This window comes from Phacochoerus africanus, chromosome 7 (assembly GCF_016906955.1).
Source record: "Phacochoerus africanus isolate WHEZ1 chromosome 7, ROS_Pafr_v1, whole genome shotgun sequence".
NCBI classification, from domain to species: Eukaryota; Metazoa; Chordata; class Mammalia; order Artiodactyla; family Suidae; genus Phacochoerus; species Phacochoerus africanus.
The window spans coordinates 6253100-6322620 of record NC_062550.1 but is presented as its reverse complement, the minus strand read 5'-3'; the positions used below and the strand labels follow the sequence as shown (position 1 = coordinate 6322620).

The following is a 69521-nucleotide window of genomic DNA, read 5'->3' as shown; positions in this document are numbered from 1 at the left end:
CCCAGCTAGCATCTTTGAGGCGGTAGGTTCGATCCCTGGCCTCGCTCAGTGGGTTAAGGATCCCACATTGCTGTGACTGTGGCGTAGGCCGGCAGCTACAGCTCCAATTGGACCCCTAGCCTGGGAACCTCCATATGCCACGGGTATGGCTCTAAAAAGACAACAACAAAAAGACCCAAAAGTCATGGTGGGGCCTCCCCATTACTCAAGGTACCCCATGGCCCAGTTGACAGATGAGACCAGGAGGCAGGTTCTGGGGCTGCCCCAGCCTAGCCCAGCCCCCGCCTCAGCTCCCCAGACGGGAGACAGTGGGTCTGCAGGGCCGCTGCACAGGGACAAGGCTGTTGGAGGTGGTCTCTGCCACCCTCTACCCTCTAAGCTTGGCTGTTACAGGGGAAGCTTGGGAGCCCCAGGAGGGGACAGTGGCACTTACTGGGCACCATCAGTGGGCTCCTTGACTCCTAACACCTCTGAAGGCTGGATATCAACAGCCCCACTTCACAGGTAAGGAAACAGGCTTGGAGAGGTCAAAGGAACTTGGACTGCTCAATCCACCTGCTCCTTTGACCTTAATCTCCCCTCCTCTGACTTGCAGAGGTTGTTGAAAACGACAGGAGCTCCCTCCTGCAAAGACTCCATCTCAGGCACAGCGGATAGCTAGCTCTTAGTGTGGTCTGAAGTGAGTCTCCTGAAACCCTTGCTTTAGGCCCCAGCACCAGCTCTGTCCCCAAAGCAGCCTTCAGAGAGTGACCCCGATTGACCCTGAGCTCCTCTTTGAGCTTCAGTTTCCTGAGCTGCGAAATAGGGATGACAGCAGCCCCTGTGGGAGGGGTGGTTGGGAGGCTTCTGGAGGCAAGAATCTTGGAAAATTCCAGGAGTTTCCAGAGTCTTCCAAGAAGCTCCAGTCAAGGGCAGAGGCCCCGCAGTGGGGGCTGGGACTGTCTCACCTGTGCGATCCTGGCTCCCCCCAGACCTGGTTGCCCACCCACAGATGTGGCCCAGTCTTGCACAAGGACAACAGGGTCTGGGGCCAGGTAGGCCTGGATTCGAGTCCTTTGTCCGCCACTTCCCAGCTGCGTGGTAAGATGGTACCTGTCACCTCTCTGCTCTGAGCCTTGGCTTCCCCAGCTACGAGGACCTGACTCTTGGGGCTGGGGTGCTCAGTGTGAGGCCAAAGGTGGCCCCTCAAGTGAAGGACCAGGCATGCCCCAGGCCTGGCACCTGCTGGAGACAGCCCGGCCACCCCCATCATTGTCTTCTCTGCCTCTCTGCTCGCTGAGGGAGTGACTGGAGAAACACATCCTGGAGAAGGAAGGGCCTTATGTCTTTGTACATTCTGTTCCCCCTGCTCTCCATGCTCTTCCTGGCCTTCTCCTCTCCACCCTACATCCCTCCCTCCAGGCTTAAGTCTCACCCTGTCTGTGAGGCAGGACAATGTAGCAGAAAAGGCACATTGTCGGGAGTCCACTGCTGGGAAAACTGAGCTGTGGAAAGAAGAAGGGATGCCTGCAGGAGCTCCCGCTGGAGAGGGAGACAGAGCTGGGACTCCAACCCAGGCTCCGCTGCTCCTCCTAACACCTCCCCAGGGAGCACTTCAGAGCTTCCCCAGTCCATCCCGAATCCAACCTAGAAAAGCTTCTCTTCTCTGCCCACCCACCAGGTCCTTATCTGTTCATCTATTTATGTTGCTTTTTAGTTCTGCACCTGTGGCATATGGAAGTTCCCAGGCTAGGGGTCGAATTGGAGCTACAGCTGCCAGCCTGCATAGCAACACGGGATCTGAGCCGCATCTGTGACCTACACCACAGTTCACGGCAACACTGGATCCCTGCCTGACCCAGTGAGCGAAGCCAGAGTTAAACCCGCATCCTCATGGACACTAGTGGGATTCGTTTCCGCTGCGCCACGAGGGGAACTCCCCCACCTGGCCCTTATTGACCTTTACTAAGAGGTCCCCTGGAGTTCCCTGGTGACCTAGTGATCTAGGATCTGGCATTGTCACTGCTGGGGATCAGGTCACTGCTGTGGCACAGGTTGGCTCTCTGACCTGGGAACTTCTGCATGCTGCAGGCATGCCCCACCCCCAGCCCCGACCCCAAATAAGAGAGCACCTGCCCACCAGGCCTGTCCTCAGCCCTTGGAGCAAACTGCCCACCTGTCTCCCCAACACACGCTGCCCAATTCCTGTTCATCATCCAGGCTGCCCTGCGTATGCCCCCTCCTTCAGGACGCTCCCTCCGACCTGCTGGACCACTTCCTTCTCTGAGCTCACTCCCAGACACCACCCCGTTCCACCCACTTTGCGATCCCCTGCAGTGGCTGTGGGTGGGACAGGAGGTCTTGTTCACATGAGTCACCTCACCACCCGGCACAGAACCTGGCGCAGACCAGGTGTTCAGTATCTGCTGTCCCTGCATGGAGTCCATCCATCTAGCTTTTCATTCCACAAATGTTCACTGAGCACCAGGGCCATGGCAGTGAGAAGACAAGCCAGGCTCTGCTCTAGCGCAGGTGACGTTCCAGGAACCGAGACCTACACGTGTAATATAAGGTCAAGTGGGAATAACTGCTGAGGAGCCACGGAGCAGGGAATGAACAGGCGTGGGCACAGGATGGGGTGAGGGCAGTAAGGGAAAGCCTCTCGGAGCAGGGGACATTGGATGAGAGCTGAAGTAAAAGAGGGAGTGACAAAAATGTGAGAAGGTAGGCACTGGGGAGAAAGAGCAGTAAGTGCAAAGGCCCTGAGGTGGGAATACACACGGTGTGAGAGTGTGATGGAGGAGGAGCGAGGAGGCCAGCGAGCAAGATGGGGGCGCTGAGGTCAGAGAAGGAACCCCACCCCCTGCCTCCAAGCGTGGCCCCAGGCAGGACTCTGCTTTGACCCTGAGCGAGCTGGGAGCCTTGCTGGGTTCTGGGCAGAGGAGTGCAGGATCCGACCTGAATTCTAACAAGATCACTCTGGCTGCTGTGTGGAGAATGGATTCCAGGGGGCCGAGAGGGGAGCGGGAGAACCGGGAGGAGGCTGCTGTGTTCCCACAGGTGGGCAGGGCAGGTGGAGAAGGGGTCAAACTGCCGGTTCGTTTTAAAGGTGGAACAAATGAGGATGCTCATGGAGATGGGCAGGGGGGAGGGAGAGAGAAAGGGAGAGAGAGATGAGCGAGAGGGCGAGAGGAGTCAAAGATGACCCCAAGGCTTTTGGCCCAAGGAAATGAGTGGAAAGGGAAGGTGCTGTTACCTGAGACGGTTGTAGAGATGAATTTCAAGAACTGGGTTTGTGACCTGCTGGGCTGACGGAGCCCACTGCCACCCAAAGGGACATGTGGCAGCAAGAGGCATTGGCTGGATGGGCCTGGAGCTTGGGAGAGACCAGGCTGGGTGTGGGCGCCTGCTGTGGGAGTCCCGGGTCTTGCACATAGCAGGTCCTCAGCGAATGCCTTGTGAGGGACACGAAGCTGGCCACAGCCCAGCTCCTGGCCTGACGGAGAGGTGGCCAAGGGCCCAGGGACCAACCACAGAGAGCCACCCCCTGGGAAGGGTCCCGCCAGCATTCCTCGGGGGACACAGCGGGAGGGTGACCTGAGAAGGCCTCTTGGCCAAGGTGGTGTAAGTCTTGGCAGACAGAGCAGGGGCTCTGGCTCTAGGGAGGAGGTGGGAGAGAAGGAAGAAGGCCCAGCGGAGCCAGAGGAGCTGGGGTTAAAGTGGTTGGTGCAGGAGCCCAACCCCCGCCTCCAATCCAGGCTCCGGCACCTGAGAAAATATACCTCACCCCGATGTCTCCGTTTTTGCCTCTAAAATAGAAATGATACCTGTGCCTCCTGCCTGGGTTGATGTGAAGATTACATGAGTTACTCCGTGTAAAGTACCCAGAATAAAGTGATGGCAGGTGCTCTAACACATGACCTACCCACAAGTACTGCGTCAGAGAGGGCGACCTGGTCCAGCTGGGAGGACAAGGGGAGCGACGGGAGAGAACAGTGCGAGGCCCAGGTGGGAGGTTCCTGGGGCCCAGATAAGGTGGGGAACCTTATTCCCTTTGGGCAATGGGGAGCCATGGAAAGTTCTATGCAGAGAGAGAGAAAGAGGAGGGATGCTCTCTTTAGTCCTTGATTCTCCTCCACCTGTGTTCAACCGAACACACCCCTCCCATCCCAAGCCCGCAGTCCTCCCCAGCAGCCTGCCTGCTGGGCTGGGGGGCACCTCTCCTAGTAAGAGCCAGCACCTGGTGAGCGATTACTGCCTTAGTTCTCTCAACTGCCCCATGTAGGAGAAGCAGCCTATTATTATTACGGTTTGATGAGTAAGGAAACCAGGGCGCAGAGGCCAAGGTCGTCAGGCAGATGGTAGCGGGCAGAGCAGGGACACAAACAAACTGAGGCCGTGGACTCCACTGCAGAATCGACACCAGCCTCTCCCGGCTCTGACACTGACCCCAGAGCCCTCTAAAGTGGCTGGGCATCGCGTGCAGCTTCTGTCCCTCTGCTTCTCCCAGCAGACAAGGTGAGGTCATTATGCCCACTCATGGGGCAGAGGCACCAAATTGATGGGCCCACAGGATGTCCAGATCCTGGGCCTGCCATTTCCGAGGTCCTTGGTCCCCTTTGGGAAGATGGGGGAGATAGTGGATCCACCACCCCCCGCCCCCACCTCCCGGGGCAGGGCTGGTGACACAGGACCCTTTACTGTATGTTCCCCTCCTTGGTCCTTTCAAAGTGGTTTTTCACCCCAAGAACCGCCCTGGCCTGCTGGGTCCCAGCCCTGCCCTTCAGAGAGGAGGCTGAAAAACAGGCTTCACTGCATCCTCTTAACAGTTTCACAGCCAGAAAAACCAGCAGAAGGAAATGCAATATTTGCAGATCAGGTCAGGTCCAAGGTCACGCCATAAAAATGGATTCCTGGAAAAAACGTAAACCAGCAATTTACCCAGTGAATTTTATTGGCCTCAAAAAAAAAAAAAAAAAAAGAAAAGAAAAGAAAAAGAAAAAAAAGCTATCCTATTTGAATAACGAAGGGAGAGAAACCATTCCCCATTCCTCCTTTATTAGTGAGTAAGGACACACAAAAACTCAGCAGCAACGGAACATTCACAGGCAGCTTCAGGTCTGATTTATTAGCCGCTTTCGTTTCATAAAAACCAGCACTTCTATTAAAATAGGATGATGTCCAAAAGGTCTGTTTGTTTTTTTTAAAAATCGCATTTAATACAGGTCGTATCTTAGTTTTATTTTTTGTTTTTTAAACAAAGCTCACAGTCTCCTGACTTCACGCCTGTTCCTACAGCCGGAGGGAAACTGATTTCAGAATTCATCTGATATGTCGGATTTCTTTGTGGCATCCTCTTCATCGCTCAGCAGCCAGCCATGATGTCATAAGCCCATCAGATTTCCGGTAGGGGGGAAACGCTGGGGAATTGGAAAGAATGGATGTTTCTTACCGTCAGGAAGGGGAGAGAAGGGGCTGGGTGTGTTTGGGAGGCGACGGGAGTCAGGCTCAGTGTTTGTGATATTAAATGTCAGGCAGAAACCTGAAAAATCCAGCCAGCCAGATGTTTTCTAAATATCCAGATGTCTGGCACCGAGCAGACCACGCTCCCCCCGCTTCCCCCTCCCGTCCCAAGAGGCCCCGACGTTTCGGCTTTGACCTCAGGTCCACAGCGAGTGTGCGCTGCCAAGACCTGTACATCCTCGAGGCTGCCCACCCTCGGGTTTGGGATTTTGTTTTTTCTAAATCTTTACACATGGATGACAGGAGTAACTAGGTCCAGATTTTAAAAAGCTGTGGAAGCAGTGATTTGAAAAGTTCAGTCCCTGGAATTAGCTTCCACGGAATACACTGTGCAGGCCAAAAAGGAGGGGGGAAAAAACATCCCTCAGCCAACACACAGACATATGCGACTCCTAAGCCATAGGAGTTAAAAACCCAAAACAAAACCAGTCTGAGTCTGAGAACCAAGGACTTGCAACTGACACTGAGAAGCGATGAGCCCTCCCCCAGGAGCGGCCCCCCCCCCATCAGAAAAACACCAAACAGCTTTGTTCTTCCTGACAAAGCCCCTCGCTTCCAAGGAACAGACAGTTGCCAACAAAAGCACAGGGTAGAACTAATTTACACTCAGACTCGGGGCTTCAAGGAGCCATAAAGTACAGAAATGGAAATGGCTCTGCCTGGGAACCTGACTCCCCACAACAGGGACGGGGACACGGACACACACACACACACACACACACACACAGCCCTGGCCCCAGGGAGCCCCTCAGGCCACAGACGGAGCAGAGTCCTGGCTTCCAGTGGCCTGGCCACATGCCCATGGAGGCCACCTCCAAGGCCTGTGGCTAATTGCTCCGGAAAATGAGCCAAGAACGGCAGGGCCTCTGGGGCTCAAACCCTGCGACTTCACAGGGAGCCAGGAGGAGAGGCAGCTGGGGCGGGGGGGCGGTCTCTAATTAGAACTGAGCGCCTGGATAACAAGGAACGGGGTGGCCAGGCCAGGGTGTCTGGCTGGGGGCAAGAGGAGGTGAGTGGGGGCTCAGGGCTGGGGGGCGGGCGGGGATGCTCAGTGGCATCATCTCCTAGAACAACGCCTTTGCTTTCAGATGCAGAGATTGGGGCCAGGAGTGGCTGAGTGGCCCGCCCAAGGTCACCAGGCTAATTAGGGGGACAGCCAGTCCTGGGGAGCAGAAAACATGGGCCTGGCATTGCCTGGCTCTTCCCTGAACATTGTCTAATTTAATCCCCACAATACCCTGTGAGGGAAGGATTATCATTAACCTCAGTTTCCAGAGGAGCCGATGGAGGCGCAGAGAGGTTAAGTGATTTACCCAGGGTCACACAGCTCATCATTAGCAGAACTTGGCGTGAATGGCTGAGACTCCTAATCCAGTGCTCTTTCTGCTGGGGGAGAGGGGAGGCCATGAAGGTTTCACCAGGAGCAGTGCATCTGATTTAAATGCATCTTTAAAATGCTGGTGATCCCCATAGAACAGAAGGGAGTACATCATTGCAAATTAATTTTTTAAAGCCATTCCAGTCAGGAGGGCTGGCTGACTGGCTGGCTGGCTGGGTGGGGAGGCCGTTTTTATTCCATCCCTTGCCAGAGCCTGAATAAAGCACGCAGACACTCTCTGACTGTGCGTGCAGGCCACTCAGTCCCCCGAAGTGGGGAGGATGTGCGGCACTAAGAGCTTTGTCAGGCATCTGCGAGAGCATAATCTGCCACAGGAACGCTGCCAGGCGCACAGGTCTGACAGCTGGGGAGGGAGAGATGCACGGAGTAGAGAAACGATGACAAATGAAAATACGAGTTGGCCCTCTGAGCCTGATTCCTGCTTTCCAGCCAGGAGTTTAAAGGAACTGCAGATCCCCTGGGCTGCTATTTGTGGCCCAAGGCCTGCCTCTGGGTTGGGGAAGCACTGCCCTGTGTGGCTCCAGCCACGGCCATCTCAGGGACCCTGCTGGCCACCACCTTTTCCCAGAGTGGCTTCTGAAGGAGACCAAGCTTCCCAGAGCTGGGACAGAAAAATGAGGAGTAGGCTGGTCTGAGCTCAGAGAACAGGACAGTCACCTGTCCCCAGGCTTCCCCCCAAAGGCGCCCTTCCCTTCTAGATGGCCGGCTGTGGCACTTTGGTGGGCCACCTGCACCAGGCCTCTCCCTGCTCTCTTCCTCACCAGGCCTGCTGGTTTCTGTCACTTTGCTTCTGTGAACAGCAGTTGGGGTGTGGAGTCCAGGACTCAGGCCAGGAAAGGGGAAAGAAAATTTTCTGCCATCTGGATGCCTGACCTGGCTGAGCAGCTCCTGTTTTTCTGGGGAAATTCTACACAACATCCTTTATTTGCTTTGCCTACATCCACCCCGAATAGATTCAAGTCCTGCCCTCACGACACTTACAGCTGATGGGAGGAGACAAACACTGACCCACTGATGATACACAAATGTCCGTGGAGGGAGTGGTCCCCAGGCTATGCGAGCCTGCCACAGGGGAAGTGTCAGGCCAGGAAGGTCAGGGAAGCCTTCCTGGAGGAGGTGACTGGTGATGACGATGATGATGATGATGAGTCATTAACCCTTCACTGTCACCTCTGCAGAGAAGCCTTTCCTGATGCTCATTTGAGGCTGCCTCCTGTCCCCACACCCCATTCCCTTCCAGGCTGTTGTTCACCATCTATGGCCCGGCACTGGTCTGGAAGTCCCGAGAGGGCAGAGACTGGGTCTGTCTTATTCACCACTGACTTCCCCGTGCCTGGGACATAGTAGATGTTGGATGACTACTTGTTGATCAAAAATATGTATAAATAAACAACATGTGCAAAGGACCTGTGTTGGAGGAATCACAGAGTTTGGGAGGGTGAGGGAGTAAGAATGGGGACAAAAGGCACAGAGAGTGGTGGGAGATGAGACAGAGCCACCCCACGAACCACCCTGGACCTGTAAGTGTCCCCCTTCTGGCCTTCCCCTGTGGCAGGGATTGAGGTTGGGCGTCTTCCTCCTCCTAATGAGAGTGATATCCTGCCCCACTTGATCTGCCCCAGACACAGCTCTCCTGGGGACCACGGAGGTGGGCAGTAGCATCACCTGCCCGATCCCCCCCACCCCCAACTGCCTTCCCTCCTCCACTCATTCCCTTGTCTGAGGCTATGGTGCCACTAGGAGCCACAAAGAAGCAGTGGGAGGCAGATCCAGGGGTCCCAGTCCAGGGTCTCCACACCCCGCCCCCCCATGACCAGCCTGACACCCTTTCTCCTCCCTGAGGCAGAAGTGGAAGGAGGGAGAGGGCAGGACTCCGGGCTTGGACCTCACCGGGTTTTGCGTCCCCTCAGCTGATTACCAGCATGTGTCTGGACACCAGACTGGCCTCTGTCCCTCAGATCCTTCACAGGTGAAATGGAGATGCCCCAGGCTCCCAGTGGGGACAGAGCCAGTGCTTAGAGAATCTGCCTGAGAGGCTCAACATCAATCACTAGTTTTCCTCTAGGACTCAGTTCAGTCATTCCCGCCCCAACTCCCTCTTCCATCTCCGCTGCAGCAGCGGAGGTTGGGGTTTGGGGTTCCTCCCTGGCGCCTCCAGCCAGGAGAGGCGGCTGAGACCACCGGCGGCTGAGCCGGGTCCCAGCTCAGCGCGGCGCCTCCATCTGCGCGCAGACCCTCCCTCCGCACCGCCCGCGCCGCGCACTCCGGCAAACTTTCCGCGTCTGCCACCCGCCCGCGTCTACACCTGCTCGTAGTTCTGCGGCGCGTGTCCATACAGCCTCATCCGCCCCCCGGGTAGCTGGAAGGTGCCTCGGTCATAGTCCGCTACCTCCATCACCCGCCGCGCGTTCCGCGAACCACCAACCCCAGCCTTAGGGATCAGTCTTGACTACGTCGGGATTTCGGGGGCGCCTCCGCCGGCTCACCTGCGCTCGTCTACACCGCCTCGGCAGCCCCCGGGTCACTGAACACCTCTCAGTTCAGGGGCCACGTCCACACCGCCTGGGAGATACCTCAGCTCTGGGACCACGTCTACACCGCTCAAGGCTCACGAAACCCTTCAGGAAGCGGACCCGGACGCAGACCCCGCGACAGCCGCTCGGCGTGGGAGGTGGTGCTCAGACTTCTCCCGGTGCTCCCAGCGCCAGGAGAAGAAGCTGCTTACCTTGTCCGCGCCCTCACGGTCCTGTCCAGGCGATGCCGTCACTTTGATACATTTTGCAAACGACGAAAGAAAATGTTATAAATCCTCTCCCGGCCACTGAGCAATTCCCCGCCCGCCCCGCTTTCCTCTTTTTTCGGCCTTTAAGACAATACTCGGCCCCAGCGGCCGGCCGCTGGCCAGGGGACTCCAAGCAGGCGCGGCTGGCCGCGGCGGGGCGGGCCTTGGGCGGGGTCTGGGCGGGCCCGGGGCGGGCCCGGTCTCTCTGGGGGCGGGGCCGGGAGGGGCGGGGCGGGCACGCGGCCTCCGTCCGCCCTCCCCAGGGAAGCCTTGGCCCGCGACTGGAGCTCCTGTTCCGGCCTCTGATTGGTTGGCCGGCCGGCGATACTGACGGCTGATTGGCTAAGGCGGAGAAGTGGCTCAGGCAGTGAGGGTGGGGGGTTGAGGGATCCTTTCTTTACCTTTTTTTTTTCTTTCCCCTGTGGCTGCTACTGCTCTTTGGGCTCTCCTAAGATCCGCAGGCTTTTCCTCACTGCTTCGGTACACCCCGTCACAGCACTTAACTACCTCGAGTGTACATGCGTTTCTTTGTCCTTTTCTACCAAATAGGTAGCACCTTGAAGTCGGGCCACCGTGTCTGTGCTGCTCACCACTGTATCCCCAGGGCCTGGCACTCAGGAGGTGCTCAAAACCTGTTCGTTGATTGAATTCATGGAAAATGTACATAGAGGTTTTTAGAGCTATCTTTAAGGTTAGTAACATCCCTAGAAGATGGTATCACTCTCCTTCAAGAATAAGGAGTCTGAAATGCAGAGAAACGCTCTCACCTAGCACATGCTTGCATCCCCGGACCTCAGATCCCTACACAGCCAGCGATGCCCTGTGGTGTGCGCGGGCTCAGTTTCCCATCTGTCAAAAGAAACTGTTGGTTTAGAGCAGAAGATGTGTTAGAAGGTGAATTGTTTCAATGAAGAGGCTGTACCGGGCGCTGTGTTTGGCAGTATCAGTGAGATAGCTCTGCCTTCAGGTTAAAATCTTGATAGCCTGCTGTGCCTTCTCCATCTCTGCGCCCCACCCCCCGGCACACATTACAGGGGAACTTAAAAGCACTCTGGTCAAATTAGGGTACTTGGCCCATCTCTGAGGGTCTGGGGACATGTGGGAAGATTTTCCTAGGGGAGCCGCAGGGGTTATCACTAAGTAGACTGACTTGAACAGTCCTGCTGTTTCTGGGCAAGGAGGTGGGAAGCGCCCCCCACCCCTCCCACCCCTGGCAGGAGAGTCCTTTTGATTGTGGGGTGATGTCCGATATGGGATAGAGGAGAGAGCATCCTCTGACAAAGGAGGATGTAGGAACTGCTTCTGGAGTTGGGTGAGGGAGGGTTAGTCCATCAGAAAAGTGCTGAGTCCTGGGCAGCCAGATTCAGGTGTGTAGAGGAGCCAGCTTAGTGGCACAGGTAGTTCTTTCTGTGTCTGTCTTCGCATGGCCTATTTTTTTCTTTTTCTTTTTACGGCCGCATCTCTGGCATATGGAAGTTCCAGGGCTAGCTTACTGCAATGCTTGATCCTTAACTCACTGAGCAAGGCCAGGGATCGAACGTGCATGCATATGGACACTATGTCAGGTTCTCAACCCACTGAGTCACAAAGGGAACTCCCCACCTGACCCTCACATGGCCTTCTTTTTGTTGTTATTTTGGTTGTGGCTGCCCCATGGCAATAGATCTCCCAGGTCAGAGATCAGATCCGAGCCACAGTCACAACCTAAACCGCGGCTTTGGAAATGCAGGATCCTTAACCCACTGTGCCAGACTGGGGATCGAACCTGTGTCCCAACGCTCCTAAGACGCCACTGATCCCTTTTGCACCACAGCAGGAACTCCCCCACATGGGCTTCCTATAAGGATGCCAGTCATTGGATTTAGAGCCCACTTTAATTTTTTTTTTTTTTTGTCTTTTCTAGGGCCGCTCCCGCAGCATATGGAGGTTCCCAGGCTAGGGGTCCAATCGGAGCTGTAGCTGCCAGCCCACACCAGAGCCACAGCAATGTGGGATACGAGCCACGTCTGCAACCTACACCGCAGCTCACAGCAACGCTGGATCCTTAACCCACTGAGCAAGGACAGGGATCGAACCCACAACCTCGTGGTTCCTAGTCGGATTTGTTAACCACTGTGCCACAACAGGAACTCCAGAGCCCACTCTAATTTGGTATAATGTTAACGTCCTTACACCTGCAAAGACTATTTCTGAATCAGGTTACATTCACAGGTACTGGTCGTTAGGGCTTCCACATAGTTTTGGAGTGGGGGCATAAGAACATTCTGGTTAGAGGGGAACAGCAAGAGCCAAGGCCCTGAGGGTGCCCAGGGTTGATTACCCTCCTAGCTGCCCACTCCTCTTTTAGGGCTTCCCTCCAGCTCATCTTGGTTCCTGGTACCTGGCAGCTGCCTAAACAGAGCCAGGAGGGAGCTGACCCCCTGGATATCAAGCCTCTCCTTCCAGCAGACCCTGCTCAGCCTTGGGTGAGGAGGGCCTGGCCAGCCTTGCCTTCTCCCGCTTCCTGCCTGGTCCCTATCCCCATCCACACCCCGCAAGCAAGATGGACAAGGACAATAGAAGCTGTTTCACAAACAGGTGGTGGTTAATCACCAAGTTAATTAAAGAGGCAGTAATTACTCTTGGTTTTCAGAGGAAGGAGTGGGGTCTCGGGCAGGGGTGTGTGGTCAGCCTCCGTCTCCCTGAAGAGGTGGGGCCAGAAGGTAGAAGTTGAAAAGGCAGGAAGAAGAAGCACCTAAGGTTTAAAAGCATTAATCACAGCTGTACAGTTTTATTGGACAGATCAGGTGGTGGGCTCAGATGGTTAAGCCTGTATCTGTACTTTTCCGGCTCAGACATATTTCATGCACAACAAAACAAAAACCACCCAACAAACAAACAAAGCGGGGGCGGGGGTTAAATATTCTAAACTCCACTTGAGGATTTATAAATGGCCTCAAATACCAATGTGCCTCTCTTTGCACAATGGAGAGGGCCTTAAAATTATGTATAAATCGAACCCTGTTTGCCCACCCAGTGGATCTTAATGCCAGGGATGCTCTATCTTCATTTCTGATTGATTTTCCCTGGCAGAGGTGCAGAATTCGCTGCTTTAAGTGTCAGGCTCTCTCTGTCAAGTACTTAATGACCTATAAAGCACTTAAAACGTACTAGAGGAGATGCTATTTGGAGGCTCCCCGTGGTGTACCCTCTCCTATTGTCAGTAATCACCCCTCATTTATTTGCTCTTATTGGTTTGGAATTTGCTATCAGGGTTCCCTCACGTGGAGCCCACCAGGAAAGATCCAATTCCATACGGGCCCATGTGGGTGCTGGGGTGGGCACCCAGGGGCGGCGGCAGCACGTGAGGTGGGAAAGAGCCCTTTCCTTGAGGGTTCTTGACGGTGGGTGGCCTGGTCACCTCTTGGCACACCTTCCTTGATTAACTCATTCCCCCTGCAGCTGTGGCCACCACACCTTCCCAGTTTCTCACCATCTTCTGTCTGCAGCCTCAACCCGCCGCCTGGGTCCCGACCCATTCTCTTGGCTGCTTTCCAGACACCTCCCCCTGGTTGCCACCTGGATTTCTCCCTGCACGGCTGCTCTTCTCCTGTACTTCTGGTTGTGTTTACTGGAGCCAGCCTCTGCCCACCGGATGGGGCATGGACACCCCTTCACCCTGTGCCTTGAAGCCAGGAGATCACCAGGTCTTGTGGGCCCCCTTTCAGTGTAGCTCTTGGTCCCTTGCCCCCAACCTCTACCTCCTCAGGCTCAGTCCCAGCCCCAAAGCTTTTGCCTGTCTCAGCAGCCTCCAAATGGAACAGGCCACCCTGCCCAGGGCCACTCAATCAGGTTGCCTCCTAGAGGACAGCATAGAAGATTTTGCTCTCTTGTTCTCCATCCTGGCTGTGTCTCCCAGCCTGGTAGCCAGCCTGGGCCTGGTGACACCTCCCCAGGCTGCTCCCGGTGCCTTCCCTTTCCTGCCATCTCACTCCTTCCATCTCCAGGCCTTTGCTCATGATATTCTCTGCCTAGAAGGGCCCCTCTTCCAGGAAGCCTTCCTTGGTTTGCTCAGGCAAAGTTACCACCCTTCTTGAGGGCCCACAGCCCTGCCCTCAATGCATTTTCCCTGGGTTCCTGTGTCCGCCAGCTTTGACATTCATTCGGGGACATCTACAGTGTGTCCACTGGGAGAGGAGTTGTTGGAAGCACCAGCTCTGTTATCAGACAGGCCCAAATTCAAGTCTGGCTTTGCCAGCTCAGTGACCTCAGGCATCCCTGGCCCTCTCTGAGCCTCAGTTTCCTCCTCTGCCATGACCCAGAGTGGGTGCCTGTCTTTGGGCAACGGGAGCATGAGGCCAGCCTGGTGAAGTCAGCTGGGAGGGAGAGAAGCCCAGAGGCTGTGATGGAAGCAACCTCCAGGGTTAGAGCCATGAGGATACATCGCAAGGAGGAGAGAGCAGGGGTGCGCGACAGACCTGAGGCCTTGGAGGCTGAATCAGCTCTTCTGGGAGGGAAAGTGTCTCCTATTCCTAGGGTTGCCATAACCAATTCCCACGAACTTTTTTTTTTTTTTTCTTTTGCTTTTTAGGGCCGGGTACAGCATACGGAAGTTCCCAGGATAGGGGTCAAATTGCAGCTACAACTGCTGACCTACGCCACAGCCACAGCAACTCGGGATCCAAGCTGCACCTGCGACTTACACCAGTCGGATTTGTTTCCGCTGAGCCACAAGGGGAACTCCTCCAATTACCACAAACTTGATGGGTCAAAATAGCGTACACTTTCCGCCTTACAGTTTTGGAAATCAGACATCCAAAATCAGTTTCACCGGGCTGAAACCAAGGAGTCAGCAGGGCCCCTTTCAGAGGCTTTGAGGAGAATCAGTTTTGTTGCCCTTTCCAGCCAAGGAACAAGGGGCTGTGTCCCTTGGCTCATGGCCCCGGCATCCATCTTCAAATCCAGCTGGGTAGCGTCTTCGAACCTCTTTCTCTGCTTCCATCATGACGTTGCCTTCTGCCCTCTGTCTGTAATCTCCTTCCACATCCCTCTTTTAAAGACACCTGTGATGCTGATAATCCAGGACATTCTCCTTGTTTTAAAATCCTCAATCAGGAGTTCCTGTTGTGGTGCCGAGGAAATGAATCTGACTCGTATCCATGAAGACGCAGGTTCAATCCCGGGCCCCGCTCAGCAGGTCAGGGATCTGGCGTTGTCATGAGCTGTGGTGTGGGTCACAGACGTGGCTCGGATCCCGTGTTGTTGTTGTAGGCCGGCGGCTGTAGCTCCAATTCGACCCCTCATCTGGAAACTTCCATATGCCGCAGGTGGGGCTCTAAATAGATAAATAAATTTAAAAAATCCATGATCACAACTGCAAAGTCTCTGTCATATAAGGTAACATCACAGGTTCTAGGAATTAGGATATAGATATTTTTTGTGGGGGAGAAGGGGGGCTCATTATTCAGCCTCCCACAGAAGGCAGCCAAGCAAAGAGGTTCAGACCACAGGCTCCGAAGCCACTTCTGGGGGCTTGAATTCAGCAGGTCCGTTTGCCAGCTACCTGGCTTTGGGCAAGTTGCCACATCGCTCTGCTACTCAGTTTCCTCATCTATAAAATGGGAACAGTGCCTAGCTCCAGACAAGAACTTAGTGGGCACTGAAATATCTACTAGGCTGAGGGAGCTGCATGGACCAGGGCCTGGAGGTGAGACCACAGAAGGGTCCTTCTGTAGGAAGAAGGGGAGGAGGGCAGGAAAGGGGACAGGGCAGGCTGGAGTGGAAGGTGAGGGTAGTGCCAGGCCAGGTCCCAGGGAGGAGTGTGAGTGTGTGTGTGTGTGTGTGTGTGTGTGCGCGCGTGTGTGTGTGTGTGTGTGTGTGTGTGTGTGTGTGTGCGCGCGCGCGTGCGCTCAAGCACCCACAAGCATGCAGGACAGTTTTAGGGTGGAGCATCCTAAAGCTCTCTCTGTCTCTTTTTTTTTTTATCATTTTTGACCACCCCACAGCATATGGAGTTCCTGGGCCAGAGATCAGATCCAAGCCGCTGTTGCAGCTGCAACAATGCAGGCTTCTTTTTGATTGTTTTTTTGCTTCTTTAGGGCTGCACCCATGGCATATGGGAGTTCCCAGGCTAGGGGTCGAATTGGAGCTGCAGCTGCCAGCCTACACCACATCCATAGCAATGTGGGATCTGAGCTGCATCTGCAACCTACATGGCAGCTCACGGCATCGCCAGAACCTTAACCCCCTGAGCGAGGCCAGGGATCAAACCTGTATCACCACGGGTTCTAGTCAGGCTTGTTACTGATGAGCCACAACGGGAACCTCCAGCAATGCCAGATTCTTTAACCCACTGTGCTGGACCGAGTGTCGAACCTGCATCCTGGTGCTTCAAGATACCGCTGATACCATTGCGCCCCAGCGGGAACTGCCTAAGACTCTCTTTAGTCTCCAAGTCCAAGTTTGAACCCAGAAAGGTAGGTGTGCCATCTGAGAGGCCGGGTCAACCTGGGGTCACCTTCTTTCTTGGGCCCTCCCAGTGTCCTCGCCTAATCCAGGGAAGCTGGGGTAACCCATGGCTCAGCCTGAGGGAGGCCGAGGGGCAGGGGCTCAGGGTTCGCTTTGCACCATCACTGTTGCCATTTTTCTTTCGGAGCCTGGTCACTTCCTCTGCTGGGGACTCAACTGCACAGACTTGTTCTAATAGCTCAGGGCGGGCAGCAGCTCTCTTGGCCTGACCTCCCATACAAAGCACCCCCTCCCATGGGAGAGCAGGCTGTGGGGCTGCTGGAGGAAGACAAGGGGCACTAAAGCTGGGACCTGACTTGTTCCCAGGAAGCCAGCATGGGGGGCCTTTGAAAGGCCTGAGTGCCCTGAGACTTCCTTACCAACGCAGCCACTCCCAGGGTGGCAGCCACCCAGCCTGGACACAAGGGACCACGGGACTTCTTCAGGGCTCCCGCCCCACGCACCCTACTGGGCTCAGTCCTGCTGGCTGCCTGGAGGGTCCCTGGCCCCTTATGGCCAGGGCTGTCTGGCCCTACCTAGAGGCAGCTGAGGGACAGCAGTCAGGACATTGCTGAGTTGGCTGAGGCATCCCCTGGCAGCGACAGAGGCTTCTGGGATCAATTAGCAGAACCATCCCAACAGAGCTCATGGCCCCTGATGTGCACTCCACAGGCACACAGCATCGATCCATCGCCCCGAGCCTCTGATGGCTTCTGCAGCCAGGAGGCAAAGCGAGGGGCCGCCTCCCACAGCCCAGCATAGAGCGCGAGCTCTACCAGGCCACAGGTGATGCCCTTCCAGCACCTGCACTTTCACTGCCCTGCCTGTCCTGGTGGTGTGGCTGCTGCTGCATGTCTGTCTCAGTTTTCACATAGGTAAAATGGGTCATGTACTGCCTGCTTCCTGGAAACTGGAAGGGAAATCGTTCTCCCCTTTTCAGCAAAGACCAGCACTAAATCACCCCCAAAGGAAAAGTTGCATTTGTTCCTTAAACAAATTGCTCTTGAGCCCCTCTGATGAGGCAGAAAGAGAGATGGGTAAGATGTTTGCCAGGCTCAGGACGTCCAGAGCCTCCTGGGGTGTGTGAACTGATTCAATGCAAGGAGGTCAGAGCTGGGCGCAGGGGCAGAGGGAAATATGAATAAACTGCTTGTTGGGGGAGGAAGTTTTAGGGAAGACTTCCTGGAAGAGGTGGCATTTAATTAAGCAGGAATTCCTGTTCAGGTTCAGAGGTGGGGAGTTGGGCACCGTGGGAAACAGCCACAGTGGCTGAAGCAAGGATGGGATTAGGGGGTGCTTTGGGCCAGCAGAGCCTGTTTGGAAATGAATTTCATGGACTGAAGTTCATGAGGACAGAACTGACTGTCTCTTATCCCGGCCCTGGCACAGGGCCTGGCACACAGTTGGAGCTGGACAAATGCTGGAAGAATGAGGGGGTTGTAGGAGCCCGGGGCCGTCTCCAACCTGCAGACAGTGGAAGCCACTATGAGATTTTGTATGGGGGGTAAGGTCGGGGTCCAACTTACCTTTTGCGGGTGCATACCCATTTCTCCACTATTACTTGAAAAGACAGTTTCACCCATTGAATAATCTTGGTCCCTTTACTGCAATGAATTGACCATAAATGCCAGGTACTGCAGGGTTTTGAGAGGGGAGTGACTCAGTGAAATCTGGGCTGTAGGAAGATCAATTTGGTGGCAGGGAGCCAGAAGGGCTGGAAAGAGGAGGGGTTGGAGACTAGATGGGTGGGCTCAAGGGAGAAAGGAAGGGGGAACTGGGGAGAAAAGCAGACCTCAGATCAGCCGGAGCCATGGTGGGGAGCCAGGTTACAGGGCTGTGCCAGGATGTGGCCTGAGGGGGCCTGTGGCATTGGCTGGGGAATCAGGATGGGGTGGGTAAGGGGGTGACAGAGGAAAAAAAATGGTGCTCCTCAGGCCCTCAAGGTCCACAGAGTGGTAAGATTGAACCCTCTCCAGATACAGCCACTGCGGGTAGGTTTTCAGGTAACAAGAGGTTGTAAATGTAAAACACCACCAATTACAGCCGCATTAGCCCGGATTATAACGCTTCCAAGAGGCGGCTCACACCTCCAGGCATGCTGTGCCTGGATATTTCCAGGAGAATGCTGGGATCCAAACTTCCAGGCTGCCTGAAGCCAGCCCTATCCCTACTCCCGGGGGGTGCAGGCTGCCTTCATTTCCCCAAGGAAACAGACCACTGGGGGGCAGGAGGACCCCCCATACCCCCCACAATTCTGAGCAACATTTTTTTTCTTTTCTTTTTTCTTTTTCTTTTTTCTTTTTCTTTTTTTTTTTTTGTCTTTTGTCTTTTTTGGGCCACACGCGAGGCATATGGAGGTTCCCAGGCTAGGGGTCCAATTGGAGCTGTAGCCACCAGCCTATGCCAGAGCCACAGCAACGTCAGATCCGAGCCGTGTCTGCGACCTACACCACAGCTCCTGGCAACGCCAGATCCTTAACCCACTGAGCGAGGCCAGAGATCGAACCCCCAACCTCATGGTTCCTAGTCAGGTTCATGTCTGCTGCGCCATGACGGAACCTCCTCCTTTTTTTCTTTTTATGGCCACACTTGCGGCATATGGAAGTTCCCAGGCTAGGAATGGAATTGCAGCTGCAGCTGCCGGCCTACACCACGGCCACAGCAACACCGGTTCTGACCTGCGTCCGTGACCTACGGTGCAGCTCTTGGCAACACTGGACCCTTAACTCACTGAGTGAGGCCAGGGATCAAAACCCACATCCTCATGGATGCTAGTTGGGTTCTTAATCCCTGAGCCACACAGGGGACTCCTGGGCAACATTCTGAAGGAATTGTGCGCCTTCATGGGCTCCTGCAGCCCTATGGGCACAGAGGCCCCTCCGTGGCTCTTTCTGCCTCCCCCCGCACCGCCCTGCCCCGCCCCGTTCCCCTGCACACAGCTGAAGCCAGCCCTTCCACGTATGACCTTGAACCAGTCAGCTTCTCCAAATCATAGTTTCTGCTTTGGTGAAATGGGGAGACAAACGCCCCCACCAACTTCTCAGCCTGTTTCCAGGATTAAATGAGATACTGCAGATAAAGGGTCTGAGGAATAGGAACCAGCACAACCTCCGTGCACGCACGATGTGGCAGTGGCTGTTAAAACAGTAAATGCCCCCGCCCTTGGCCCCCACCATTCCTTCTTGTCATTTCCCGTGGAGAGAGTTTTGCAGATACATCCAAGGCTGTGCCCTGCAGCACCTTCCGTGACCTTAGAAAATCATAAACAACCGAGAAGGGGCATGAATAGGGGCCTGATTACATCAGGATCCATCAGTCCTGTGGAATCCTTTGCAGTAATTAAGGAGTCTGGCATTTCCTAATGTGCTGTCACGGGCAGATCCCCGCCACGTGGAGCTGCATGAACAAAGCAAGAGCCAATAGCACCTACAGATGATTTCCATTTAAGCCTTTCAGAGCCTCACGCAAGCACTAGATTTTGTATGTTTGTATATTTGCACATAGCTATGTGAATGCCATAAAAAACAGTCCGGAACAAAAAACACCCAAACGACCCAGCAGCTGCCTCTGGGGACAGGACTTCAGGGTGGAGGCTGGGAGGTGCCAGGAACATCAAAGGGAATTTCACTTTGCTGTAGTGTAAGTGTTTTACTGCAATATTTGCCGGTGTCACCTGCAGAGGCACAGACACACACAAAACACATGCCAGCCCCAAGCGCGAGAACAGTCATGGTGAGCCTGACTCAGGCACCGTCAAGGCTCAGAGGCTCAAGGAAAGGCACCTGGGAAGGAAGGTGTCCCAGCACCTCATGCTGATGTCCCCAGCTCTTGGAGTCTTGCATTCAGGACATTGGCCAGGCTGGGCTGGCTCTCACGTAGCCCACCTCTCCTGGCTGAGCCGTCTGCCAAGAAAACTATTGAACGACATAAAAATCCATTCTGGAAATCCCAAAGGCATCCTTAGAGTGGAGCACGGCCTTAAAATTAGAATGCGGGGGGGAAAAAAAGAGCAGATTTGCCTGTAACTTGATTCCAAGTGAGTGAGGAGGGCCCAGTGGCCAGAACACAACAGCTGCGCTTGCCCCCCCCCCCCACCAAGGTCCTGCCTTGTGGCTGTGAAGAGGACCCCAGCCCCACAGAGGTTTCCAGGGTAAACAGCACACGTTCCCATGGAAACTCTGTTGCACAGAAGCCTCTGGAAACTGTTTCCGAGGAGGGGGCACCGCTTCCCACACCCACTTGGCGTTCCTGGCTTTGGTTTCCAGGGCTGATCTTCTGGAGCAAGTGCTGGGAGGGGCAGGAGCAGAAGGGAGGGTAGGAGGCCAAACCCACCCGAAGGGGCAGGGTGGCCACTCCTAAGCCACTTGGTGGGACAGGCCAGTGGAGGCTGAGGGTATCAGCCAGCAGTAGCTGAAATCTTTCAGATGGGGCCAGGTCTGGACAGGGGCTGCCTGGGGCTTCTCCTATCAGCCCTGGTCCTGGGGGTCCATTCTCAGGATGGCTGCGACCACACTTCTGGTCGAAGTTCACCTGGGTCTCCCTTGGCACCCCAGCGCCCTCCCCACGGGCCCCTCCCAGCCAGCTCGCTGCTCTTCCCCGCCCCTGACCCGCCTCTGCTTGCCCAGCCCCAGGGGCTCCCTGCACAGCGAGCTCCCCACCCCCAGGGAGGCCTGCCCTTCGTCTAGCCGGCTCCCTCCCATGGCACTTTCCCCAAGGATGAGTGGAGAAGGACGTTGCACACCGTCTGAGGCTCTGCAGAGCACGGAGTTCCCCATCTGTCCTCTCTGAGCAACGCAATGATTCTTCATCGTCAGCGAAGCCAAAGCTCAGGTGGAGCTGGGATCTGAGAGAGGCCAGCAGCCACCTGGTCCCAAACGACCCCCAAGGGCAGTTCCTCTCTCTTCTTCCACACAAGTCTGCCCTCAGGGAGCTCAGTTCAGGGCCGCTCTGTCCCCTCCGCCTCCCTCAGGGCCACCTGCACCCCCTGAAGTCATCTGTCGCCCCTCGCCCCCGTGCTGGCCCCTCTCCACAGACTCTCAGTCCTCGGGGCTGGGGATCGGGGGGCTCGGTCTTCTTTGGCCCCCTCTGGGAGTCCCAGAACATTGTCCCCTGAGGGTCCCACCTTCCTCCTGGACCCTCTCCCACTTCCCTGCCTCTCCTGGATCACCGAGGACCTCAGTGAGCCCGCCCAGCCTCGTCCCAAACCGAGCTTGGCCACCACACTGCCAACGCCTGTGTCCACAAGACGGGTGATGAGAGGGTCACTGAGGGCCTCTCGGGCCCCGGGGAGGAGCTGGGATTTTGTTCCGAGTGAGGTGGGGCCCATGGGAAGCTTTGAGCACAGAGAGACATGATCACATATAGGTCTCTCCGGGATCCTTTGGCTGCTCCTTGGAGAGGGGCCTGTGGGAGCAGGGCAGCCGTGCCGGGGCCTGGGCCAGGACATGGGGGCTGCAGACCCTCCAGGTGCCCTGCACTGCCTTTGGGGCCAACTGGAAAAGGCCAATTCCTAGCCTGGGGGTCTAGGGTCCAGGGGCTGAGGAAGGTCCAGGGCCCAGCCCGGTCTTTCTGGATTTGATTGATCCTGGAGAGGCCCACCGCCCCTGCAGTGGCACGTCTCCCCCACCCCCTCACCCAACCCCCGCCGCTGCCTCCAGCTGCTGGAGTCCGGAGCCTGGAAAGCAGCTCTGCTCTCGGCAAGCAGGGGCCTCTCCGCTCAGCCTCATAATCCAGCTCAGAGCCCTCCTTGCCGTGTGCTGGAGGCCAGGCCCAGAGCCCAGCTGGCAGGCTCTGGACTGACCTGTGGGCCCAGGGGCGGCCCGTGCCACCCTAACAGAGGGTCTGAACCCCTTCTGTACAGCAGTCTATGCCCACCTCGCAGCCCCCAGGCCTGCCTTTCCTGCAGGGCCGGCCTGGGGCGGGGCAGACTGCAGAGCTGATGGGGGCGGGGGCCTGCAGCTGGGCGGGGCCTGCAGTTGGGCGGGGCCTGCAGTTGGGCGGGGCCTGCGCCACCCTCCTGTGCCTGTTGGGGTTTGTGTGGAGAGCACCTCAGGGGCCTCCGGGGCAGCCCTCAGTGGGGAGAGAGGATGGACCTGCCCGTTTCAGGAAGGAGCAAACGATGGAAAATGAGGATTGAGAGAGAGCAGAGGACAGAGGGCATAGACCCGGTGCCCCCGTTGGTCTCTGAGAGGGGTTCCAGTGCCCTGCTACTGTGGGGATGAAATGAGGCATAATGTGAGCACTTGGAGCAGCAGAAATGGCTCAGGACCCGACCCTGAGGGGCCCCCCGACCTGAGCCTCCCCCTCCACTCACCCAGGGGAGGCCCCAAGAGCCAAGCTGAGCAGCTGAACCACGATGGAGAGTGGTGGTCTCAAGGCAGCTGGGCTGGCCCTGGGCAAGGAGGGAGGGGCTGGGCTGGCCTCGATCCCCAGGGGGCTGGGCTGGGGCCCAAGGCAGATCAGGACAGAGGAGGTGGGTGGGGTCATGATGGGCCAGGTCGGCAGGGGCTCTGGGGGTGGGGAAGGTTTAAGGGGCAGGGGTGAGGGGGTAGTTGGTGCACTGAGCGTGGGGGGCCAGGCTGATGGGAAACAACCTTGGGGTCCTGGCTGGGGAGGCAGAGAGCTTCAGGCTGTTGGGCACCTGTTTAGCCAGCACCTCCCCCACCCTGCCCCCCAAAGTGCCCACATCTGCTTCCTCACCTGCACATGTCCAGATGCAGCTTCAGGCCCGCAGCCTGAGGATCACCCCTTAGCCACCTCCCTGGCCCCTGGCTCTGTCCCTGACCCCAGCCCAGCCCCTGCCTGGCGCAGTCTTCCTGCCAGCCCCCTCCTCCACTTTGTGTGGCCACCTTGTGTCTTTGGCCTGGTTGGGCAGGGGGCAGGGAGGTGGGGGCATTTGCATGGTTGCTCCTTTATTTAACTAGTCTGTGGCCCTTGTGTGCTCAGCACTGCAGGTGCAGGCTGGTGCCGGAGGGCCTGTGGGTCTCGAGAGGGTTAGGAGGGCTCCCAGAAGGGTTGGTGTCAAGAGAGCCCTGAAAGACTGAGGGGGGGCCCGCCTGGCAGTGGGAGCAGCTCAGGCAAAGGCCTGGGAGGTGGACCGCTCAGGGGGTATGGCTGGGCTGCAGAAGGGGGGCGGTGGAGTCTGGCCCAGGCAAGGGGGCCTTGAATGTGGGGGTGAGGTGATGGGGACCCCAGGGCCTCGCTCCTGGCACAGATCAAGTCCTTTGTAGAAGAGGCTGTCCGGGGGCCTGTGATCCAGGGTGGGGCCCTTGGGGAGGCGGAGCTTGTCCTAGAGATTTTCATAGACCAGGTTAAATTCACCATCCCCCTCAAATCTGTGCTGTTTCTCCTGGAAAAAAATAAAAATAAAAATAAAGAACAGTAGGGAGGGAAAAGAACAAACTTGCACAACTCTAGTTTTAGTCCGAGGCAGACAAACAGAGGACATCCCAAGGAGCTTTGACAGAGAGGCCTATCCTTGTCCCCAAGCCCACCCCACAGCCTCCATCACGCCACCTCACGCCTGCTCTCCGCCTGCAGCCCCATTGGCCTTTCTTTCCTGCCTCGGGCTTCCCCATGTGCTCTTCCCTCTGGGGTGCTCCCTGATCCTGCCTGTTCCCTGACTACCTCTTACTCACTCTGCCGGGCTCGGCTCAGCACCCCTGAATGCCACCCCACCCCAGCTCTGAGCTAGTCCCTCCCTGGAGCCCACGCTTCACAGGGGCCACAAGAGTCTCTGTGGGTTTGTAAGATCAGTGGCCCTAGTCCTGCAGACAAGGCAGGAACATGTCTAGTCATCTGGACCAGACCCAGGGCCTGGCACACAGGGGGCACTGCCTGGGATGGCCTGGACATCCTTGGGGCTCCCGGGGTGGGGAAGCCCTGCTCCAGTCAGGGTCTAGTTCAGGAGGGAGTATGGAAAGGACTTGGAGAATCGGAGTTTCAACAAACAGAGCAGCCTAGACCGGCGGACCCAGCACCAGCGTGTCTTGCTTCACCATGGCGCTTCCAAGGTGCCCACCCACTGCGCTTGGGCTGCCAATTCACTCCTGCGCTTTCTGGTGTCCACGGCTCTGGGGCAGATGTTACTTAACTTGGGTCTCATTTGAATACAGGGTAGTTGGGTTTGTTTGTTTGTTTGTTTATTGTCTTTTTTAGGGCTGCATCCACGGCATATGGAAGTTCCCAGGCTAGGGGTCGAATCAGAGCTGCAGGTGCCAACCTACACCACAGCCACAGCAACGCCAGATCCGAGCCGTGTCTGTGACCTACACCACAGCTCACGCAGCACTGGATCCTTAACCCACTGAGCGAAGCCAGGGATCAAACCTGCCTCCTCATGGATACTAGTCAGATTCGTTTCTGCTGAGCCATGATGGGAACACCTTTTTTTTCCTTCAACTTTTAAGAGGCCTTTTATTTTATTTTTTCATGCAGTGCCTGTGGCATATGGCAGTTCCTGGGCCAGGGATTGAATCTGAGCTTTAGCTGTGACCCTAGACACTGCAGTTGGATTCTTTTTTTTTTTTTTCTTTTTTCCTTTTAGGGCCATACCTTCGGCATATGTAAGTTTCCAGGCCCGGGGTCAAATTGCAGCTGCAGCTGCAGCCCATGGCAACATTAGATCCTTAACCCACTGAGCCAGGCCAGGGATCGAACCCACATCCTCACAGAGACAACATCCAGTCCTTAACCTGCTGAGTCCCAATGGGAAGTCCTGCAGTCAGATTCTTAACCCCCTGCAGCACAGCAGGAACTCATCCACTTCACAGAGGAGCAGACTGAGGTTCAAGAGAGAATCGCCATTGAGTGCTATGCCTTGGCCCCATCATGATGCTAACGACATCTTTCCTGCCCAGGCTGCCCCCCAGCTCAGACTCCAGCTCCTGACTTTAGACAACATCAGCCCGGGGACACCCCTGTCTGACAGTGTAGACACTATCTCGTGACACTATCTCGTGCCCGGCGGTGGTTTCAATTGCTCACCTTGCATGGCGCCTACAGGGTCCCAGTACAACGTTTGATCCTCATGGCCAGTCTGGGAGGGGAGAGCTATTAGGCTCCCCAGTTTACAGAGGAGGTGCTGTGAGCACAGAGGTCAGCCTCTTGGCCAGGGCTGCACAGCCTCTAAAGGGTTCAAACGCACCCGGCCTCCTGATCACTGGGCCAGCTGCCTTGGGGAGAGAGCTCTGATTCAGGGGTGGTGGCTCACTCTCCCAGGATCCCATTTACTCCCATTGCCCAGGGGAGGAGAGGGCCCAATGGGATAGAGGAGGAGCCAGGCCGGCCCCGCCCCTGCATACCTGGGACAGAAGGTCCTGGACGGTGGGCGGGCCGATGGCTTCACTCTGGATGCAGTCGTAGACCTCAGTGTCTCGGCGCTGCAGGTCCTGCAGGGAACGCGGGAGGGTCAGCAGCCGCTATACCTCAGCCCTGCCCAAGGGGGCCCAGGGCAGGGGCCAAGTCAGCGAGGAGACATCACCACCCCCAGCCTCACCACGTGCGGTCGGTCACAGGGCTGCACCTTGGCACTCTCGTAGCCACCTCACCCTTCTCCTGCTTATACAGGGCGACTCCTCCCTGTGCCCCTGCTGCCTCCCTCAGGCCACCTCCAGGCTCTAGTAGAGCCGTGTGCTGAGCCCCAGCGGGCTCTCCAGGCCTCCGCCTAGCCGCCGGCCCACTCCCACCGGCCCTGCCTGCCCTTAGGTCCTTGGGCCCCTGACAGCCAGCAGCCCCTGATGTGACACCCACAGCCGAGGCTCCAAGAGGATGCTCTCCTGGCATCTGCCCTCAACCCCTGGGCCAAAGCCCTGCCCCTGTGAGGGTCCCAGCCACTTCTCCACCCCTCTAGGTGTCCCTTGACGCCCTCATCCAGCCTGTGCTGCCGGATCACCTAGGTACCCAATGCGGTCATAATTCCTTTCCCATCCAGCTGTGTCTGGCTGTCTCTGGGTCTCCAGAGCTGTGGGTGGTGCACTAGGACACCAGCACCAAGTGAGCTCTGCTGAGGGGGCTCCTTGCTCACCTGGTGTGTGGCTCGGGGCCATGCTCACTCTTGGTCCAGCTGTGAACAGCCTGACCAGAGGTCTCAGGAAGGTAGAAAGAAATTGAGTTTTGCTTTTTTGTGTGTGTGTTTTAGGCAGATGGACATTCCCAGGCTAGGGGTCGAATCAGAGCTACAACGGCCAGCCTACACCACAGTCACAGCCACCCAGGATCTGAGCCGCGTCTGTGACCTACACAGCTCACAGCAACGCTGGATCCTTAACCCACTGAGCGAGGCCAGGTATTGAACCCACATCTTCATGGATCCTAGTTGAGTTTGTTAACTGCTGAGCCACGAAGGGAACTCCAGAAATGGAGCTTTGAAATGACACAAGGCTAGATTCAAGTCTCAGCTCTGACACCTGCCAGCCTCTGAGCCTCTCTGTGCCTCAGTTTCCTCATCTGTAAAATGGGAATAATCATATCTTTCTTGCAGGCTCAATGCATGATTAAATGAGATGCTGTGTGTAAAGGGCCTAGCACAGGGGCTGGCAAATGGCAGGGGCTTAATAACTGTTGAATGATCATCGAGAGAAGCTTGATGCCTCTCTCCCTTCTCTGTGGTCCCAGCCTGGACCCTCTCTCAGACCCTGTTGGGTGCTGGAGTCCCAGGCAAGGGGCAGACGCTGTTCTTTGGGGGTTGTCAGAGCAGAGCCACCAGCAGCCTAAGCAAGAGGCAGGAACCTTTCCTTCCCACGTGTACTTGTCATATGGATGCCGGCTTGTTGCCAAGGAGGTGGTTTCCCTGGCAACAGGCAAGCAGGGGTTGCCGAGGCAGGCTGGAGAGACAGGTGGTGCTCTGAGGCAAGAGAAGGGGGGGAGGGGGGAGGCTCTGGGAGGCAGCAGGGCATGAAAACCTGTGTAATAAACCATTTGGCACTTGGGAGACCCTCACTTCAAGGGCATCACACATAGTGATGGCAAGGCTGCCCTAGGGCCCTCGGAGTCAGAAGGAGGGTGGGCCTTGGACCAGGAGCCTCCAATCTGCCTCCGGGTAGGAAAGGAGGCAAGCGGTCCCAAGGAGGAGACCCAATTCTAGTGGAAGGTGTCTTCCAAGGCCTGCTCTGGCCTGTTGGGCTTTCATGCCTACCCAGAGCCCCATGCCCTGCCGGCAAGCCTGGCACACGGGCTTCTCAGCAGCCCTGGGCCCCCACTCTCTGTCCACCCAGACCTGTATCTCCACAGATCTGACAGGCCTCCAAGCTTGCTGGTCACAGAGAGAAGGGGTGGGTCAGCAATACCAAAGCCGACTAGTAGTCCATAGACGTAGGTTCGATCCCTGGCCTCGCTTAGTGGGTTAAGGATCTGGCATTGCAGTGGCTGTGGCCTAGGCCAGAGGCTACAGCTCTGATTCAACCCCTAGCCTAGGAACCTCCATACACCACAGGTATGACCCTAAAGAGACTGGGAGAAAAAAAAAAACCAGAGATGGGGGACAAAGGACCTCCTAGCTGACATCTTGGCAGGGGAGCAGCTCCTGGGTCCCACACATGGTTCCCTTCTTCCTCATGTCCAGGCCACATGTGGCCTGCCACACGTTAGCCCAGAGACGCCCAGAGCTATCTCAGGTCACACAGCCCCTCCCGCCCTCCGCTCCCTGTGCTCCCACCGGGCAGGGCATGAGGTGGAGGGACTTCTGAGCCAGCAAGAGGCAGCCCGCCCTGGGACCACACAGGCCTCTGACTCACACTGGCAGTGGTCATGCCGTGGGTGGGAGCAGCTGCTGGGCTGAGGGCAGCAGGGGGGCTGCAGAGGTTGCCGCCAATTAGCAGCTGCTGAGTGAAGCCTTTGACAAGCCCTGACCTGCTGAGCCGCATTTGCATGCAGGCTGTGACCTGCAGCACTAGGCCGTGAAACGAGGGCAGCCTTGTCTTCAGAACACCTTCTCGGCTTTCCTTAGAGGTGATGGGAACTGCTGCCCGCATGGTGGGCCTGCGGGGAGAAGACCAGGTCTCCAAATGGGGTGGCCTGGGCTGGGCTGGGCTGGGGCTGCTTGGCTGGGACTCAGGCCCAGGATGGGCAGTGGTGCCAACCCGCGGGGTCACAGGCCCTGGCAGACGTGGGAAGTCAGGGCCAAGGCCTTTGACCAGGTGGGCCAGGACCCAGTGTGAGGCTCCTGGATATCAGTCCCTTGTAATACTGCCCCCGCCCCCTCCCATCACCAGGGAAACATGAGGCCTGTGCTGTCCGGCGCACCTGCTTGTTGATTTGCATGAAGCCCTCTGGGGGCAGATGGGGGAGATCTGGGGGCCTTGTTCAGAAGGGAGAAGTACTCGGGAGAGGAAGAGCACCTCTGCTCCAGGTCAAGGCCTGGCGCAGCTGGGGTGAGGGGCCGTGACAGGAGTCTGGGGAGGCAGGACTGGGATGGGCCTCCCACGAAGGCCTCTTGTGCCAGGCCAAGGAGCTGGCAGCGGGGAGCCACTGGAGGTTTCTGAGTGGGAAGTGACAGCATCAGTGGCATGTTGGAAAGGCCCTTCCTGCTACAGTGAGAAGCAGGGTGTGGGGGGGCGGTGCTGGAGGCTGGGAGCAAGAATGAGGGCACTGGGCCAGGTGGAGGCTGGAACAGAGCTGAGGGGAGGTGCCCAAGGGCTTCTGGGGAGAGTGAAACCACAGCGCTGATGCCTGCATCCGCCACGGGAGCCCTCTCTGTGCCCAGCACTGAGCTGCACGGAGCCCCGGCCGGGCACCTGGGACCTAAGAACAGGCCTCCACGCAGAGGATGGCTGAGCACCTACTGTGTGCCGGGCACTGCGGGGGGGGGGGCCCAAGACAGACCACAGTCACGAAAGTAAACAGTGCCACTGAGGACCATGAGAGCCCCAGAGAAAGGAGATGGGGAGCTCAGGAAAGGCTCCCCCTGCAAACATGCCCTCTGAGCAGAGAGCAGAGACTGAGAGAGTGGTCCCGTGGACAGTTCCAGAAGCGGAGGCCGGGTGCATTTAGATAAGAGCGAGGAGGCCAGTGTGACTGGAGCGAGTGAATGGAGGGGAGAGACGGCCGAAGGACCCGTGGGCAGAGCTCTCCGAGGCCACAGTCAGGGCCCTGATGTTGACTCCGAGTGAGACAGGAGCCTCGGAGGAGACAGGAGCCAATCTCTGGCCGTGAGAATGGGACTCACAGACCTCCCGCTCCAGGGATCAGCACTGACCAAAGGCCAGGCTGCTGGGCTCTGAAAACCATCCTTACGGTGCACAGAGGCCACACCCCCACGGGCTACCCCCAGCCAATGGCTGAGCGCTGCCCAGAGGCCATCACAGCCTCCCGCCCCGCCCATGGCCTCGCAACGTCCCTAGACTGTGCGTCCCTAGACTGTGCGGTGCTCTATGCTTCCTCCCTGACATCTGCTCGTTCCTTCCCCCAGCACCAGATCTGCATCGGCCCGATGGCTCTCCCAGTCTTCTTCACTTTTCCTCACAGGTGATCTCCCTAATAAAACCATTGCACATTTACCCCTGTCTTGGTGCCTGCTTCTCAAGGGACCTGGACTCAGCCAGGACTCTGAGCAGAGCGGGATGTGATCTGTCTATGGCTGGACAGGATCACGCTCTGGCTGCCAGGTGGAGCACAGACTGTGGGGCAAGGAGGATAATGGGCCAGCCGATTAGAAACCAATTGCAGGAGTCCAGGCGAGAAACAGTGGTGGCTCCAGCAGCGTCAGCCCTGGCGGGGTGAGAAGGGTCAGATTCTGGATAGATTTGAAACAAAATGAGCTGATGGATCAGATGTGAGCAGTGATGGCAGGTGAGAGGGAAATGACAACGTCAATGGTTTAGCCTGAGCAACAGGAAGGATGCTGCGATCATTCACTGCGTGAGGAGAACTGTGGGAAGGGGCACTCGGATGGGTAAAGAATTGGAGATTGGTCTGAGAGAGGTGCCGGGGAGGGTTCCAAAGGGAGTTGATGCTGATGTTCAGAGGAGATGTCTGGGCTGGACACAGAAATCCGGGAGTAGTCAGAGCATAGATGGTCTCAAAACCTTGAGGCTAAATAACATCACCCAGGGAGGGAGGTGAGGATCAAAGGTAAAGCCCCCCCCCCACCCCCAGCCCCGGCCCAAGGTTTAGAGGTCAGGCTTCTTCTGTTTCCTAAGGATGAACTAGTGAAGGAGGCTGCAGAGGCTTGGCAGTGACTCAGAGGGGCATCCAGAGAGTGGAATATTCCAGAAGCCAGAAAAGAAAGTGTGTCCAGGAGGAGGGAGAGCTTGATGGGTGTCAGCTGCTGCCGGTTCACCAAGGAAGATGAGGAGCAGGAATTGACCACTGGGTTTAATAATGTGGAGGTCAGCAGTGACCTTGAGATGGAAAGATTTGGTGGGCAGAAAGCCTGACTGAATGGATTGGAAAGGAGAGAGAAACTGAAGACAGAATTTTGACAGGTCTGTTATAAGTAGTCATGGAGGAGTTTCCGTGGTGGCTCAGCAATAACGAAGCCAACTCGTATCCATGGGGATGAAGGTTCGATCCCTGGCCTTGCTCAGTGGGTGAAGGAACGTTGCTGTGAGCTGTGGTATGGGTCCCAGATGAGGCTGGGATCCTGCATTGCTGTGGTGTAGGTTGGCAGCTGCAGCTCCAGTTTGACCCCTAGCCTGGGAACCTCCATATGCTGTCGGTGCAATCTTAAAAAGACAAAAAAAGTAGTCATGGAGAAAGGCCGGGATTGCTGGAGGGGCATGTGGACTCAAGACAAGGAATTTTAGAAGGAATAAACCATAGAATGTTTCCAAGCTGCAAATGTAACACTGTATCGTTCACCTTAGGTTACACATTATGGAACCAAGACTCAGAAAGTTTAAGCAGCAGAATCTGCTTAAGAACTAGACTTTGAACCCTAGTCTGTAGGGCATACTCCAAATTCATGCTCCTCCTTAATGGGTCGAATCTCTCACACACACTCCTTTTGGAAGGGAGTAGTACGACTCTGCTTTTCATGTCACAGTATATCATGGGCATTTTTCCACATGAATAAAAAGCAAAATTTGGTATATCATAAGGAGAGATACACAAATCTATAGTCACACAGGCAGACTTTTAACTCGACTCGCTTAAGATCTAATAGACAAAAAATTCAATAAGGATATGGCATATTTTAACAACAGGATAGATAAACTTGACCTCACTGACGCATAGAGAACACTCAGCCATGCCACAAACAATGCGAGTTCTTTTCAAATTCCTACAAAATCTAAGCTGACCATCAAGCAAGTCTCCAAAGACTTCAAAGGATAACAAACATAAAGATTATATTCTCTGATCACAATGGAATCAGTGAGAAAAAAAGCAGAATGATAACTAGAAAATAAAATTTGAAAATTAAGCACAACCCTTTTAAATAACTCACCAGGAAAGAAAGAAATCTCAATGGAAAATTTAAATTGAAAGATAATGACAACATATTAAAACTCATGGGGAGTTTCCGTCGTGGCACAGTGGAAACAAATTCGACTAGGAACCATGAGGTTGTGGGTTCGATCCTTGGCCTTGCTCAGTGGGTTAAGGATCTGGCATTGCCATGAGCTGTGGTGTAGGTCACAGACGTGGCTTGGATCTGGCGTTGCTGTGGCTGTGGTGCGGGCCAGAGGCTGCAGCTCCGATTCGACCCCTAGCCTGGGAAGCTCCATATGCCAAGGGTGCCCTAAAAAGGCAAAAAAGACAAACAAACAAAAAAACCCTCAAAAAACAAAAAACTGTGGGATGCAGCTAAAGCCACACTTAAAGAGAAATTCATAGTCTTAAGTGCATAAATTCGGAATAAGTAAAAATTGAGGAGTTCCTCTGTGGCTCAGCAGGCTAAGGAGCCAGGTGTGGGTTGCTATTGTGGTTTGGGTTACTGCTGTGGCACAGGTTTGATCCCTAGCCTGGGAATTTCCACATACCACAGCCATGGCCAAAAAAAAAAAAAGGAAAAAAAGAAGAAGAAAGATTAAAAATAGTTGTTTAAGTATCCAACCAATAAAAACAGAGGTGAAATATATAAAAACCCTTCTCTGGAGTTTGCCCACTGTCACCACTCCTATTCACCATCACTGTCTGAGGCAGAGCAATAAGGCAAGAAAAAAAGAAATAAAAGGTATGAGGATTAAAAAGGAAAAAAATGAAATGTCCCTTATTTATAGATGACTTAACTGGGTTCAGAGAAATTGCAAAGAATTTACAGATAAACTATTAGAATTAATTAGTGGATTGAGAAGTGTCACTCTACATAAAGTCAATATAAAAAAAATCAGTCACCTGTCTACATACCAGCAACAGCCAATTAGAAAGTCTAGTTCAAATCGGCATAACATCTGTACCCTAAAACCTTATTATGAGGATTAATGAGATAACAGGTGTAAGGTCCTACCACAGTGCCTGGCAGATACTCAATGAATGCCTCCTGACGTCATCACCAGCACTGCTCTTAAAGGCATTCTTATCTGCCCAGGTTCAACCCCAGCTGCTAGGGATGGGTCTCAAGGGATAGCAGAGTCTTCAGCCTCCATTCACACCTCCTTTCCAGCCCTCAAACCACTGCAGGGCCATTGGGCTTCTTCCCCACACTCCAGAGAAGTCAGCCAGAGCCTCAGAGAAGTCTAAACACAGGTGAGCAGGATGTTCCATGCAAAAGGGAGTCTCTCCCATGAAAAATAATCTTGGAGAGGGATATTTATTCATGTGGAAAGATGTGCATGAGATATGGTAACAGGAACCAAAACAGCCGCACTACTCCAATTTTTAAAAAAGTATGAGAGTTCCCTGTTGGCCCAGTAGTTAAGGATCTGGTGTTGTCACTGCTGTGGCTCAGGTCCCTGCCATGGCGAGCCTCCGATCCCCGGCCGGGGAACTTCCACACGCCTCAGGCACAGCCAGAAAAAAGGTATGTGTGTATGTTTGTATGGGTCCCTTTGTACTGTTTATAGGAAAAACCTGGAAGGTATAGAAGTCAATGTTATTAACATTTATCTCGGAAGAAGGTAGTCTGAGGAAGATGGTTATTTTCTTCCTTTTGATGCAGAAAAATTGTGTGTGTGTGTGTGTGTGTGTGTGTGTGTGTGTGTGTGTGTGTGTGTGTTTGGGGTGGGGGGAGGCAGGGAGAGAAATGTTTTTATTTAACAGCTGGCACCAGAATTCCTCCTAGGGAAAATACCTCGATGAGTTGCTGGGAGAAAAGAGAGGATATGGGGACGTCTGGGCCCCGTGGGAGCAGCGGCTGATGGAAATTCCCTGGGGAGGGGGGCCTGAAAGCCCCTTGAGAGATGCCCATGTTGCAGCCCCTTTGGCGTTGTTGGCGCTGCCCCGAGGGACACAGCCTTAGCCTCGTCCCCGTTGGCCCCATCCTCAGTTAACTGGATGCTCTGAGCACCCTCAGTGCCGGGTTTTGTGGACATTGAGGAAAGTCCCACGTGTCACATGTGTGTCACGGTGGTGGGGACAGGAACAGGGACAGCACGTAGAGGCAGAGTCCTAGTACAGGAGGCAGCCCCAGAACCTGTCCTGGGGACCCCGCAGGACCCTGGCAGGGCCTTGCACCTTCCAGGTGTGGAGCCAAGACCCCTACCTCGTGGCTCATGGTCCCTTGGAGTTGAGACCTCAGCTGGCACGGGGTGGCATTCATGCTTCCCTTTCTCTACGATGCGCATATGTTACTTGTGAAACTAAAATAGATATAACTGGAAAAGAAGGTCTGTCGCCACCCCAGCCACTAGGCAGAGTGGCCCTGGCGCTGCCCAGGCAGGCGGGCTGGGCTGGGGGAAGAAACAGCACCCCGGCCCATGCTCTGCTTGATCGTAAGGGCATAACATGTGTGTGTCGGGGGGAGGGAGTGGGAAGAACTGAAAGCTGTTGGTGTGTGAACGGCGTGGGATGCTGCCTGACCTTTTCCTCTTTTTGTGCTTGTTGCTGTGGCTCCGATGTTTGTGCAATAGAAACAGGAAGGAGCTGGTGAGCCATTCGGCATCATCTGCTTGGATGAAGGAACCGTCTTCGTTCCTCCCCAAAGGTGCCCTCACCGCCTCTTGTTCCAGAAGTGGAGGGCGTGCCAAGGAGGGGCTCCTGGCAGCACCTCACATCCACGCCCCTGCCAGGGGCCAGGGCCACACCCTCGTAACCCTGCTTCACCTTCACAGAAGCCCCGCCAGGTGAGAATTCTTGTCCCTGGTTCACAGGTGAGGAAGTGGAGACTCACAGCGCACAGAGAGGCCACGGAGCTGGTACCTTGACCGAGCCCAGGAACCAGACTCCAAGTCAGACCTGGGGAGTGGGGGAGGACTCACCGTGTAGATGGATTCAGACGGGGGCTGCTCCAGGCTGCTGGCAGTGCTGGGGTCCGGGCCTCTCTGGGCAGCGTGCTTCCATGGAGCCTGCATCTGTTTCTGTGGGGAAAGGAGGCGGGGCTGTCAGGGCTGGGGATGAGCGGCTGCCCTGTATCCCTGCACCCCCCCAAACTCCCCTGCCACCAGGGGAAAGGACGGCAGACTGTCAGGGGAAACTGGCCACGCAGCACCTCCCTGCCTCCTTCCAGGGAAATGTGGCAAATACCTCTGAGACCAACATCAAACCACTCATTTGCCTGGAGGCCCCAGAAACGATAAAAGACCCCAGGGAGGCATTGCCCTCGATCACAGAGCCCGGCTCTGGGAGGCCCGTGCTGCGGGGCACAGTGCCAGCGTGACAGGGTCCCCGGCTGCAGGGCCGGTTGCTTTGGGGGGACCTGAGCAAAAGCCAGCCAGAGCAGGAGTCCCGTCCCTCTCTGTCCCCCATTGGCTCTGTGGCCTCACTCACTTCCCCTCTCTGGACCTCAAACTCTTCATCAACAAAATTCAGGGAGGTGAAGAGAAAGTAAGTGCTTGACACTCAGGTACCACTTAGGTGGCCCTTGTCCAGCCAACACACACTCATCAGGCACCTCTGGTTATAAGCGACCTGAAGAGGTGGACACCAGCCTGGTCGTTCCGGGCAGACAGACAGTGAAGCAGCACTTTTGTCTTGTTTTTTTTTTTGGGGGGGGTCTTGTTTTTTTTTTTTTGCTTTTTTCGGGCAGGACCTGTGGCCTATGGAGGTTCCCAGGCTAGGGGTTGAATCGGAGCTATAGCTGCCAGCCTATGTCACAGCCACAGCAACGTGGGATCTGAGCTGTGTCTGTGACCTACACCAAAGCTCACGGTAACGTTGGATCCTTAACGCACTGAGCAAGACCAGGGATTGAACACATCCTCACAGATACTAGTCAAGGTCATAATCCGCTGAGCCACAAAGGGAACTCCTGAGGCAGCAGTTTTACCAAGGGTGGTTCATTTGCTGACCGGTGGGGCCACAGCCCCTGGCACAGCCTCTGGGGGCAGGGAGGGGTGTTGAAGACCAGAAGGCTGAGAAGTGAGGGGGGAAGAGGCGGAGGGAGGAGCACGTGCCGAGGCCTGAGGTCACTTAACAATAGTCACCATGACCCAAGAGGCGAACCTGCCCTGATGGGTGGAGTATGGACGGTGGGAAACATCGGAGGGCTTTAAGCAGGAGGCGCCGGCATCAGAGGGCAGCTGCAGGAAGCTCAGGCTGGCTGCTGCGTGAAGCACACAGGCGGTGGGCCTCTGGGAAGGTGGGGGGCTCGGGGAGGTAGGAGGCCGTGCAGGCAGCTCCTTCCAGGCCGGAGGGAGGCCGCCCCGACGCCCCGCTTGTCGTCGCAGGCATCACACTGCCAGCAGCGGAGCAACAGCAGCCTCATCTCAGGGCAGGAGCTAATTAAAAACCCTGGCTGCCTGCCAATCCCCAGCCCATTTACTTGGGATTAGCTCTCAAGAGCTACTTAACTCTCAGGCAGAAGCCAGCGCCACCCCCAGTCACAGCACAAAAATGGTTCAGGACTACGGGGGCCTCTGGGTGCCAGGCGGGGCTTTAAACGCATTCCCTGCCTTATCTCCTGTGCCCTCCACCAACCCGAAAGGCCTCCTCACATCATCGTGTTCCACACAGGAGACTGTGAAGGCTCAGAGAGGGCTGGCAACTTGCCTGAGGCCACAGAGCTGGAAGTGGCAGGGATGGGATTTGAACCCAGGTCTGTGTGAGTCACCAAGATGCTGACCTGACAGTATCTGGAGTTTTCGCTCCTCTGTTGTGTTTGAACGTGTTAGGTCTGTCTCTCTGACAGTTAGATGGGTGCTGGCATGTGGGCCGCCCTTTACAGGTTGCAAAGGATTCTGGGACTTAGTCATTTAAGTCTCATAATAGCCAGAGGAGGTGGGCACGCAACGCCCACTTTCAGGGGAGGAGACAGGTTTGTCCAGCTAGTCACTGACTGCCCTTGGATCAAACCCAGATGCCCCGTTTTTTTTTTTGTTTGTTTGTTTGTTTGTTTGGTTTGTCTCTTTAGGACTGCAGCCACGGCATATAGAGGTTCCCAGGCCAGGGGTCCAATCGGAGCTGTAGCTGCCGGCCTATGCCAGAGCCACAGCAACGCCAGATTCGAGCCACATCAGCTCATGGCAACGCTGGATCCTTAACCCACTGAGCGAGGCCAGGGATCGAATCCCCATCCTCATGGATCCTAGTCAGGTTTGTTACGGCTGAGCCACGATGGGAGCTCCCAGATGCCTGTTTCTAAATCTAGTATTCCTGTCACTGCCAAGGCAGGTGAGTGTGGGCTCTCCTAGACCCCATGGTGTGCAAGACCCAGGCCCGGCCTCATGGTACCCCCACGAAGACTGGTGGCGCCAGCGGGGAGTTAAATGCCACTGTGGGGTCCTGAGAAGGAGTCCAAGTCCGTCTGGGGTGGGGGGCACTGGGGGCTGGGGCAGACTTCTCAGGGCCTTGCTTGTCTCCTGAAGACAGGAGAGGAGGCTGCGGGAGTGTCCCAGGCCTCGGAAAGAGTGCATTTTGTGACAGGGGAGCGGATGCTCCTTGGAGCCGGCCTGGCCCCATCCGTGTGCCCTGCCCCAGACTATCGACACTTCTCCTACCTACTGTGATTTTCAAATGAAGAAACCAATCAGCAGGGCTGTCAGCAGCTCAGGAGACCTGTAGAGTCTCAGTGTCCCCATCTGAAAAATGGGAGCAATTCGGTCACCTTGCCCACCGCACAGCCTGGCCACCTCCAACACGTCTTTCAGGCCGCAGCGGTCTCTTACTCTGTCGTTGCTTCTGCAAGCACTTTTTGTCAGGCTCCCCTAGTTCCCGGGGACACCGAGTCCCTACTTTCTGGGTTTAGGCTCCAGGAGGGTAGGGAGACAGTGATGACACAGAAGCAAGGGTGTGGGGAGCAGAGTGAGAAGAAGCAGGGCAAGGGGTGCTGGAGGCCTGGGCTGGGGGTTGGGGCAGGAGAGAAGGGGCTGGATCCTGGGCAGAGCGTGGACAGGCCTTGCTAAGGGATCAGTTGTAGGGCTTCAGCCTGAGCATCCAGGGCCTGGTGCCACATGCTGGGATGGGGCAGACTTAGGGGCTTAAAGAGTGCTGTGTCACATACACACAGATGCCCACAGGTGCCCGCACAGGTGGATGTGGTCTGGAGCTCCAGGAGGGCTTTGGGCAGCAACCTTGGGTGATCTGGGAGCAGCACAGTCATGGGGGAGTGTAAACAGACGGGGGGAGCTCTGAGGAAGGGGCCCGGGACCTGCCGATGCTGAGCGGCCACTAAGATGTGGGTGACCCATCACAGGGCCACCGGGGGTTCTGAGACCAAAGAAGGAGTATGCCGTGGAGGGTCGGGGAGACAGGCTGTGCCCGATGCCCTCAGAGGATGAGGTCTGATCAGCATCGGAGGTTGCCTGAGCTGGGAAGCCAACCTTGACCCCAAACTGAGTGGGAGCCCTCGAACCTGCTCTCAGGATGGGAATCATCTGCCTCTCCTGGGTCAGAAGCTCAGGCTTTGATTCATTTATCAAGCGTGCTCCTGGGGTCCTCGGTGCCTCTTTCTCCCCAGCCCTGTCCTCTTGCCCTGTGGCTGGCTGCCTGGCTTGGTCTCTGGCCCCAGGACCCCACTGCATGCTCTGTTCCTGCATTCATGTCACGGGAGAGGACAGGCCACTCATGGCATCCAATTCTGGGGCAGGGCAGCATCTATAGGGTCCATATTCAAATTTGGATCCCGCTCCAAGGAGCTCTGGGGATGTCTCTGCAATATAAACCAGAAGCTGGTCTTCCAAGTTCTCCCTCTTTCAAGGCCAGGCTCGCATGCCAGCCTTCCTCCCCCAAGTGCCAGGAGGGGCGGCAGGAAGCACCGAGCGCTGCCCTCCTATCAGGGTCAGGCACCATCTGGCCGTCTTCACCCTTCCGGGGGAGGGCAGGGACCCATCCTCATCCCTACTGCCAGAGGAGAAAACAGACTCAGAGAGGGTTGAAACTGGACGAGAGGGCAGGGGCTGCCTCTGTCTTGCTTTCTGCTGTGTCTGGCACTTAGCCCAGTGCCTGGCACGTACTAGACACTCAACAGCTATTCCTGGAAGGAGAGGAGGCGGGGAGGAAGGAAAGTGGGGTCCCCGAGGCCACGTGGCAGGGGGAGGGGCTGGACTGGAGTCACGCTGAGGCTCTGAGAGGTGTTCTCCCCTTGAGATTTTACTGAGCCCCCACTCTGTCACGATGCCGCCCTGGCCTCGCAGGGCACTGAGATCCAGTCGTTACAACCCTGTTTTTGCCAAACAGGGGCTAAAATGGGGGCTCAAGCACAAGGTCTCACCCTGACCCCGCTCTGCCCTCACCCACTGCGCTTCGTGCCCATGGAAGACCCTTGAGTGGTCACAGAGCTAAGCCCGGTGTGGGGTCCCCCAGCACCCTGGCCTGAAGCACAGTTACTGTGTCTGCACCTGCGTTCCAGCCAAGGAGCTGCTCAGTGAGAACAAATCAAGGGCTGTCCAGAGTTCCCGCTGTGGTGCAGTGGGTTAAGGATCTGACTGCAGCAACTCAGATCACTGCAGAGGCACAGGTTAGATGCCTAGCCCAGTGTAGTGGGTTAAGGATCTGGCATTGCTATAGCCATGGTGTAGATCGCATTTGCAGCTCGGATTTGATTCCTGGCCTGGGAACTTCCATGCGCTGTGGTGTGGCAAAAAAACAAAACAAAACAAACAACAACAACAACAACAACAAAAAACGGTCCTACCTGTTCCCATCCTTGGAAGAGCAGCAGGAGTGGGGAGGAAACATACTGAGGGCAAAGTGCTGCCTCTCTGAGCCTCACTCTTCAGAGCTGTAAAGTGGGAGGGGAACCTCGCTCATGGAGTTACAGTGGGGTACACACCAGGGCACACGTGGGAGGGGGCCTGGCACACAGAAGTCCTGAAGAAATGCTTCTTCCTTCCTTCTAGGTTGCTGGGATCCAGAAACCCGGGGACAGGGGTTCCTAATCTGAAGAGCTAGAATCAGGAAGCCCAGGGCCTGCAGCTTCCATCAGCTACTCAGAGGCACCCGTGACCCGGAAAAGGCTGAAAAGGCTGAAAAGCCCTGGTTTCTTGCAACAAGATCAAAAAAGACCTGGTGGTGATGAGCTGGCAGCACAGGCCCAGCCAGAGGGGAGGGCAAAAGAGAGGCCCCTGGTGCCAGTGGCCACAGAAACACCCATTCCAAGCTCTGCTCACAGGGCCCACGGGAACACCCTCCACCCCTTGGGGAGGCATCCCTACACCACAGCGAGCAGGGTGGGGGCAGCGCTGCCATGTGCCTGCATCCCTACCTTCTTCCAGAGCAGCAGAGCTGTGCCCAGGATGCTGAGGACAACCAGGATGCCAAGGAAGCAAAAGAACAGGAGCTTCTGGGGGCCCTGTGAGGGCTCTTGGTACCCTGTGTCTGGGGGAGGGCAGGGAAGCAGAGGTTAGCTGCCTGGGAGGGGCCGGACACATCCCATTCCCAACCCTGCTTACAACTGTCCCCCCCCCCCCGGGGACCCCCAGATGCCACTATGCTGAGTTCCTCATTCCCACACTCTCCTCGGCTGAGCCCCCATTTTTTCTTTCTTCTTTCTTCTTTCTTTCTTTCTTTCTTTCTTTCTTTCTTTCTTTCTTTCTTTCTTTCTTTCTTTTCCTTCTCCTCCTTCCTTCTTCTCTTCTTCCTTCCTCTTCCTTCTTCTTTATTTCTTTCTTTCTTTCTTTCTTTCTTTCTTTCTTTCTTTCTTTCTTTCTTTCTTCCCTTCCTCTCTTTAGGACCATACCTGTTGCAATGGAAGTTCCCAGGCTAGGGGTCGAATCAGAGCTGCTGCTACCGGCCTACACCACAGCCACAGCAACTCGGGGTCTAAGCCATGACTGCGACCTATAGTGCAGCTTGCAGTGACACTGGATCCTTAACCCACTGGGCGAAGCCAGGGATTGAACCCACATCCTCAAGGACACTTGTCGGGTTGGTAACCCACTGAGCCACAATGGGAACCCTGGCTGCACCCCTTTCTACGTTTGCTGCCTTGTTTCCAATTAAGGGCAAGGACCACATCCTTTGCTTCTTACGTGCTCCTGCCTTGGGGCGCTGGCTCCACTGAGAGGTGCTTGGGGGCCGGGTCAGGTCGTTTCATTTCGTGGGGCCTCCTGCTTTCCAAGGGTGAAGTGGTGATGGTACAGGCAGAAGCGGGGAGGGTGAAGGGGGTGGCTTTGCACCAGGCCTCGCAGGTGCTGGCCTGCCCCAGGGGTAGGGGAGGGGCACAGACTAGCCCTTTCCCTTGAGTCTTCCATCCTTTCATCCATCCCTTTCTCCCTCCATCCCTCTGTCCATCCCTCTGTCCATCTGGCTGGCCAAAAATTGCAGAGTGCCAACCACACTCCAGGCACCAGAGTATCTGCTATTTTTCTAGCATGTCCTATCACTGGGCTCCAGCCTTTGCATGCAGGATCTCACTTATCTCAAGAAAAGCCTCTGGCAGGCAAGGTATTGCCATGAAGACCAGATCCAAGGTCACACTCAGGCAAGTAACAGGACTGGGGGATCAAACCCAGGTCCGTGGGATTCTGAAACCCTGGCCCTCCTGGTGGGAGTGGCAGAGGCAGGTCGGAGAACTGCGACTTCTGTGATGGGCCCTTCTTACCATCCAGAGTCGTTGCTCCTTGGAGAACGTGAGGAAAGCTAGAAATCTGTCCCCAGAAAGACGTCTAAGAGCGCGCGTGCTCACTCACAGGACTCCGCAAACTCACCCGTGCCCTCACCCAACCCCCGAATCGTGCCGAAGGGACACTGAGAGCAAGGACCAGGGGACCCTTCGCAGATCACTCGCCAGAGGTGGCCAGGGTTAGAGTCACATCCCCGGCCTTGGCCCCTGCCACACCAAGGCGGGCATCTCGGCACACCTGTGCAGCCAGGGGCTCCCCGCGGCTGCCCTGTTTCACTTGACTGAAGCCGAACGATGAGGCCCGCGTTCCCCACTTTAGTTCCTGTGCCCCAAACTCTGCCGCTTGAAACTCCTGGGCCCTTCACCTTGGGAAGCAACGCGGAGGAAGCTCACCTCTGACCAGGATGAAGGTGCCGTTGCCTGTCACTCTGGAGCTCGGCCAGCGGACCGAGCAGTAGTAGGTGCCGGTGGCAGATGCATCAGGCAGCTTGGGGGTGACCTGACACTCCATGAGGAGGGTCTGGTTCTCTCTGCTCCGGCCAGGTTTGCAGCTGGTCTGCTTCCCAGAGCTCCTCCGGCCCTGGAGGTCCACATAAAAGTAGCCCACGGTGAAGTTCTTGAACTCGGGGGTGTGTGGGTAGGCAACCCTGCAGTTGAAGGAAACGGCCTTGTTGGCCAGAGACACCACAATGGGGAGGCCGGTGTGGGTCACTGACTGCCCTCCTGCAGGGGAAGGAAAAGGAGAGAGTGGCGGCTTCAACCCCACCTGCTTCCCGGTGAGCACGCAGGGTGTGTGCCCAGCGCCTCCCACATAGGACCCCACAGTTCCCAACGCAGCCAGCAACGTGTCTAAGAGAGGACGCGTCTGAGGGTCAAGGAGGTCAAGCCGCTAGCTTTCACCTTCTCAGCAGGCATGGAGGGGACCTGCAACCTTGCCCAGATCTGGAAGACGCCCGATCCCAGGCTCCCAACTGCTGTCCTTCCCAAAGTCCAAGAAGCCGTGCTTGATAAAAGCGCAGGTGTGAGATGCGCCGAAGCCGGGGAAGGCAGAGAAATCAGGAAGAAGGAGGCAGGACCCAAAATAAAGCAACCCGTCCCAGCAGGAAGAAGCACCTCCTGGCCTAGGCAGACAGCAGAGGAAGGCAGGTCTGCCCGCAGCTCTCCCCCGCCAGAAGGAGGAGGCATGGCAGCCATCAGACCGGAGAAATAAACCTTCCCCTGAATCTCAGCTCGGAAAAGTATGTGTCAAGTTTTTGTTTGGTTTTGTTTTTAATGCCACACCCATGGCATATGGAAGTTCCTGGGCCAGGGATTGAACCTGAGCTGCTGCTGCAACGTGCGCCAAAGATGTAGCAGCAGCTCTGGATCCTTAATCCCCTGTGCTGGGCCGGGGAGCGAACCTTCATCTCTGCAGCAGCTGGAGCCACTGCAGTCAGATCCTTAACTCACTGTGCCACAGCAGGAACTCCAAGTTTACACACACACACACACACACACACACACACACAGATAGGAACATACATATATAGATATAGATATACACACACATATAAAAATTACATATACATTGTAAATCAACTATAATAAAAATTAGAAAGAAAGAAAGAATATATAAATAGAACAAGCAATACCCAAGAGTGGTTTTCCGACGGCGCAGAGGTGTTCCACGGGTTTGGCCACGGCCATCTGAAGGCTTCCAGAGCGGTCTTCCCCCCCTCACCCGCACATACCCCCCCTCTCATCAGCGGCACCGAGAGAACAGTTCGAAGGCCCCACAGCGGCAGCCTGCCTGGTCGGGCCTCCCCCCCTCGTACAGGCTCCCAGATGGGGGGCAGCTTCAGAGCTGGGTTAGCAGCTGCCACCTCGCCAGCCCCGGACTTCGGCTGCAAAGCCCCCCCACCTTCAGTTCACATTCCCCCAGCACCTTCCCTCTCCAGCAGTCCAAGAGCAGACAGTTCCAAATTGAGGTCATCATTATACAACTACAGATGTGATAAATTCATTTGAATAATATATATATATATATATATATATATATATATATATATATACATGATTTAAATGTAAAAAAAAAAGTAAGTGGAAATAGCTTAAACTCTGCTGCTTTAAGTCGAGAGAAAAAAATAAAACCCAGGTAACAATGGGAAAAAAAAAATTGAGGTCAGCAGCGAGCAGCTGAGAACATGCTGGCCAGGTTGCTATTCGGGAGAGATCCCGCATTGGAGCCACTTGGAAGGAGTGGCAAGGTTTATTTAGATGGGGACCTGGGGCATGGGCACCCCCCACCCCGCCAACGGTGCTGCGTGGCTGGCGAGAGGCCAGACCAGTTTCTTCTCGGGTCTCCTCAGCAAGGCCATGGGCTGCATCCCCAGGGGAGGCTCAGTGACAGGTGACAAGGACAGAGGTGGCCCTCCACGCCAGCTAATCCCCCAAGCTCAGACCACTCTGATATGTGAGCTTCCTATGGCGCAACTAAAGAGGAAACCCCCCCCCGCCCCCGAGGAACTCAAGCCAGTGACAGTTTCAGGGAACGGGCTGGCATGTCTGGATGTCACAGCAGGTCGGCTTTGTCAATTGTGCTGCTCAGGCCTGCAGCGCCAACTGTGCCGGCCCCGGGGGAGGGGACCTCACACGTCACCATATATCCCTGGGCTGGTGGTGGTGGTGGTTTAACGATAACAATCCATTAGTTTTGTCATAAAACTGGGAGCCTTGATTCAGGGCTGGGGAGTGAGGAGTTGCGGGGGCCAGGTCGGGGTGCAGGTCCCAGGTGGGCCAAGAGGGACAGGAGGTGAGGGGGTGACATGAACTGTGCTCACCCCGCCCTGTGAGCCCACCCTGTGTCCTTCCCGCACACCCAGGACATGGCCCCACCCTGCAGCCACCTCTGCTGTCCCTCCTCCTCACCTGCCCGACTCCTGCTCAGCCCCCCAGACTCGGCTCGGGAACCGCTTGCCAAATCGTATGCACCTTCTCCTGTTGGGTTCTCACGGTGACCCTGAGAGGAAGCCAGGCGTCCAAGTGCCAGCGACAGGCTGGTGTTTCCTCATGAGGGTCGGGGCGGTGGGAATCTGACCCAAACCACCAGGCAAGTGGTCTCGCTGAAGCCTCTGCTCCTCCCCAGGAACCTCCCACGCCTCCTCTCCCTCTAAGAAGCCACTCCCAGCCCGGGGAGGCTGGACAAGCTGTCAGCACAGCGAGGCCACCTTCCTGCGAGGCAAACTTCCTGTGTGTCCTGGCAGGAAGACATTCATCCAGTTGCCTTAAAAGATTATCCCCATTTGAGGTATCCTTCTAGAAAATGATGGAATCTGCAGGTGCCATTAAGCCCATCTTTGCAATTCTGGGGAAATCTGTAAAAATGGATCACCATTGTTCTGTATTCTTCTGGGATTCATTATTTTGGGGTCAGAGGGATAGGCTCGTGGAAGTGCGTGGCCCTGGCTCAGGCCTGCCCCAGGGAGACCCTCAGACCGCCCGTGAAACTGCTGTCTCCAAAAAATGCAGCGATGAAGCTGTGTCTGTGGACCAATAAGGACAGCCAATCAGGAGACAGCAGGCCAAAATCAAGGAGGAGGGAGGGAGGCCTGCTTTTGCAGCCGAGGCGAATAGGTTCTGGCCTGATGAGGTAGCTAACGGCTTCCATGCCCCCGCTTTTTCACTGGGGTGTTGGCACCCCAGAGCCTGGACCACGGCAGCCCAGCTCCCACGTCCTTCCCTGGATTTGTGCCTCCAAGCGGCCCCCTTTTGGGTGCAGGCTGCTCCCGTTGGCTGCCACCTAGAAGCATCTGCCGGTTAAGGCTCAATACTACGAACAAGTTCAGAGTAATTCCCAAGTCCATGAATGCTTCTCAGCTCTCACTTGTTTGCATCTCCAATAAACATATAAGAGTACCAGCTGGAGTTCCCGTCGTGGCTCAGCGGTAAGGAAACCAACTCATATCCATGAGGATGCAGATTCAATCCCTAGCCTTGCTCAGTGGGTTAAGGATCCGGCATTGCCATGAGCTGTGGTATAGGTCACAGATGCAGCTCGGATTTGGTGTTGCTGGGGTTGTGGCGTAGGCCCGCAGTTGCAGCTCCGATTCGACCCCCAACCCGAGAACTTCCATGTGCCTCAGGTGCCCCCCCCCCAAAAAAAAAGACCAGTTAGATCACAAGCCCTGTTGGAGGCCTTGGAGGGGCTCCCTGGCGACCACCCCCGTCTAACATGGCAGCAGAGGAAGCCTGGAGTGGGAGGGCTGGTGGGGAGGGAACCACTAATCCTAACGGGGAGGTGAGAGGGGTGGTGACGCCCAGGGGGTCTGGAGGTTACCAGTGACCTGAAAGCAGAAACACACAGGTACAGTGGGGAAAGAAAAGTCCAGAAAACATCCTCCGGCTGGGTGTGACACAGGCCCCGTGTCACCGTGACCGTCCTATGAGGCAACTACTGCAAACTCATTTTGCAGATGAAAAGAACAGAGGGTTTTAGAGGTGCAAAGCCACAGAGCGCCTAAGGGATAGAGCTGAGGTCTGAACCCCGGCCTGTCTGATTCTGCTAAGAGCCAACAGCCGGGCCAGGCGGTGGAGTCAGAGACCCAGCCAAGCGTGACCGGGGCAGGGCGGCGCGTGCTCAGGGTGACACCAAGCTCAGTAGCCATCAGATGCTAAAGAGAAGGGTTGGTCAGACCCCTGGGAGGAGGCATACATTTTTACAGTCGGAGGCTGACAAGTGGCCGCATGGCTGCAAGGCAGGGTCATAAGGACCAGAGAGCATGCATGCAGCGGGGGCTTGGCAGGGCTGCCCTACAGAGGCCTGCTTCGCATCCTACATGCAGAAGGGCTTCCTTGGAACCCTCCAAGAGCTTGAGGTGAGCCTCTGAGTGCCACAGGGATGGCACAGTGGCAGGTGTCTGTTTCAAGCTCTGTGTCAGCAGCTTCACGCTTTGCTGAGGCCAAGTGAGCCAGCCTGGGGATACTCTTAGACTGCAGGCTGCCCAGAGGGGCAAATGGCCCAGGGATTGGAGGACTGGGGGGACCCTGGGTTCCTGAGGCTGTGGAAGGAGGGAGAGCCACAGGAGCCAGGTCGGGGGACCTGCGTGGCCCACAAAATGCCCAAGGGCGTCTACTCCACGCTCTGCAAACGCCCCAAGACAGGGCCAGTGCCTGCAGCACCTGATGGGCCGAAGTCTCTGCTTCTTCCTGCTCCTCCGTCCCCGCCTCTGCCCAGCTGACATGTGCAGAAGCTGGATGAGGGGGTCTGAGGACAGAAAGAGAGAGACGGCGCCAGGAATGAGTTCAGGGTGAATCAGTTCTGAATCTCGGCTGGGCCTCGGGTTTGGAGACCAGAAGAACTAGGCGCATTTGCCACCAAAAGTGACAGCGGGACTCTTGCTCAGAGTGGCTGAAGCAGCCCCAGGCGTGGCCGAATCTCCCCACACCTGGGAGGCCTGAGCTGCAGCAACCCCGCCAGGTTGCTTTGGGATAATTCAGGATTCCTGTGTGTGCACACCCGATGTGGCGCGGCAAGGCTGAGACAGCTGGCAAGGAAAGAGCCCCAAGGAGCCTCATGCATTTTCTGCAGGAGGGTCAGATTGGTGGCCGAAGGGAGCAGGGACTAGGGTGGCTGATCTTTCTGGAACAGGTCCGAGAGGAAAGGAGAGAGTGAGAGGCACAGGGGGAATTTGAAGGCTGGGTCCAGGGCAGGGGTTTTTGGAAGGGAGAATGGTGAGCCTCTGTCGGTGTGGATGGTGGGGTGCCGGGGGCCCTGCATGAGGTCCAGCAGGTGAGAGGAGGCTGCGAGCAGGGCCAGCCAGAGGGGGACTGGGAAAGCCTTGTAGTATGGTGTTTGGGGAGTGCTACCCAGGGCCACCAGCCCAGCCCCGGACATCTCTGAGCCCTCCCCTCCCCACCCCCACTCAACGGAAGATTGTGCTGGGCAGCCCCGGCTACCCCAGCCATGCCCTGCCCACCCCCACTTTGCAGGAGACGGTGTTTTCAGGGACAGCACATCCTCTGCCCCTCCTTTATCGGCAGCTCCAGGGATTGCTAGGAAGCTGGGGCCTGGCCAGAAATGGGGGTGGGGCACCTGGAAGAAGCCTAGTTCCTGGAGGCCGCGGGCCTGTGTTTGGATCCTGGCTCTGTCATTAAAATCTGTGCAACTTAGAAGGTCCCATTGTGGCTTAGCAGTAATGAACCCAAATAGAATCCATGAGGAGGTGGGTTCCCTCCCTGGCCTCGCTCAGTGAGTTAAGGATCCAGTGTTGCTGTGAGCTGTGGTGTAGGTTGCAGATATGGTTCGGATCCAGCGTTGCTGTGGCCGTGGCTGTGGCCAGCAGCTGTAGCTCCAGCTGGACCCCTTACACAGGAACTTCCAAATACCATAGGTGCAGGCCTAAAAAGAAAAAAAAAAGTGCTGTGCAACCTTAGACAACCACTTGACTTCTCTGAACCTCAGTGTTTCTCCTGCAACAAGGAGAGAACAGCAATGCCAGCCTTATAGTGCTGTCATGGGGTAACATGGGGCCAAGAAGACGGCATGCCTGCCTCAGGGCCAGGCTGCCTTTCTCCAGAGACAGGGAAGCAGGGCCACCTCCTAAGTCCTAAGACTTGAGTGCTATGTCCTCAATGTGAGCTTGGAAAACAAATGCCAGCCTGACTTTTCTGCCCATGTGACAGGCCCATAGCACAGAACACCATGGCATGGGCGGCCTCTGGACAGGACAGAACCCCCAAGGACCCCCTGCCCCCTGCCCCAAGCCTGTCTAACACCGTGGGCCCCGTGCTGGGCTGGACACCAGGGAGTAGGCAACGCCCGGGTCAGGTACTGGGCCTGGCCCTGGCCCTGGAGGCTCCGCTGCTGCCTGGCAAGCAGTGAGTGTGCTGCGGCTCAGCCTGGGAGCCCTCCCCGCCTCCCCGCCAGCCTCCTCCTCCTCTTCCCCCACCCTGTTCCTGGGCAGCTTGTTGGGAGAGACTTTATCTACCACCCGCTGGCGCCTGATTCCTTCCTTTTCCGGTTCTTCTTTTGAATCTGCAGGCGCTTCAACTGTGGGTTTGAGAGCTGGTTGGCGGTGCCTCACTCCCACCTCAGAAGGACCCCATGCCGAGTCCCCACGGGGAGGGATTTGCCATCAAAGACCTTGACTGGGTGTGGGAGGGGTGCCCACCCCATCAGCCCTCCCCACCCCCAGCACGGCACCCCCCCCCTCCCCCTAGAGACAGCCCCAGAATCCAGCCTGCTCTGCTCCCCAGCCGGGGCCTGCCTGGCACTGCCCCGGGGGATCGGTCAGCCACCCTGCTCCAGCCCTGCCTGACCCGGCCCGGGAACCCCGCCCCCCCCCCCCCCCCCCGCCCCCGACAGCGGAGGCCCACGAAGGAGTCTGAAATCAATTTACAGGGTCAAGACATGCAGTTAAAAAAAAATAGAACTCGGAGCATTTCGTTTGTAGGAAGGACGCTGTTGGTGACCTTCTGGTTTGTTATATTCATACAACTGGGTTCAGACAGGGTCACGCTGTGACATGCATCCCTTCACTGTGGGCCACCGTTTAAGAAAAAAAAATGTTTAGGTCCCTGGCCTGGAGGATCCAGTCTATTCCTCTAGGCCTTGTGCAGCCCAGCTCAGCTGCACTTGGTCCCCAGTTACCCACTCCCCCCTGACGCCAGGCCTGCCGGGCTCTGGAGCCTTGGGCCACATTATTCCCACGGCTCAGAATGCCCTCCTGTCCCCTCCCTCTCCCTGGCTGTGGGGTCGCCCTCTCTGCCTGCAGGACTCACTCACCTCTTCCCTGAGCCTCTTCTGGGTGCACAGTTCCGTCTGTACAACACAGACCCTCGGATGAAGCTGTTAAACCTGCGATGATAAAACTAGCTGTGCCTGTTCCCTTTTGCAGATGAGAAAACTGAGGCTCAGAGAAGGGAGGCCCATGGGCACAGCAGTTAGTGGTGGTGGAGGCGGCAGTATTTTAAGCTGGGTCTCCTTGAGCCGATCACCCCACACTCATAACCACTACTCGAGGCTACGGTTTTAAAATCTCGAAACAAGCAAAAGAAACAAACTTCTCAAATGAAAGAATGGCCCTTTTTAATTTTATTTTATTCGTTTTAGGGCCACACCTGTGACATATGGAAGTTCCCAGGCTAGGGGTCGAATCAGAACTGCAGCTGCCATCCTCTGCCGCAACGACAACTCGGGATCCAAGCCACATCTTGTGGCAATGCCAAATCCTTAACCCACTGAGCAAGGGCAGGGATCGAACCCGCATTCTCCTGGACACTAGTCAGGTTCTTAACCCACTGAGCCACAACGGGAACTCCCAAACTGTCCTATTTTAAAGGGAGCCAAAAATTCAGGGGTCTTCCCCCTAACTTTGAGTCATCTAAGAGGCAGAGACATCTGGCAGCCCCTAGGGCTCTGAGGATGATGGCTAAGCCTGCAGCATTGGGGGTTGGCTACTGTTGCCTAGCTCAAGAGAGCCTGTGGCTCCCAGAGCAGAAACCAATGGCCCCATGAGCCCCGTAAGACAGAGCCTGTGGCAGGGCCAGCCAAGCATCTGAAGAAGGCCAGCCAGAGTCCCTCCTTCTCCCCCAGATCCTGGCACTCACCACATCGCTGCCGCCCCATCGCTGCCCCCCCCCCACTCCAGCTGCCCTGGCTCACTCACCGTTCCCCTCACCAACCACCTCCCCAGCCGGGCCCTGGCCCCCACTTCCCCTCTGCCTGGAACCCAGTCCCTTCCATGGCATTGAGCCAGAGGAACAAGAGCCCAGAGTTGGGGATCAAAGGTATCCATTCCAACTTAGGTCGATTTTAAAGGAACACACGTTGATTCTCCAGCTACATAAGAAAGCAGTTCCCACGGTCTTTATTTTAGGCATGGAGCTTTGCCCTCCCATTTAATCCTGGCATCTCTCGGAGCCGTGCCTCTCTTTTCAAGGCCCTTATGAGAGGCTTCTGGGAAGACACAGATGCTGGTTTTATCACAGGACTCTGGCCATCTGCCTGGGCATGAAGTCCCAGGATGCCACAGAAAAACGGGTGAGTCCTTTAGGACAGAGGCATCAGACACGGAGGTACGTCGCTAAGTGGCTGATCAGGGAGAAGCGTGGGGCAGGCGCTGGAAGGCAGCCGTTGAACGGAGTGTGTGTTTCCTGGAGCTTTTGGCGCTGATGCCCTCGGAACACTGCCGTCAGACTGGCTGTCACATCTTTCAACACCTCCAAATGACAAAGATGCTCACGCATGGGACTTGCCTTGTGGGGGCAGGGGTTAGGGGGTGGGGGTGGCATGTCCGCGCCTGCCTACATCCTGTTCTCATGCCCCCAGACTCTGGACCCTGGGTGCAGAGTGGCCATTCGGGGACACAAACCAAGTGTGGAATGCCAAATGTGTGGTCCCCGAAATGTATGAGCTTCACGGGTGTTAATGGGTATTTTTTATAGCAGTCACCTCCCTTTTGGCCTGTGTTTGAAAGGCAAGTTGCTCAAACTTTGGAGATGGTTTCAGGATGTGGCCTGTGCCTTTACCTCCACCTCAGAGAAGACTGTCAGGATGGGGTGGTGTGATAGAACCACCGGACGGGTGGCATGAGGTCCTGCTCCTTGTCTCTGAAAGGGGAGAAAAGGAGTGAGGACCCCACCAGGATGCCCCCTTCTGCAAGGAGTGTGTGCCCCCCCAAAGTCCCACTGCCCCCTGGAAGGGTGCTGCCTGATGAAGCTGAAAGCGTGGGATAAGGGGAAGTCTGAGGGATGGCAGACATGCAGGGGAGGGGACCCCACCCAGCGAGGGGGCAGGGGCTTCCTGGAGAGGGGACAGTTGGAGTCCCTTTGTTTTTTAAATGGTAACTCGTCTGGGCACCCCGCGCCCCCAATACAAAAGTGCAGCATGCTCACTGTGTGTATTCTAGAAACCTTAGCACTGAGCTTGTGTGCGGGTCTGCCCCCCTGACATCTCAGCCGCGAGCATTTCCCGTCCCTTCACCAAGCGGAACTTTGAAGGAAGAGGAGGAGGGAGCCAGGTTCACGGGGAATCCAAGTGAGGAGGTTTAAGCCTAAAAAACTCTTGGGCGAAGCTTCTACAAGTCTTGAAACAGGGCGATGCGCGTGGGAGGGGTGGGATGGGGGAGGCGGGGACCTGAATGTGGAATGTTGTCCTGGAAACCTGGGGGACCTCTGTGGACCCCCCTCCATGGGAAAGTGACATGATCACATTTGATGCTAAGAAGGTGACAAGAGCCAAACAGCCTTCCTCGGTCACCTGAAACCCTCACACGAGTGATTCCTTCTGTGGGATTCGGCACCCCCCGCCTCCAGCCTCCTTTTAAAATATAAACATTTTTTAATAGAAATACTTTTAAAATATAAATACTTCTGGCTGACAACACTAATTCCTTCCTGTGAAAGCCTTCACCACATTACTTTTATCCTGACTTCTCTTAAATCTCTCCCTCCCCAAAGAGGCTACACCCTCCGGGAACAAAATCACTCAACTGCCCCCCCCCTCCCTTCCACATCTATTTCTGCCAGCCTCGTCCTTCCCTCCCAAGACCTGATGCTCTCCAGCCAGGAGGTCAGCAAAGACCCTGTGGCTCCTGCTCTGTCTGGCCTTGACCCTGACCCTGCAGACACCTTCCTCTCGTTCTCACACAGCCCACCTCCAAAGGGCTGGGTACTTGTTCCGGGGCTATACCCTCACCTGCTCCCGGTGAGCTCACACCTCTGAGCTCCTGCACACTCAGAACCACAGGTGAACACCCTGGGGAGCAAGGCTGGGTGTGTCATTGGCTGGGACCGTGAAACAGAAAGAGCACCACAAAGAAGGTACCAGCGTTCAACCTTGACCAACAGGTGGTCATCACCAGGTGAGCGAGGGAAAGGACACCTTCCAAGCCAAGCAAGGCACAGGAGCAAAAGCTCAGGGGCAGCAGGCATCCAGCTTGGCTCAAAAGTGGGGGTGGGGGGGGCAGGAGCCGGAGGGTTTCATCTAAATGCTCTGCAGTAAGAACCAGCGGATGGAGCGAGGCCGGCTGTGCTCCATGGACCCAGGAGCGTGCATCCTCATATATACGCACTGTCTCCCGGGCCCCCAGCTCCTTAGTACGTGTCTGAGAAGGGGAGTTACTGCCTCAAAGAACATGTGTGTTTTAAATTTTGATGTGTGTGGCTGCGCGTGAACTTGCTTTCAGAAATGTGCCTCTCTGACCAGCGCTGTCGTGTGTGCCACCTCTGATGAGAGGACAGGCCGCCTGACGGGAGGCCACCCCTGCACTTGGGCTTGGGCTGCACCCACTTGGTGTCGCCTCTCCCCTCCCCCCTCGTCTGCCCATCAGCAGCAAGCAGGGATCAGGCCTGGAGCCCGAAAGGGGCTCCAACCCTGGCTCTACCTGTCTCCGCCACAGCCCACGGAGAGTCTTAGGGTGGGACCCGTGTGTGTGGTGGGGGGAGCAGAAACCCACCAGGATCATCTCCTCCTCCAGGCAGCCTGTCCCTGTGGTCCAGGCCCACAGACCCTCCCCGAGAGGCCCCAGGTGCCAATCCTGGGATTACTGCTGGTCCTGGACATGCCCTCCTGAGGCCACTGGCAGAGGAGGGAGGTGGGAGCCCAGAGTGGTCGGGTGACTTGGCTAAAGTCTGCCAGGGCTCAAACCAGACGGGTCAGATTGTCCTTTGCCAGGAAGCCGGACGCTCCACCTGCCAGTTCATACCTATGCCCTCTCCCTCCACCTCTCCAGGCTCACCTCCTTTGCCCCCTTCCTTTCCTCTGGCCTCAGCCCCCGCTCCAGTGCCTGACACCCACCCTCCCACCACTGCGAGGCCCCACCTGGATCCATAACAAGCAAAGAAGCGTGGGGGCGGCGGTGGTGTCAGATCCTGTTTCTGGGCCACGTTTGCCCAGCAAGCTCCCCCTCCCTCATTCAGGAGTCAAGACGGCTATTGCGCCTCTCCAGGGGCGTCTCATCTCCAACTCCGGGGTCACCTGGCTGGAAGCTGAATTCATTCTGCGATCATTAGCATTTCCTGGGCCTCCCCTGGGGCCCAGGCACCCTGCTGGGGGGTCAAGGATGCAAAGCCAACCAAGTAAGCCCACGCATGTTCTGCAGACAGCTCGGAGAGAAGCAGCCTTCATGGGCGGATCCCCCGGAGACCCCGAACCCACGTGAGCCTGGAGACGACACCAGGGCTCACAGCCACCAGCGGGAACACCTTGGACTGTCCATCAGAACTAAACAGCTCGCGGATATTCCTTCAACGGGACGCCCCGCAGCAGGGGTCGATAAGCGTGATCTGTAAAGGGCCGGATAGTAAATATTTTACGCTTTGCGAGCCATGTGGTCTGCATCACAGCTACTCAGCTCTGCGGTTGTGGGGCCAAAGCAGCCACGGATGAGCTATGAATGGATACACATGGCTCTGTTCCAATAAAACTTTATTTATGGGCGCGGGAATGTGAGTACAGTCGTCACTCCGTATCCAGGGGGGATTGGTTCCAGGATCCATCACGGATACCCAAATCCGCAGATGCTCAAGTCCTTTACCCCCAACGGCATAGGGGTCCCACATTCAGCTGACCCTTGAGAAACGTGCTAGTTAGGGATGCTGATCCCCACGCCATGGGACAGCCAAGTACAACTCGCTGTCAGCCCTCTGTGTCCAGGCTCCACATCCTCAGAGTCAACCAACCGTGTAGTCCTGTCGTAGCTGCTATTGAAAAATAACCACGTATAAATGTACCCTTGAAGTTCAAATCCACTTTGTCCAAGGGTCAACGGTCCTTTAAATCATCTCTAGATTACTTATAACCCTTAATGCAATGTAAGTGCTAGAGGTACGGCTGTAAATACTATGCTTTATAAATAACTGCCTGCAAATGCAAGGGTGGCTTTTTGGCAGGATCCGGAAAGTCTTCCCCGAATATTTTCCGTCCACGGTTGGTGGAATCCGCAGATGCGAAACCGGTGGGAATGGAGGGCTGACATGATGGTCTAATCTCACATGCTGTGCAATCAGTAGTCTTCTTTTGATTTTTTTTTTTTCCCCAACCATGAACAGATGTAAAAAACCATTCATAACTCGCAGGCCAGACAAAAAGGTGGTCGGCTGGATTTACCCTACGGGCCAGGGTTTGCGACCCCTGTTCTTTAGCGACGAAAATAAACAAACTTCAGCCACACGGTCAGCTGGCTGTATCTTTAAAAAACAGGACGTCGAGTAAAAGAAGCAGGTCACACAGAACACTTGCAGGGTCGTGCTGATTGCACAGAGTTCAAAAAACAAGCCCGACTCACCTCTATCATTTAGGGACACGAACCAAAAGATAAAAGTATAAAGAAATGCCAGGAAGCCATGGCCCTGTCTTCAGGATGGGGGTGCCTGGGAGGAGGGGACGGTTTCCAAGGGGGGTCCAGGGTCTCTGGGGAAGTGTCCTGTTCTTTTTTGTGAACTGAGAGGGCCACACGCAGCAACATGTTTTATTATATTGATTGTTCTTTTCTGCGTGTCTATTCTATTTCACGATTTAAAAAGAAAGCACTGACAATAGGACCTACTGGAACAGCACCTGAAGCTGGACCTGACAGGCATTCATAATCCACCCAGAATTATATCCCAGGGGAACCGTAGCCCACGGCTCTGCTAAGAGACGCTCCTCCCCGGTCACACCGACCCGCTCCCGGTCCCCTCCCCCGGCTCTGCCTTCTGGCCTCCCAGCCTTTATTCCAGCTGTGCCTGCCACCCACCCACCTGCTCTGCCTCCCCCTCCACCACTCCCCCTGCCCCACCTCCAGCAGAGAGGTGCTTTTCCTCGCCTGCCTCGAAAGCTCTTTATTGGGATTAGAAGAAGATGAAAAGCCGAGGCCAGTCCTGACAGAGGCCCGCAGCGGCAGGGAGGGAGGCAGCAGGTTGCAGAACATCTTTGGGACAACAAAGAGGGCGGTGACACCTGAGTCCAGAGCTAACGGGGGAGGGGAGGCAAACCTGCCCTGGTTCCCTCCCGCCTTGGGCCTTGTTTTGCGGGTGTCTCACAGTTTCCTCCAGGCTGAGAGTGGGGGCTGAGGCTTTTCACCAGCAGGTCCCCCCAGTGCCGAGTCCTGGTCCTTTTCTATGAATGTGTGAGAGATGAACACAAGCCAGAGCTCTGGAAAGGCCAGGAAGAGAAAGGGGACGGATGTTTGTTGAGGTCACTGAGATTCAGAAAAGTTAAGTAACTTGCTTGAGGTCACACAGCAGTCGATAGATGAAGGCAGGACTTGAACATGGTCTGTCTGGCCCCAAAGCCCTTGGAGGTGACTTGAGGCCTTTTGAAAGCAGGTGTGCAGCTGCTCTCGGGAAAGTGAGCCTCAGCTCTGGGGGAGAGCAGGTGACCATGAGACCAGAGGTGGCTGCTAGACCTTTTGAGAAAGAAGTGGCAGAAGGCTCAAGAGACCAGAGGAGAGCAGGGGGAGGAGGACTGGGAGCAAGAGAGGTCCTGACCTGCCATCCCAGGGTGTGCTGGAGATGCCGGGAAGGGGGGTGTGACCCCAAGGAGCCCGTGGGCTCCCTAGGATGTAGGGCCAACAAACTGAACCTTGCATTTCAGTTGGCTCTGCCAGGCTGGCAGGTGGCTGACGTCTTTCGAGCCCTAACCACGTGCCCTCCCCACTCAGTCTCAGGATGTGCTACCAGGCAGGCATCACTAGTGCACCCATTTAACAGATGAGGCCACTGAGACACAGCAACATCAAGAACCTGCCCAGGGGCCCAGGCTGAGTCGCAGAGCTCAGATCCAAACTCAGGCCCAACATCCTTGACTGGCCCTCAACCCTGCATCAGGCGGTTGAGGGACATGACACGCTGAGCCGCGGCTTCAGTGACCACACTACCCAAGTCCCCCCGTGGACACGGCTGAGGGCGGCAGGCTGGGCTCGGTGCTCGCAGTGGATGGAGCGGGTTGGACCAGGCTGGTGGGTGAGCTGGGGAGGTGTGGGGGATGAGGGAGAGGTTGGGTTCTTCCCATCGAACCCCCAAAGCTCAGAGGCAAGAGGGTGGGGGAGGGGCGGGGCATAGCAGAGCCAGGCACCCGCGGGGGGGAAGGACCAGGAATGATGAGGTGCTGCCTGCTGCTCCAAGGGGTTCTAGAAGATCACGGGGTGTTTCCACCTCTTGTGAAAGAGCAGAGTGTCTCTTTCGTATGCTTGTTGCAACACTGGGGAAGAAAATCTGTTTGCAATGAAGACAGTTACAAAAGCACTTTTCGTGGCAGCACCCCGAAATCCTCTTCCTCTTGGTTACTGGGATGTGCCGGGTGCCTTTTGGGGAAGACGGACCACACAAAGGGAAATGATGGGAATTTGGGGGCAATCAAGCTAAAAGTGAGTACGAATGAGTTCCAACTCGTTGTCACCGACAAGCCGAGTTTCCCTCTTGGCATCTGTCCCTGGGTGAGGGAGGGGCCGGAGGGGCACAGACCAAAGGAGATGAAGTCACAGGGGCCTGGCCCTTGAGGCCTGCAGTGGGTACCACACAGTCAGGTCTTGGCTCCCCAAGGGTGTATTTTTCTGTGAAGAATATTCTTTACAAAGAAAGGCGAGAGGACCCCCGGAGCCCACTGCCAAGGGTCCTGGCTTGGAGCTGAATCTGACCTCCCCTCACCCTCTAGGCTCGGGCGAGCTACCTGGCCTCCCGACCTCAGTTTCCTGTTCTTAAATGATGCCAGTGGGTCGGCACACAAGGGGGCCTGAGGACGGGGGCCTGAGGATGGGAGAAGCTAAGGCATAGTCATAAGAATAGCTGTTATTATTTAGGGTATAAACAAGAGACAGACGATGCGGCAGAAGGGCGGGGCGCAGCTCCCCGAAGGCTCATAAAAGTCAAAGGATTGGTAATGAAAGCACCCAGCCTGCACAGCTGGGTCGGGGCACCCTGGCACTCCAAGAGGGTCAGCCCTGCCCAGGTGAGACAGACTGAGCCTCAGGGATCCTGGGGTACTCAGCCCTGTCCAGGGACACTCCTGGGGGGGTTCCCTGGCCCGGATGAACCTGCCCCCAAGCCGCCTATCCCCAGGACCAGTCTGAGGGGACCTGGAGCCAGGAAAGAGGCCTCTAGCTGTATTTCAGGAAGTGGGAGGTGCCATCCTTTTTGGCACCTGTGGCAATTCTGTGCCTCAGGCTCTGAGCTCCTGTGGCCAGCAGCTGGCCTCGCCCCTCCCTGGCTAACACGGGCCAGGCACTGCGTGGCGGGCTCAATGCGGGGGCTCCACTGTGAGATCCTCGGGGGCAAGCTGTCCCTTCCCAGGGATCCTGCACCCAACCTGAGGCCCCCTGGCCGCAGCAACGCCCACCCACCTCGTTCCAGGGCCAGGAGGTCCAGCTGTACACAGAGGGGCTGTTCCAGCAGCGAGGAAGCAGCGCTGCCCCTGCCTCTTCAAAAGCCACATTGGCAAGGCATTAGCTAAACATCGCCTGGTCCCTGAAGGCGTCGCCTGTGAAGTCTGCAATGTTCAAAAGCAACCAGCAAATCCCCCGAGACAGGTCCCGGGAATTAGCCACCCGGAGGATGAAAGCGGCTCTGATGTGCGCGGCCAGAGAGCACGTGGGAGAAGGAAGACGGTGTACCTGTGAGCTTCAGGGTCCAGGGGAGCAGGAACAAGCCCAGCAGCCAGGGGGCCGAGAGGGGGCCCGGCGGCACCCACCGCCCCGGAGGCCCGCTCTCCATCGGGCCCTTCACGCCAGCGTTCCTCCTTCCTCTTTAGCTCACAGGAGGGGACAGCTTCCAGGCAGCCACAGTTCCCCTTCGCGTCCCCACCAAGCTCCTCCCTGGCCAACCCTCTGCTTCCTCGAGGCCTCCGTGGGCCACCTTGTCCTTTCAATAACCCCAGAGTTTCCGCTCAAGCAGTGGGAACAGCCCCAAGCTCGGGGCCACCAGGAAGGTCTCCCCAGCCCCCTTCCCTGGGCCATCAGCTTCTCCCTTCCTTACCCCCGTGCCAGCTGGTGGCCTGTCCAGAAGACACTGGTGACAGAGAGGGCACAGGATTTCCACGGGTAACCCCAGGGCTGGCGTAGCTGCGCACCTCTGAAACTCTTAAAAAAAACCAGCCCCATTCACACAAACTTCCCCCGGAAAATAGTCTGGGAGCCCCTTAATTAACGTGCCCCTCGAAGAGCAGACTTTGCGGTTGGGAGGGGCAGGTGTGTGATGGAGAGGAGGGGCCAGGCAGTTCGGGTGAGGGCAGGAGCCAGCTGCCCTTCATTAGCCCAGTGACGGCCACTGTGGGTCCCCCGGGGAACGCCTCCCCCTCCAGCCCCCCCCCAAATGTCTCTCTTCCCTGCAGCTTCCCTAAACTTGAGCCCACCCCTCCCCCACCAGGAGACACATGAATTGCTTCCCCATCTGGCCCAACCAAAGCCCCTGTCCTCACTTCCACGGGCACCAACTCAGGGCCAGCAATTATTTGCCACCTGGGGCCCTTTCCCCAGCAGACCGGGAGCTGCGCAGCCCTGGCATTGGAGCTCAGCACTGGGCAGAGCTGGATGCGGCTGGGGACAGATGTCTGCCCACGTGTTCGGAGCGGCAGAGGGAAGGGGTGGTGAGGAGCCAGCCAGCACCCTGGGGAAGCTGGGGTGAACCGAAGGTGCTGGGTTTCAGCACAAGCTGACACGGCCCCTCCTTTCTCCACGAGTGCCCGTCAACCTTCAAGATAAAGGTTATTATCCCAGAGTTCCCATGGTGGCTCAGCTGGTAAAGAACCCAACTAATATCCATGAGGATGTGGGTTCAACCCCTGGCCTCTGTTGCCGTGAGTTGTGGTGTAGGTCGCAGATGCAGCTCAGATCCTGTGTGGCTGTGGCTGTGACTGTGGTGTAGGCTGGCAGCTGCAGCTCTAATTTGACCCCTGGCCTGGGCACTTCCATATGCCGTGGGTGCAGCCCTGAAAAAAAAGAAAAAAAAAAAGGTTATTATCCCACTATGATAAACGATGCCCCCAAGAGGCAAAGAAACTTGCCCAAGATCAGAGCAGGTGCATGGGGCTGGCATTTAGTGGCCAGCTGTGCGAATCCGGAGCCTCTCTCCCACCCTGGCCGCGGCGTCTAGCGACGGCAGGACGGAGTCCAGTTTCCACCCTTGGTCTGAATGCTTTTCCCTCGGCTGGTTTGCACATGAACAATGAAAGCCAGGAGACGTTTGCCACCAACTCCAGGAGTGTCTGGGGACGGCAAGCAGGAGCGGGGCCCGCCAACCCGGGGAGGAAGGAAGAGGAGTGCACACCAGACGTTTCCTACTGGCTGGGGGGCTGGGGGGCGGCAGGGACCCCGGCGGTATTGACTGTTGATCCATCACCGTGATACATGATCGCGTATGTCACAGTGAGACACAGATAATCTGCCTCACGCTGTTTCCAAGCTCCTGGGGGGCGCAGGTTGTCTAAGCACCTCGATGCCATGGTGATAGACGTCTTGTTAATGCCTCCAGGCTCAGAGAGAGCCTCACGAAGGCATCGGTCTGTGCCTCCAGGAGTCTCTTTACGACTTGGCATCGGGAGGCAGCTGAGTGCCAAGCTGCCTTGGAACACGAACCTGGGCTTTGCCTCCGCCGCCCACTCTGGGGCTCTTCTGCCTCCCCCACGCCTCCACAAAGCCCCCTGCCCCCTCACGGTGCAACCCATGCTCTGAATCTGCACCATGGAGCCCCGGGAGCTTTGCCACTTCTGAGCCTGGGTCCAGCCCACGGCCTCTTGCCTGCCTGGGGCCTCGCATTTGTCTTCTTTCCGTCTGATCCCCCTGAGCCGAGCACAGGGCCAGCACCTAGTACATGCTGCATAGACACTGGTGCAACGAATGACAGGTGAATGGGCACAAGACGAGGATGAAATGCCTTCCTCCCAGGCTTGCCGTGTAGGTGGGCGCCCAGCATTGAACCTGGCACCTAGGAGGCTCCCATCAGGCTTCCATTGGTGGGAGGCAGCGGCTAGACGCCGGGGTGGGGTGTGAGGAGGCCACACCCTCCTCAGGCAGGACTTGGAAAGCAGTGGCTGAGGGTCTCGGGTCATTACTGAGTTTTCTGGATGCTCTGAAGCTGTGCAGCCTCCTGGGCGGATGCAGACCTGGACCTCGGGTGGGGAGCCAGCGGGCCGAGGCTGCGCTGTCAGGGCCTCAGGAACCGGGTGATGGGAAGGAAACCGCAGCACATTCGGAAACCTCATGTTCTTCAAAACTCTCCACTGAAGTGGCTGCCTAGCAGCGAACTTCCCAGACTCAGATCCAGGGGATTTTCCTCCCCCCCCTGCCCTTGGCAGGGGCTGCAAATAAGTGAGCAAAAGGAAGAACAGAGGACATGAGGCTCTGGTGGCATCTGCAGTTGGCAGCCGGGGGTTTTGCAGCCTTTGGGCCAGGCCTCCACAGCTGAGTCTTCAGGCAAGGCCCTAGGACCATGCATTTCAGCTCTTGCTCTTGTCCATTCATCTGTCCATCCACCCATCCACCCATCCATCCATCCACCTACCCATTCATCCATCCATCCCTTCACACTTTGTTGAGCACACACTCTTCACCAGGCACTGGCCTCAGCAGAAGGATGCAGAAGTGAAGGACCCCAGCTTCGAGGAGCCCCAGGCAGCTGGGAAAGCAATAATCAGCATGGTTACACCATCGCAAGGCAGTTCAGAGTAGTTACTGGATGCCAGGCACTGTCTCTAAGCATTTTAACCTACACATCAATTTAATGCCCACCCCAGTTCCATGAGATAGGTATTCGAATCGCTTCCGTTTTCCAGATAAGGACACCGAGGCACAGGAAGGTTAAAAGAATATTTGCCCAAGGTAACACAGCTAAGGAATGTGTCCAGGGAAGTGACTCTGAGGACGGCCCCAGCCTCCGCTCCTGAGCACTGCTCTGGCCTGCCTCAATGGTGGCAGTGTGTCAGGGCAAAGAGGCGGGGGAAGAAGGGAGTTCCTCGGGGTGGAGGGAGGAGTGGGTGCCCAGGAGGACTTCATGGAGGAGGTAGCAGCTGTGAAGGAGTTGAAAGAAGGGGCGGAGCACATAGGTCCCCTGCAGTCCTTTTTTTAGGTCCGTACCTGCGGTATATGGAAGTTCCTAGGAGAGGGGTCAAATCGGAGCTACGGCTGCCAGCCTACGCCACAGCCACAGCGATGCCAGATCCGAGCCTCATCTGCTGACCTACACCACAGCTCACGGCAATGCTGGATCCTTAACCCACTCAGCCAGGCCAGGGACAAAACCCACATCCTCATGGATACTAGTTGGATTAATTTCCATTGTGCCACAATGGGAATTTCCCCCGTCCTTTTTTTTTTTTTTGGCCACACCCACAGCATGCAGAAATTCTGGGACCAGGGATCAAACCTGCACAGTAGCAGTGACCTGAGCCACTGCAGTGATAACGCTGCACCACCAGGGAACACCTCCCCTGCAGTCTAAGGTGTCTCATCCATACAAAGACTAAAGTTTTCCAAACTGGACCACAATCGCTGGCCTCTGTGTATTTATTAAGTACTTACTGTGTGCCAGGCAGTGGGAGCACCGAACGCGAGTCATAGTTTTGCCCCCCGAGGGGCTCCCCATATAGGGAGGGCAGAGAACCCCCATGTAGGATGGCCAACTGCCCCCGGTAACCGAGGGTGAGTGAGTGAAAGAGTGAGCGAGCAAGCGAGCGAGGCCCCTGCCTGGCAGGGTTTGGCTCTGATGCTCAGCAGCTGCCGTGTCTTCTCTGCGTTTTCTTCCCAGGAGGCCCTGCGAGCAGCAGGTGCACAGGAAGTGGAAGAGGACACCCCCCTTCCCTTTCCCACCTGGGAGAAGTCATGTCCTCCCTCCCTGCCGACTGCAGCACCAGCAGGAGTCCGCCCGCTGACCTCTGAACTGGCCTGTGGTCGAGATGGGAATGTCCCCCTCTTCAGGCCCCCCAGGTCCCCACTGCTGGGGGCTCCAGGGGCTGATAGATCAGCCCCTCGCTTCCTTCCACCCTCTCCCTCAAGCACCCCACGTTGGAGAGAGCGGAGTGGAGGGCCATCTCCCTCCCCTCTTAGCAACACTCAGGTTTGCCTTGGGGAGCCCCATTCGGCAAAATATAGCAGCCTGCCGGCGAGTAGCGCTGAGCCCCCTACCGCACTCAGAGAGTGGACCACTAAACTCAGGGGTCCTGAGAATGTGCTGTGACTCAGTCGAACGAGACCCCCCGAATCATGAACCAGGCTGGCCCGCAACAGACCCGCCTCCTTCCTCAGGAGGGAGTGAGTTCTCCGTTACCAGAGGTGTGCAAGCCCACCTGGAGGTCATCCTCCCTGCACACGGCTGGAAGATGCCTGCCGGGCCCAGAGGGCTCACCTGGCCTACCTCAAAGTCCCTTCTCCGTTCAAGCTGCCCGGATTCGGGCCTGTTTACGAAGTACTTGTTTCATGCCAGACGCCGTCCTAAAGACTTCTCATGTATTGACTATTTCAGTCTTCACAGAAACCTCCTGTGTGTAGGTGTGACCACTGCCCTTATTCTCCAGATGAGGAAACTGAAGTTCAGAGACGGTAAGTCACTTGCTTAAGGCCATACAGCTAGCAAGCCAGCCTTGAGCTCCTTGGCTGCACTTTTAATCGCTATGCTCTCCTGCAATTCATTTGATTCTCCCAAGGGGGGCTGGAATTACGACCCTCATTTAGTGATGGATAAAAATAGAGTAGGTGGCCTGCTTGGGGTCACAAAGGGGACCGGAGTCCAGGGTCTTCCTATTGGACATATACCCAGTTAGGTAAGACAGTCCAGGCTAAGGGGAGGCAGAAAGGCGCGGTCCCCCCTCAAAGCCGCCGCCACACTGAAAATAATCCCGAAGATCTGAAAAGCAAAGGTGGCATCATTTTTCAACCTTTACTCCATCTTTGCCATGTGCCAAGGCCTTGGTAGGTTTAGGCTTTTGGTACCTGTGTGTCCCTAAGAGAGACAAGCAGGGGGCAGGAGGCTAATCACCAGAGAGCCTAGGGTGGCAGGTGCCAGAGCTTGAAGGTCCGGCCCCAATTCGCCTCCCCCTTCCTGTCCAGCCCCCAGGACGCCCCCAGGTTGTCCTGTGCCGATAGCGCCACCTGGTGGTACATGTGGCTCCCACTTGGAATGTCTTTCCCTGTCGCTCTTGCCTTTTCTTGGGGTGTTGGGCTCCCAGGCGGGCACCCATCGAGGTCAGGCCAGGGCTCAAGAGACCACGCGATAGGTGCGGGGGGCCTGGGGGTGGACGGGCCAGGCGGGACCGGGAATGTGCTGGGGGGCCTGTGGGAACGGAGGGCGTGCCTTTCCCGGCTCCCACAGACGCCTCCTTCAGAGCCCGCCCCCTCGGTCCCCACCGCCGCTGTGGCTGGGCACACCTTATACCCTCCTCTTGGGAAAACTGCATAGGAGCCGGTTATCAGCCGCCAGGCAAACCAGCCCAGGGCAGCGACGACCGAGGATTTTCCAGGCGGGGCTCCCCACAGTGAGTTCAGCCAATTAAGGAAGCAATTAGCCTCCCCTGAGGCTAATTCATGCATTATCACCCCACACAGCTCTATGGTTCTTGGGGACAGAGAGCCTCAGTCCCCTGTGGGCAGAGGGGGGGGGGCTGTGGCAGCCGCTAATTGCAAAGATTCCTGGCCCCACCCCAGAGATCCAGCTCCCCGAGGCTCTGGGAGGCCCAAGGACCTGCGTTTCCCAGATGCTGGTTCTCCCACCTGAGAAACTGCCTTCAGCACTTCCCAAGGCAGGGTCCCCAGGGCTGTGGGCAGGGTGATGGGTGCCTCTGGGGCGGGGGGGTCTGCTCCGACGGGGCCACTGGCCAGGAGGAGCCCTTCAAAGAGATTTGGCCATTCCTCCTCCCTCCCCTCCCTCCCTCCCCCCCCCCCACCCCGCCCGCCCGCCCTCTCCCCTTCCCCAGCCGGGTCCCTGCCTCTGCCTTCCAACCTTGTCTCCCACGCCAGTGGGGGCAGCCTCCTCACACACTGCAGAGGGTGAAATACCCACCTTGCTGGATCTGATGAAGAGCAGTTGCAGTAATAGAGGTGAGGGCACTTTACAAAGAATACAATGTTGGTTGTAAGTAGCCATTCTGCCTTAAACCTTGATGGAGCCTCAGAGGGGCTGGGGGTGGGGGGCAGTGGAGGGGGGGAGCTTCCACAGAGAACAAGGATCCAGCATCTGATCATGAGGGAGGTACAGCCCTGAGGGTGCATGGTTATAGATGAGGAGACTGGGGGGCAGCGGAGATAGGAAGGTGGGGAGTGGGAACGGGAGGGGTGGCAGGAGAAAGTGGGCCTGGGTGAGGTCCCCGAAGCAGGGTGCAGGGGGCTGGACTGCGGCAGGGGACTCTGCCACCAGCTGATCTCTGGGGAAAGCTCTGCGGTCCCCTCTCCTCCCTGTGCAGAGCCGCCTCTTCTCACTTTTCCTCCCATCTCACTGGGCCTCGGCCACTCCCTCAAACCCTCATGTCTGGGGACACCTGGGTCAAGGTCAGAAGGCCTCTAATTCTAACCAGAGTCCACAAGTCCCTCCAGGGAGCCACAAGCAACTTTGGTTCAGTCACTCATTCGTTCAACAAACATCTCCAGGACAGGGCTTGGCCCAGAGCTCAACCATCTAGGACAGAGCTCAACCGCCACACACCTAAGTCACAACCACGTGGGAACCAGCACGAAGGGGACACAAGCCCGGATCAGGCTGAGCCTGCCATGGAAACCAAGGCTACAGCATTCATAAAGTCTTGGTAAGAAGCTTCCAGGCCGGCAGAAGGGACTGGGATACCGGTCCAGGCTAAGGAGCCCAGGCAGGAGAGGGCCCCAGGGGAATCAGAAGTCCTCCCTCTCCCCACCCTCTGACAAAACTACCTTCTCTTTCCAGGGTCAACCTTCAGGGGAATACAACCATTTATTTTTCTGTTAAAACATTTAATAATCGGCTAAATTTGTTCTAGTATTGCAACTAGTGTCAATGTCTACTGTTTTCATTGCACATGCACAGATTTTGCAGCCACACTCTGAGTTAAGCAGCTTTCTGGCTGTTCCTGGAAGCCCGGTATCATTGTCAACACAGTTTCTGAGTGGAAAGACTTTCCCCAGAAGACTTGGGAGTAGAGAGACTTCCTGCGTTCATTGGAGTGAAGACCCCACTCTCTACAAAACGCCGGCAACACGGAGCCGAGCCGAGGCTGTGGGCTTTTTAAGACCCAAAACCTGCAAAGAATGTGCTGATGGCCCATAACCACGGTCTGCCCTTTGTCCGGAGAGAAAAAGGAAGGGAGAAAAATCAGCCGAGTCTAGCGCTTCGGATGCTGTGCTGGGATATTTCACAGGTCACAGCAGATGAGCAGCAGCCTGAGGGCCTGAAGAGTCCACTCCCCCAGATGCCTCCTCCCCAGGGAACGGCCCCACCCCCGCGGAGGCCGGAGGAAGGTATTTCCCGGCTTCTCGCATCTGACTTGGGCAGAAGTATTCCTCAGCAGCAGCCCAGCCTGGCCGGGCGCCCGTGGCTGAGTCACCGCCCGCCTGCTGGCCATTTCTCTTCCTTTCTCCCCTCCCGAAATCTATCTGCTGATCTTTGTGTCACCACCTTCTGGAAGATGAGCCATGCACAGGACGTGGCCATCTCAGCTGCCCATGGGACCAGGTCTGGGCTCCTTGCCAGGTGCAGCTGACCTCAGAGTGGGCAGGAGGCCCTTGGTCATCTGGCCCAGAGCCTGGACCCAAGCATGGGTTCCCTCACTCCTCACTCGCAACCTTCTCGTGACTTCTGACACCACCCTGCCCCGCCCCCCCTCCTCCACCACCACCCCCTGCTGCCCAGAAGCCGCTGGCAGCCAGCATGAACTTGTCTGCTGCAGGCCTGGCCAGTGCCTGGGGAGAGGGAAGGGCACAGGACGGGTCGCCCCAGGAGGGAAGGGAACTCATCTTTGCCGGAGGCCAGGCCTGCATCCATCCTCTCCGGAGGCAGGTTCTGCTGTATCCACATCATACCGATGAGGAAACAGGCTCAGAGGAGGGAAGTCACTTTCCTAAGGCCACACAGCCCACAAGAGCAGAGCTGGAGTCTGAATCTAGTTCCACGGGCTCCCAAGGGGGATCTGCACTCCCTACCCCAGCTGCAGCAGCCGTCTCTTTGCAGGGGCTCAGGCCAAGCCTATGTACCTCTTGAATGAAGGGATGGATGGATGGATGGACGAATGGAAAATGGGGAGAGAGTCCTGTAGGAAGCCCTTTCGCTAACACACAGGTAAAAGGGCCCTGGGAAAATTCTAAGCAAATCAATAACAGAGAAATATGACTTGGGTTACAAACTTGGGGAAAGTGAATGTTGGGATCTGAAAACAGAACTTGGCCCTGTGTAAGAAAGAATTGGCTAACATGTTGACTTATGAAATAGGAGAGTTGGCCTCAGAATGGGGTTCCTGCTTCAGTTCAATTCCTTAGGTGTTTAAAGGGTGCTCCCCGGAGACAGGGCCTCCTGCTTGGTGCATAGGAAAATCGGACCCTGCCCAGATCCCTGTGTCACAGGTTCCCAGGGACGTGGTGCGGAAGCAGAGGGCAGGGGAGGGGAGTAACGATGGTCCTGGGGTCCAGGCTGCGTTTGGGGTCAGGTGGGGGGTGGGAGTGGGGATGGGGAGCCGGAGGCCGCCTGAGGAACGTGGTGGGCGGGGGGCGGAGGGCAGATGGGCTCATGGGTGTCCCGAGTCTGCAGGTGGCCTGGGGCTCCTGCTGCCTCTCCCCGGGTCCCGTGTGGCTCTGCCCCCCCTTCCCTTCTGCTTGTGTGCCTCCCAGGCCAGGAGGCCCTCAGGCTCAGCAGCACCCCCTGCCTTCAGTGCAGTCTTTCCACTGGAGTTTTCACCCCGGGGTCCATCTTCTTCCACTTCCTGAGCAATCTCTTCCCACGGGTCAGGACACCCTCCCCACTCCAGATCAAGATATCTTGTTCAACCCCCCCGACCCGGCTTCCAGACCCTTCCCCCTAGAGGGCTCCTCCAGCCTGCCTCTCCCTGGTCCCAGCTGGGGTCTGACCGGGGCTGAGGTCAACGGGACCACAGCCCCACCCGCATTCTGGACAGATGCCTCCAAAGGGTCCCCTAGCTCCTTGTGGGCCCCCCATTTCCCCCCCTTCCCCAGGGCTGCTGGTTGACCCTTTGCTGATCAAGCCCTTCCTTCCCTGGGGATGGGGGAGCCGCCACACACATGTCCTCTTTTGCTGGCTCCTCTGTCATGCTGACGTCCGCCGCCCCCACGGCAAGGCTGCCCTTCCCTGAAGAGGCCCCTCGGGGTGGCCTGTAGGGGGCCTCTGTCTCAGGAGACCCTCCCCATCCCCTCCTTGCATGTGGGCTTTGGACACTGAATGACCCACTGCTTATGGACTTGGATTTGGATTTGGGCTTTGCCTCTGCACTGACTCTGAGGGGCCAAGGGACCTCTCCAGAGCTGTCCACCCAGCATCCACCCAGCAGCTCCATCCGTCCTTCCTTGGCCCCTCTGCCGACTTCTTCTTCCTTTCCCGGTGGGCCTCGGTGCCCTGGGAACTCACCCTGGGGTGGGGGCAGGAGGCATGGCCTGTCCACTGTTCTCCAAGGGCCTGGGCAACCTGGCCTAGGCGGGAAGACCACAGGAGGGGCTGGTGGGAGCCTGCGCTGCTCGGGCTTCCCTCCCTTGCTTAATAAACACAGATGCTTGTTTTTTAAAAAAATCCACCTCTCTCATCCCAACCCCTTGAATCACTGGCTGAGATTGTCCACTGGTCATTTTGATGCAAAAAAAAAAATCTTTCTCAGGATCCAGGCTCTGTGAAGAAGCTCAGAGATCAGGCAAAGTTAACCCTCGCCGCCTTAGCATGGCCCATGAGAGGAACCAGGAGCATCTTTGGCGGGGGGGTGGGGGGAGGCCCCAGGAAAAGATGGGGGGAAGGGAGCAAAAAGTGGCATCTGATAAGGACTCAGGAGGCCCGCAGCCACGTTACACACAGCCTCCCCGGGGAGGGACACGAATTTCCTTAGGATAGAGAAAGAACTGAGCTGGGAAACCCAGTCAGCCAGGATCCAGAGCGAGGCAGGGGCAGGACCAAGGCTTCTCTTCTCTGCAAACGGCCCGCCTTCCGCACAGGGGAAGCTGGGGTCTGAGGCTTACCCTGTTCAGAGGAGGTTCTCACTGGGGGAAAAAAAAATAACTGCAAAGCCAATATTAGGTATGACAGTGGATATTAACTTCCCTACCAGTGAGAGAAGGACGCACCGCTACACATTCTAAAAGGCTGACAAACCCATGAGCATCAAGCAACTCAAAAAAGTAACGGGATATTCTGTATTAACCACCTGGCCACCTCCGTAACACCTCCCTGTGGTGTTTATACACTGCCCACCTCTGCACGAGGATCTGGGAACACCATTCGCCGTAGAGAGGATATAAACTTCCATCGTTTCCTTCAAAGATGAGCAGGAAGACTTCAGGGCATATCCAATTCTCACGCAGGAACTAACCTTGACTATGCCTTCCATGGCCCCTCTATAGCCCGTATGGCTTTGCTGCCTCCTCTGCAGGGACCTGTTTTGAATTTTCTGTGGCATATATTGTTTCTAAGGGCCGCACCCACAGCATATTCGAGGCTATGGGTCGAATCGGAGCTATAGTGGCCGGCCTACACCACAGCTCACAGAAACGCCGGATCCTTCACCCACTGAGCGAGGCCAGGGATCGAACCCGCAACCTCATGGATACTTGTCAGATTCATGTCCTCTGTGCCACAATGGGAACGGCCCATGGAGTTTGTTAGTATCACTATTTCATGTCAAATCAACAAGCAATTCAAATCATAGTACACTGTGTTCACCTCTTCGTTCATGAGTGGGAGAAAAGTTCTAGAAGCCATTCATACCCTCCAGAGTCCGGGAACTGGCCTCCACGCGGAGGTAACTGTGAGCCACATCAAACAGCCCAGGACCCCAAGCCACGCGCATCCCCAAGTCAGGCTCCCCCAGAATGCCCTCGGCGAGTCCCAGCACTCGCCTGCGTGAGAGGTGGGGAGGGACCGCGGTGGAAAGAAGTTTCACTAACTGAGCTTAAATTGTCTCACACCTGCAAACCTGGCAGAAACCTGTGATCCTGCGAACACACTGCAATTCCATTTTGCAGTTCAGTGGCCAAAATAAAGCATTTGTTTTTACTGAATGGCACTGACTTAGCAAAGCCCATCCAGGCAGGCAGAGCCTAGCTGCTCCTTGGCTGTTCCAGAGAAAGTGCCCCAAAGAGGATGCAAAACTCCTGCTGGTTCTCGGTCTTGCCCAGAAGGCCCAGCCTTGGAAACAACCCTTGCGGGGGCGGGGGGGGGGGGGGGGGGGGAAGAAGCTCTGCCTTATAGGAAACTGAGTCTGGGTT

General features: G+C 56.5%; 1 protein-coding gene and 1 long non-coding RNA gene across 2 annotated transcripts; both read right to left on the bottom strand.

The window, feature by feature from the left end:
* Positions 1-5080: 5080 nt before the first annotated feature.
* LOC125131641 (uncharacterized) lies at positions 5081-9836 on the bottom strand. The gene is made up of 2 exons (XR_007135998.1): positions 9627-9836; positions 5081-5399 (listed from the first exon to the last, which is right to left on the bottom strand). It is a non-coding gene; the product is annotated as an uncharacterized LOC125131641 (long non-coding RNA).
* Positions 9837-23067: 13231 nt separating this feature from the next.
* On the bottom strand, positions 23068-57979 carry NFAM1 (NFAT activating protein with ITAM motif 1). Its single transcript, XM_047786085.1, has 6 exons — positions 57771-57979; positions 41596-41925; positions 39844-39956; positions 34463-34561; positions 25472-25558; positions 23068-23517 (listed from the first exon to the last, which is right to left on the bottom strand). The coding sequence occupies exons 1-6, from the start codon at positions 57868-57870 to the stop codon at positions 23458-23460; spliced, it is 789 nt and encodes a 262-aa protein (XP_047642041.1). The 5' UTR covers positions 57871-57979; the 3' UTR covers positions 23068-23457.
* Positions 57980-69521: the final 11542 nt, after the last annotated feature.

Bases quoted from the DNA above. Each gene is read 5' to 3' on its own strand.
- NFAM1 (XM_047786085.1), bottom strand. From the start codon at position 57,870: ATGGAGAGCGGGCCTCCGGGGCGGTGGGTGCCGCCGGGCCCCCTCTCG. The intron at 41,926-57,770 runs GTACACCGTCTT...CTTCCCCTGCAG, and splicing joins CTGGACCCTGAAGCTCACAG to GAGGGCAGTCAGTGACCCAC. The intron at 34,562-39,843 runs GTAGGGATGCAG...CTTTCCCCACAG, and splicing joins CTCTGCTGCTCTGGAAGAAG to AAACAGATGCAGGCTCCATG.